We start from the raw sequence: 71,246 nt of genomic DNA on the forward strand, positions 1-71,246 counted from the left end.
CTGCATTTCATCTTTGCCTGTCGAAATCCTATTTTTCCTTGAACATCCAGAACAAATACCACACCCCGTCATTATTAGCCCTGGCTGGAAATGATCCCTCCCCTTCCATTGCTAACAGGGAGCTGAATCTGTCCTTCCTTTCTTCCTTCCCCAGAGCATTTTTCGCTCCAAGGTAGTGCAGAGCAGTGGCTCAGTAACAACTTTGGGCCCACCCACTTGCTATCTCTGTGAACTTCTACCTTACCCAAATTCTCAGTGCCTCAGTGTCCAGATCTGTAAAATGGGGAGAAGGATACGCATTGTTGTTATGAGGATTAAATTCGTTAACAGGTGTAAAGCGCTTGGAAGAATGTCTGATGTGTAGTAAGCGCCGAATAAACATTTTGATTGACGTTGGCGGGAGGTGTGGAGCGCGCGGTCCGCCCCAGCAAGCGCCGAGTCCCGGCCGCGGGGAGCGCAGTCACATGATTGGGTCAAGATGGCGTCGCCCAGCTTCTTGTGGCTCTTGGCCGTCGCTCTCCTGCCGGGGTCCTGCGCTGCACGGGCGCTGGGGCATCTCGACCCGGCCGCGCCGCTGCCGCTGGTGATCTGGCATGGGATGGGTGAGTGGGGGAGAAGAGAGTCAGAAGGGTTTGGTGACTCCCTCCCTTTCCCAGCCTGGGTTCGCGTGTGCCAAGTGCGAGTGTGGAGGGCGAGGACCGTGGTCGCACAGCGCTCGGCTGGCCCGACCTTTTAGGATTTGGGGGGCTGCTCGGCATTGGAAAGGGAGAAGGGGAAGGGACTGTCTTCTGGTGAGTGCTCACAGAGAGCCGTGCATTGTTCTTGTTTAATCCTCATGGCAGTGGCGTCAGGGTGCAGCGGCTGGCGCTTGGTCGGGCAGTCCTGGCTGTGGCTGCATGACCGGGGCATCCAACCTTTTATTCATTGACACATTGAATAGAGATTTGTTGGGCACCTGTAGTTCGATTTCACATTTAGCACGTAGTTATTGAGCACCTACTAGATGCTGAAGATACGACAGTGAACAGACCAAATTCTTTGCTCTTTCGGAGCTTAGTTTCCAGGGGGAGAGACAGACTATAAAGAAATAAGTAAAACATATACTAGGTTTAAGTAAAATGGTGGTAAGTGCAATGGAGAAAAATAAAGCAGGGAGGGGGATAGAAATGGGAGGTGGGGGCTTGCAATTTTATAAGCAAGGTCAGGAGAGGATTCACTGAGAAAGTGACATCTGTGCAAAGACCCGAAGTGGATGAGGAAAGATGCCATGTGGATAGCTGGTAGAAGGAAACGGTAAATGCAAAGGCCCTGAGGCGGAAGTATGTCTGGTATGTTGAAGGAACAACATTCAGATCCGTGGGCCTGGAACTGAGTGAGGAAGGAGAAGAAAATAAGGGTTTAGGTTGGGGGGATGCCAATGTTGGGCCTACTAAGGGAGTTGGCTAGAATTCAGGATGGGTAGTCCTTGGGGGGTTTTGAGCACATGAGTGACATGATATGACTCGCATTTTAAAAGGGCCATTCTAATCCCTATATATCTCAGGGTCGTGAGTTCAAGTCCCATGTTGGGCTCCACACTGGGAGTAGAGCCTACTTAAAAAACCCCAAAAAGAATAGATTGTAGGGGGTTACAGACATTTGCAGGGAGACAAGTTAGGAACCTATTGCAACCATTTAAACAAGAGGTGGTGGTGGCACGAAACAGTATAGTCACAGGAGATGCTGAGAAGTGGTCAAAGTTTGGATATCTTCTGAAGGCAGAAACGGTATTTATTAGCAGATTAGATTCAGGATGAGAGAGAAAGAAAAGAGTCAAGGATGATTCCATGGGTTTGGGGCTGGGCAGGTAGAAGGAAGAAGTTGTCATTCTACCAAAATGGGGAGGAGAAGATCAAGAGTCTGCTTTTGGACTTACTAGATTTGAGATGCTAGTTAGACATCCAGGAGATGTTGTAGAGGCATTTGGAGTTCAGAGTGTAGGACAGAGATACGAGGTGGAGATGTAAGTTGGGAGCCTTCAGCATATGGCTGGCATTTAAGGCCATGAAACTGGGCAGGATATTGGGGGGCATGAGCGTCCACAGGAGGGAAGAGGTCCCAAGATTGAGCCCTGAAGCACTGCCAACATTTGGAGGTTGAGGAGATGAGGTGGAACTAGCTGAGGAGACAGTGACGGTGGAGGAACGTCAGGAGAGCACATGTCCAGCAAGTCCAGTGAAAATGTTTCAAGAGGAAGGGAACGATCAGTTGTACGGAATTTTATCGGCAGGGCAACTGAGAACAGGTTATTGGACTTAGCAATTTGAAGATCACTAATGACCTTAACCAAGGCCGTTTGGAGAACATGATGAGGGTGACAGCCTTACTGGATTGAGTTAAAGAAAACTGTTCAAAGAGGAATTAGAGTCAGCAAATATAGACCGTTTTTTCAGCGCTCTGTGCTGGGCTCTGGGGCTATCACAGGAGAGTTAAAAGAAGTTATTATGAGAGAAATAAAAAATGCTGTAAGCCTTAGCTTTTTCCCTTAAAAATGAATTCTTAAGCTTCCTCTCAGGTTAGAAATGTGATGATTCAGCTCAAAATGGGAAATGACCTCAGCCTACTTCTCCAGCTGAGTGGCTGGTCACTTTGCTTCCCGTATTTAATTTTGGTTCCTGGAAACAGGAAGCGGGACTGGGAGTAGGGTGCGGCAGGGAGGCCCCCGCAGTGCAAAATTTAAGAAGGCACTCACTCTCTAGTTTGTAGAAGGTTGGGGTCAGCACTTGTACGAACCTGCGCGTGAGTACCTGCCAAATTTGGTGTCCTAGGGGCTTCATTTGCCTTTCCCTGGGCCTAGCCCTCGAGTCGGAGTCCTGAGTGCTTTTGAGTCAGTTAACCCCAAATGTTCCAGGTGATAAGGGAGCACGTAATATGCACCTTTGCTTATTTTTCAGTTGTGAATTTGATGTCCCAACTATATTGTACGGGCTTTTGAAGTTTGTTATTATTTGATAAACGTGAGCAGAGCAACAAATGTTCTTTTTTTTTTTTTTAAATCGGGGTAAAACAAATATAACCTGCGATTAGCCATATTAAAATATACAGTTCAGTGGCATTTAGTGGATTCACAGTGTTGGTGGTTGTCACAACCACCGCTTCTCTCTAACTTCAAAGCTTTTTCATTATCCCAGAAAACACCAGTACCGCCTTAATAATTGCGCTATTCCCCACTCCCAACACCCCCTGGAAATGTCCAGTCTGCTTCCTGTCTCTACAGATTTGCCTATTCTGGATAGATATAGATACAGGTGTAATCATACGGTATGTGACCTTTTGTGTTTGGCTCATTTCACGTACAATGATGTTTTTTAGGTGCGTCCACATTGTAGCGTTTCAGTGCTTCATTCTTTTTTATGGTTGAATAATATTCCACGTGTGTCTATACCACCGTTGGTTTACCCACTCATCCACTGATGGACATTTGGGTCATTTCCACCCCTTAACTATTACAAATAACGGTGCTATGAACATTGATGTACAGGTTTCTGTGTGGGCATGTTTTCATTTCTGCTGGGTAGAAATCTAGAAGTGAAATTGCTGGATCATGTGGTAATTGTTAGGTTTAACTTTTTGAGGAATCACCAAACTTCTCACAGTGGCTGCATCATATTACACTCCCACCAGCAATGTACAAGGGTTCCTATTTCTCCACATCCTTGCTAACACTTGTTACTTTCCATCTTTTAATTAAAATTTTTTTTATTAGAGCCATCTTTGTAAGTATGAAGTGGTATCTCATTATGGTTTTGATTTGCATTTCCTGAATGACCAGTGTTGTTGAGCATGTTTTCATGTGTTTGTTGGCCATCTGTATATCTTCTTTGGAGAGAGGTCTGTTCAAGTCCTTTTTCCATTTTTTAATTAGATTAACTTCTTCTTGTTGAGTTGTAAGACTTCTTTGTATATCCTGGGTATTAAATCCTTATCAGGTGTATGTTTTGCAAATATTTTCTTCCATTCTGTATGTTTTACATTCTTAATAATGCCCTTTGAAGCATGAAACTTTAAAAAAAAATGTGTAGGGGCGCCTGGGTGGCTCAGTTGTTAAGCGTCTGCCTTCGGCTTACAGCGTGATCCCAGAGTCCTGGGATCAAGCCCCACATTGGGCTCCCTGCTCTGCTGGGAGCCTGCTTCTTCCTCTCCCACTCCCCCTGCCTGTGTTCCCTCTCTCGCTGGCTGTCTCTCTCAAATAAATAAATGAAATCTTTAAAAATAATAAATTTAAAAAAATGTGTCAGGCTGTTTGGCTCACGAGTATCCACCATTGTCTTTGTTGTCTAGGAGACAGCTGTTGTAATCCCTTAAGCATGGGTGCTATTAAAAAAATGGTTGAGAAGAAAATACCCGGAATTTATGTCTTATCCTTAGAGATCGGGAAGACCCTGATGGAGGTAAGGCCCTTCACAGCTCTGTTCCTTGGAAGGTTTGCTGACTGATTTCATTTCCTAGAATGTACTATTAAAATGCTTCGCCTTGCATTTTTAGCAGTGGGTCATACAATGATACTTTAACTCTTGAGTGGCTTATGTGAGGATTCCAACCTGAGTTAAGTTTGGCCTCTTAGGGAAGATGCTACTGGTGGTTTTCATCCCGTCCTTTCTCTGTGGCTCCTCTTCTAGGATGTGGAGAACAGCTTCTTCTTGAATGTCAATTCCCAAGTAACGACAGTGTGTGAGATTCTTGCTAAGGATCCTAAATTGCAGCAAGGCTACAATGCTATGGGATTCTCCCAGGGAGGCCAATTTCTGTAAGTCCTTTTCTGTTCAGTCGTACCATTTACATGGAATTGATTTTTTTCTTTTATTAGGTGGATCCATTCCTCGAATTCTTTTGAAGTCTTCGTCTATCTAGGAAGGAAAACTATACTCTAAAATATCTCCATGTAAAAAGCTTTATGAAACTTAATTTATTTTCTATGAAAGAATTAGGATTTGTGTTTGGCCATATTGGGGGAAAGCCTGTCGCTCCATGGCTTTGGGGAATCACAGAGGATGAAGTGGCTTCATCTGGGAAGTTGGTCATTGATGATACACTTTTATCTGACAGTCGGAGCTGATAATCATTTTTCCCCCCAGGAGGGCAGTGGCTCAGAGATGCCCATCACCGCCCATGATCAATCTGATTTCGGTCGGGGGACAACATCAAGGTAACTTTGGCCTCTTTGCCTCCTTTTGCTCCGTTCTAATCCATGTGACCACTTGATTTTAAAACATTCCACCAGTTTGTACAAGAAGTCAGCCATCCTTGGAAAATCCCGTTTTTCCGGCTGATAACAAACTAGCCAGAATTGAAGAAATAGGAAGGGACTTAGGATTCTAGAAGCCAAGAACACAGGTGAATCAGGTTGCCATCTGCTTCTCTCCAGTTTAATTGATGTGATTTCCTGGAGGTGAGGTGGTTGCAGCTACGTGGCAGGTGGTGGTTGAGGAGTCAGGAAGGCCAACAGTTTTTCCTGTTTTCCTCCCTCCCTCCCTCCCTCCCTCCCTCCCTCCCTTCCTTCCTTCCTTCCTTCCTTCCAAGATTTTATTTATTTATTTGAGAGAGATAGCACATGAGTGGGGAGGAGGGGGCAGAGGGAGAGGGAGAAGCAGACTCCCTGCCGAGCAGGGAGCCCAATGTGGGGCTCGATTCCAGGACCCTGAGATCATGACCTGAGCTGAAGGCGGACTCTTAACAGACTGAGCCATCCAGGTGCCCTGCTTTTTCTGTTTTCTGACACTGGTGATGTCTTACCGAATTTAGGCTCAGGCAAACAATAGCATCTAAGCTTTTTTGTCTATAAAGTTAACAGTAGAAATTAAATCCTTTGAGAAACAATGGGTTTTCTGTTTAGACAGAATTATATACTTTTGGGGAAGGATATGTCTTTGGGATAGAACTTTGTCTCTGTTCTCATGGATATAGCTATCAGGTGGCATAGTATAGGGGCAGAAGGATTGGATTCACCCAATTAACTGTTGCTGATGGGCAAATAATTTGGTAACTTAGATTTATTTCTCTTTTTTTCAGAGAGAGCACAGTGGGCAGAGCGGCAGAGGGAGAGGGAGAAACAGACTCCCTGCTGAGCAGGGAGCCCAACACAGGGCTCAATCCCAGAACCATGGACTCATGACCTGAGGCAAAGGCAGACGCTTTTGACTGAGCCACACAGGCACCCCGAAAAATACTTTTTAAAAACACAAGTAATATTAAAATGAAAGTTGGTAAAAACAACTTTATCATTCACTCAGTCAATAAATATTTATTGAAAATCTATAAGTAAGACAGACAAGGTCCCTGTCTTCAGGAAACTTCCATTCTAGTGGGGGAGGGGTAGGAAATAGACAATGAAGCAAGTAAATAAATACAGATGTGGGAACTATGATCAAGAGAAAAATAGGGTATAGGGTGCCTGGGTGGCTCAGTCGGTTAAGCATCTGACTCTTGGTGGCAGCTCAAATCTTGGGTCTCAAGGTCCTGAGTTTAAACCCCGAGTTGGGCTCCATGCTGGGTGTGGAGCCTCCTTTACCAAAGATAAGGGACACCTGGGTTGCTCAATAGGTTAAGCGTCTGCCTTCGGCTCAGGTCATGATCCCGGGGTCCTGGGATCGAGTCCTGCATTGGGCTCCTTGCTCTGCGGGGAGCCTGCTTCTGCCTCTGTCGGCCGCTCCCCCTGCTTGTGCTCCCTCTCACTCTGACAAATAAATAAATAAAATCTTTAAAAAAATAAAAAGAAAAATAAAAAAGAGAAGAAAAAGAAAGATGTGGGCTCTGGAGCCAAACTACCTGCGTTCATATCATGGCTCCACACTTACTGTCTAACCTTGGACCAGGTATTTAACCTCTTTGTTTTGATGTTTCTTATCTGTAATAAGGGGCAAATAATAATTTCTACTCCATATGTTGGTTGTGAGGATTGAATGAATTACTGCCAGTATGTGCTTAGAACTACGCCTGGTACCCCTGAAAATGTTATTGCTGAGGCTGATGAAGATGGAAGGTATAACTGGGGGAGGGGGAGGGACAGGGGGTTGGGCGCTACCTGAGTTAGGGTTGTCAGACGTGACTTCCCTAAGCTAAGGCCTGAGAGCTGAAATGAGTCCGACCACTGAAGCAGTGAGAGAAGCACATCTACCAGGAAGAGCGGGTGCCAGGGCCTAGGCAGAAAGGCGAGTAGGAGCCCCAGGGGGAAGCTGGCTATGGTGTGAATTCTCGGTACGTTATTTTCTGGAATAAATGAGATCCGAGGCTAGCTGTGGTCTGTTGTGTTGCTCACCGTTCCCGCACCCAGTAGCTGTTCAGTGCACAGGTACTGAAGGAACGGATCTTTGTCCTCTGCTGCTGTAGGTGTTTATGGACTCCCTCGGTGCCCAGGGGAGAGCTCTCACATCTGTGACCTGATCAGGAAAACCCTGAATGCGGGGGCTTACAACAAAGCTATCCAAGAACGGTACGTATGGCTGGCTGGAAAGGGCGTAGAACAGACATGGCACGAACACATCGTGCTGACTTTCATGCCGGCAGAGTGGCGGGTGACAGACACATGAGAGGCTTTTCGTAAATATCTCTGTGCTGTCTACTCAGTTCTATTATAAGCCTGAAACAGCTCTAATATTAATTTTAAAAAAGGAAGGGAGGGTTGTTTTTTAAGGTTTTATTTATTTATTTGAGAGAGAAAGAAAAAGCATGTGAGAGAACATGAGCAGGGGGAGGGGCAGAGGGAGAGGGAGAAGAAGACTGTCCGCCGAGCAGGGAGCCTGACGCGGGGCTGGATCCGGTGACCTTAGAGTCATGCCCTGAGCCAAAGGCAGCCACTCAACTGGCTGAGCCACCCGCGCGTCCCAGGTGTGGAGTATTCGAGATGATAACTGAGATTTGGGATCAACTGGTATGGCTACAACAGCTATCCCACGGGTTTTCCAAGCGTATCATTCTTGTCTGATAAAGTTCTTCAATACAACACTTCCTTGAAGCCGTTTTCCAAGGTTCAGCCCTGCCAGTGACTGGCACGTGGAAATAATCAGCAGCTAGCTCCTTCTTCCTTTCTTACCCGTCGGCCCGCAGAGCCGCAGAGCTGTGTTAGGTCAGTAGTGCCACCTGATGGTCCGTGAAGGAAACTAAGATTCTTTTTTTTAAAAAACGATTTCATTTATTTATTTATTTGAGAGTGAGAGAGAGCAGAGAGGAAGAGGGATAAGCGGGCTCCCTGATGTGGGGCTCGATCCCAGAACCCTGAAATCATGACCTGAACCGAAGGCAGATGCTTAACCGACTGAGCCACTCGGGTGCCCCCATTGTTCTTTATTCTTTTCTCATTCTTCTAACTCTTGCCCAGCTGCCTCAGAAAAATTCATCCTTTTCTCTCTTTGTGTTTCCTTCGTGAACCAAGCACAACCCCTGGCAATCAGAATTATTAGTGACTAGAAATGAGCAGTTACGGGGAGGAGACAGTAACACCTAAGTACTGATCAAAAGGGGTAGATTGATGTGTTTGTCTTCCCTTCCTCCTTCAACTGTAATAATAACGCGGTAGCAAAAGAATGAAAAGTGAGAAAACCCACAAGGGCCAAGAGAACAGGAGAGGAGAGAGGGGGCATCAACAAGTCTTTGAAGGACAGAAAGCAGATGAATGAGTGATAACGGGTTCCGAGCCGAAGAAGCTGAAATCTTTATGTCTATAGAAGGGTGCCCTGAAAGAGGGAGCAGATTCACTTTTGACAGCTCCAGCGAGGGTCAGGAAATAGATGTAGAAGATCCTTTGCAAGGTAGAGATCAGTGCATGGCGCTAAAAACAGGACTTTTTGTTGGAAAAAAAATCATTTCTATATAAGGAATGATCCAACTCCCAGTTCCCGTACGCCCACATCCAAGGGACTGCTCCGCCCCCACTCTGACAAGAGAAGCAAAATTTATTCTCTGGAGCAGTTTAACTAGAGAAGTACAAGATGCCAAGGTAGTACGGGCAGGATGGTGGTGAGACACCACACCGGAAACCCACGCCCCCCCACTCCCCTTTCCTCCCTCTCGGCTCCCAGGATCATAGCCGCTAGGCTGATCTTTGGCGGACCTGTCTCTGGAAAACCTGACTGGCCCCAGAGGAAAGATCCACAGGTTGAGGTTTTGGAGTCCTCCAGGAAATCAGGACTCCTCTCGACTACCGTGAGGTGGAGCCGCCAGGAGGTGAGCTCTGTGGCCTCACGAGGAGCCTTCAGTCAGCTTTGTAGGGCCTCGTTTCAGCATGAACTGAGAGCCAGGGACCCCCAGCCAGACATCTGAGGAAAGCTTGTAACATGGAAGACAGATCGAAACCCACAAAAAGTAAAAAGCAACTTGGAAGGATAAGGTGACCATTCAAGGTGCCAAAGAAAACGTTAAAAAAAGAAAGAAAAAAGCCTAGAATTATTATCTTCAGAGATGAGCAATTGCATCTGTGGCACTGGAAAAGAATGTGACTAAAACCAACAATCAGAGAGTAAGAGAGAGCTCCTGGCAGTTAAAAATAAGACAACCAAAATAAAAAATGTGAGAGCGATATGGGAATATGAACTTGAGGAAATCTCCTAGAAATGAGAACAAAAACTCAGAGGTTTTAAAAAAAAAAAAGGAGAGAACTGATAAAATTAGAGGAGCCGTTTTAGGAAGTCCAGGATCTGCCTGATAGGTGTTCCAAAAAGAGCCCAGAGAAAAAGGGTGGATTGGAATTATCAAAGAAGTCATACAAGAAAATTTCTCAGAATGACAGGACATGAGTTTCCAGATTGAAAGGGCTAAGTGGTCAGGGCAAGGAATGAAAAAAGCCTCACACGGAGGTGTGCTCCTGTGACCTCTCAGAGCACCAGGAGAAAGAGCGGGCCCTGGGGAGGCCGCCCACAGAGTCCGTCCTCATGACCGCGCACTCCCGCCAGCACCACCGCCTGCTAGAATTTTCTGAGAGAAAGTGATTTCCATCCTAGAGTTTCATGCCGAACCTTTAAGTAGCAATTACTTGTGAAGGGAAAATAAAGGCCTCTTCAGACACACGCACACAAAGCATGACGCTCTTTCTGGGCGGGTGTTGGAGAGACTCGGTTCCACACCGTCCGCTGCGTGACCTGGTGTGTCTTTGAGTCTCCTCCTCATCCCAGCATGAGGTTCGCTGTAGTGCTTTCCTGACGGAGATTCAGAGCAGGGCCTCAGCTCATACTAAGGCAGATCGGGGCCGTTAACGCTAGTGGTGCTGTGTTTAAAGTATTTTTCAACTTGAGCTGCCTGTTTCCTTTATTTATAAGCATTGCCGTGGTTTTGTTTTCTCGGTCGCAGTTATAAAGTATTTCATTCATAATTTCATCCAGTGTTGCTCTGCACTTGCCAGGCCCTGTGGTGGGCCTGGCAGGCACAGCGGAGAATAACACAGTTAGGGTCCCTGCTCCCGTGAAGGAACATACCAGTGGGGAAAGGGGAGCTCCAAGCAGACAGAGGCACGGGCTCACCTCTCATCGTGCTGAGGCTGTGGTGGAAGTAAACAGTGCAGTGGTGGAGAGGAGTGGAGGTACTCTGGACGGAACGGCCTTCGGAGAACAGGGTCTGAAGGATGAGGAGGATGGGAGGAGCTAAGGAAAGAGCCATCAGGCCGAGGGAGCAGTAGGCACGAAGGCCCGATCCTAGGACACATTTGGCTTGTTCTAGGCCCCTGTGACAAGTTGAGTGATAGACGGGAGTTGGCCAGGTTGACACCCGCAGGGGCGTGAAAGTCACACCAGCAGTTCGGGTTTCCTTCTAAGCATCAAGAGAAGGTATTGGGAGGTTTTGAGCAAGGGAATAATATGGCCTGATTCATGTTTTTGGATGGTCTCCACTGCTTTGTGGGAAGTGGATTGAAAATCGGGTAGAGGAAAAGCAGGGACTGTCACCGTGTCTCGGTAAGAGGTGATGGTGGTGTGGACACCGGGGTGGCCACAGGGAGGTGGAGAGAAGTGGAAAGACCTGAGATTAGTTTCATCACGTTGTAGCTGAACGAGAATCGACTACGGCTCAGCATTTATAACTCGGTTTCCCTGGGAAATGCTTTCTGAATTCTCAGTGGCTCCTTTACAGATTGACAGTTTTCTAGTTTTATGGAGTTGCTTTTTCTTTTTAAAGTTTCTTTGTAGTTCTGTGTATATCTCATTTTAGCAGACGGCCAGTATGAGATCTAAAGAAGCAGGTATGGGGAGCCTGGGTGGCTCAGTTGGTTAAGTGTCTGCCTTCGGCTCAGGTCATGATCTCAGTCAGGGCCTGGGATCCAACCAGCTCAGCTCCCTCTCCCTGCTCAGCCCCCTCTCCCTCTGCCGCTCCCCCTGCTTGTGTGCTCACTCTCTCTCAAATAAACAGATAAATAAAATCTTAAAAAAAAAAAAAGGAGGGGCGCCTGGGTGGCGCAGTCGTTAAGCGTCTGCCTTCGGCCCAGGGCGTGATCCCGGCGTTCTGGGATCGAGCCCCACATCAGGCTCCTCCGCTGGGAGCCTGCTTCTTCCTCTCCCACTCCCCCTGCTTGTGTTCCCTCTCTCGCTGGCTGTCTCTATCTCTGTCGAATAAATAAATAAAATCTTAAAAAAAAAAAAAAAGAGGCTGATAGCCCCAGTAGAGGCGGGAAGGGGACGGGGAGGGCAGAAAGGGACAGGAGGAGATCACATTTTCCTGGCTAGTATGGTCCTGGGCTGCCCTTTGTATCAGGGAGGATTCTGGTTGCAGGAAAATAACCACATCAAATCAAAGTAAATTTTTAAAGAAGTTCATAGTCTTTGGTACCCAGGGTTTCAGAGGGACTAGAATCAGGAAATGCAAGCCACCAAGAACTGCGTCTGTCTCTCCAGCTGGCATTGCTGCCTCTGTCTGCATGCACACCAGCCTCTCTGGCCACCCACGGGGTGAAGGTGGCCTTGCCTAGCTTCCAGGTTCTTTGTTTGTTTTTTAATATTTATTTAGTTATTTTGGAGAGAGAGAATGCTTGCAGGAGCAGGGGAGGGGCAGGGGGAGAGAGAGCATCTCAAGCAGACTCCCTGCGGCGCACGGAGCCCACCTCGGGGCTCAGTCCTGTGACCCCTGGGATCATAACCTGGGCTGAAACCAAGAGACTGTCACTCCACCGATGGAGCCACCCAGGCGCCCCCGCTTCCAAGTTTTTCATTGTGTCTGCTTAGGGTATTATCTCAGGAGAGAGAGGCTGGAATCTCTCAGTTCCAATCCAGATTCTTGGGGAAGGGACCACGTCCCAGCTCAGGTCCGATCTCCATCATTGACTGCGGCCAGAAAAGTGAGACCACACGGTACCAGCCATACCCACCCCTGTAATCAGAAGGTGGGCCCGGAAGGGTACAGTTCCCAGACAAGGGAGAGTTAATTTTGATTTAGGCAGAGACCCCAGAAAGTGTCTTCTGCACTGTTCAGATCATTCAACCCGAACAAAACAAATTTGATCTAGTCCCCTGGGAAGCCAGGGAGGAGGGACTTTCCAGCACCAGCTCCCGGCTCGGTGGGGGCAGCAGTGAGGAATGGTGAGTGTGACTGTTCTTTCTCACCTCGTGGATGTGAAATCCACCCTCTAGTTCCCCTCCGAGATCCTGGCAGCCCGTCCTGGAGTTCTTCCTCCAGTTTCCTCCTTGCTATCCTACTCACTGAGCCCATCTCCGCCACAGTGAATACAGCAGTGTCGCCCTGGCCGTGGCCTCTCCTCTTCCCCTGTGCCAGCTCTGCTCTCCCATGTGGCCCTGTCCTTGGTCCACGGCCCTCAGCCCTCCATGCCCCATGCTTGCGGGGGCCTGCACCCCCAATGGCTCTCACAGTATGCTTATCCCCAGGTGTCCCACTCTCCCCCCACCTTCGCCCTCAACTCGCCGCTCCCCTTTCTGGAAATTTTGAGGCATCCACTTAGGCACTTTTTAGCTGTTCAGAAAAGTATAAAGAGTAATGTCATCTAAGACCTAAAATTAATATTTTGTCATATTTGCCTCAGATGTTTTAAGAACTGAAACATTTCAGATAATACTGAATTCTGCATATCTCTGCCAGGTTCCATTCCCTGCCCTCCCTCCATAGTGACAACCACTGTCAAGAAATGAGAGTGATAGATACTTTTTGTCCATTAAAAAAATGATATATTTATGTACATATATATCTCCATCAGCATGTAGCCTTATTTTGTATATTTAAAATGTTACATAATGGCCATCTTGTGCATTTCATTCTGCAAATGAGTTTTTCACTCAGTTTTACGTTTAGTAACATGTTGTTACATGTACATCTGGTTCATTCCTCTTCACAGCTACCCGGCGTTCTGTACTCCATGACTGCCACCGTGATTGATTTCCATATTGCAAACATTTCGGCACTTGTAGTTTCTAGTGATAACAAGCACTTTGAGGGAACGTCCTTGTGTCGAAAAGCCCAGCCTGTGTTGCTGCTTGTGTGCTTTACTTTTACGCTACGCCTGTACTCACACGGGACACTTCACTTCCGGTCGCCAAGAGTGTGGAGGTTTCCCACCGAGGAGTTCTCTGTGACACCAGCTGGGGGTCCTACAGTTTAACTCAGTTCTGACACTGTCTACCTGGAGAGAGCGTCGCATCCCGCAGATTAAGAGCTCAGTCCCCCAAGCCTGCCCTTCTCCCCAACACGCACACGCCCATCGCCCGTAGTAGGTCCCCAGGTTCCCCCCAACTTCTGTCCGATGTGGCTGCAAGGTGGAGGTTCCCATGACCCTCTCCTCAGGTATGATTAATTTGCTAGAGTGGTGCACAGAACTCAAGGAAACATGTTTACCGGCTTATTAAAGGGTGTGATAAAGGACACAGATGAGGGGCGCCTGGGTGGCTCAGTCAGTTGGCTGCCTTTGACTCCGGTCATGATTTCAGGGTCCTGGGATCGAGCCCTGCAGCAGGCTCTGTGCCCAGTGGGGAGTCGGCTTCTCCCTCTCCCTCTGCTCCTCCCCTTGCTCGTGCTCTCTCTCAAATACATAAAACCTTAAAAAAAAAAAAAAAAGACACATATGAACAGCCAGATGAAGAGATACGTTAGTGAGGTCTGGGAGGGTCCCGAGCACGGGAGCTGGGGTGCACACCCTTCGGGGTGTGTCTGCCAACCTGGAAGCTCTCTGAACCCCTACTATTAGGACTTTATGGAGGCTGCTTCACATAAGCATGATCAGTTACTGACTCCATTTCCAGCCCCCTCCCCTCTCTGGGGAATGGGGAGCAGGGCTGAAAAGTCCAAGCTTCAGATGGAGGCTTGTGCTTTCTGGTGACCAGCCCATCCAGGAGCCATCCAGGAGCCCACCCAGCGCCACCACAGTAGAACAAAAGGTGCTCCTAGAGCTCTTATCACTGAGGAAATTGCAAGGGTTTGGGGAGCTCCGTGCCAGGAACCGGGGTTGGAGAGCAGTGCACGTATTTTGTATTACCTAGCAATCCCTGAACAAGAGTTTATCTACTAGTGGAGTTCACGTGTGGACGCGCAGTTACTTATCGGGTAATTTGGGGAAAGCTCCCTAACCACTCTGCCTTGGTTTCATCATCTGGAAAATAGGGCAGAAGTTGTACCTCATGGGTCGTAGAGAAGGCTAAAAGAGTTAATAGCTGTAGGGGCGCTTAGAACAGTCCTTCAGTGCGTGTTGGCTGCTGCGATTACCGTGACAAGCATGTGCCGTTTAGACTTGATATCGCCAAGGCAGTTGTACCGATTTCTGTTCCACCAGCAGAGTGTGAGTGTTGCCGTTTTCCTCCAGTCTTACTCACTTTTGATCCCGCGTCTGTTTCACGTCGGCCGGTCAGACGCGTGTGGGATGCTTTCGCTTTCCTGTCTGCGCGTTCTGTTGGGCAGCTCGAACACCTGTTTGTGTTTCTTGGCTACTCGGGTCTCTCTTTTCTGTGAATTGCCTCTTCATCGCCTGGTCTAGTCTTTGCCTGTGTCTCTGTGGGGCGCGCCGTCTTTTTCTTACTGATGTAAGTATCGTGTACACACAGACGCATCTATATTACGATTATGAAGCCTTGTCTTTGTTAGGGATGTAACTCCTCCCAGCCTGCGGCTTGTCTTTGAATTTTATTTATGGTGTTTTCATTCGGTACAGCAGATTTGTTTTAGACAGTTTTACTGAGATCTGACTGACAGAGCATACGGTTCTGTCATTTAGAGTGTATAATTCATTGGTTTAGGGGCATATTACGGTATTAATTTTTTTAAGTTGTGGTAAAACATATATATGTTACATATGAAACAGAATCTGCCATTTCAGTCATTTGGAAGCGCACAGTCCGGGGCACTGAGTACATTCACAGTGTCATACAACCGGCATCAGCGGCCGCAGCTTCTCATTTGGACTCAGGCCACTTCCTCCGTCCTCGGGACTGAAGCACAAAGCCATTCTCCGATCCCGCATTTTCTTCTCATTTGTTTTCAGGTTTTGTTTTGCTTCTCACGTTTTTCGTCTACCTGGCGTTTTCGGTGCTCGGTCTGCTTGTGGGCTGCGCTCCCGCTCCCTTCATGTCTCTGTCCCCACCCCGCGCACACTGCCTCAGTCGGGACAGCAGCTCTTACGCGGCTCTTCTTCAAGTCTTGGCTGGTCTTGCTCTCGTATTGTTTCATCCGGAGTTTAAAATTAGTTTGTCACATAAAATAAAATAAGTTCGTCAGATTCCGCCAAAAATCATCTTTGATTTAGATCAGAACGCCTTAGGGTTTGGCCATCACCTCAGCACATCTGCCTCTGCGTTTCCCTTCCTCCCCGTCGGGCTCTGTTCCGCTCACGCTAGGCCTGGGAACAGCACCTCCGCGCGCAGACGGTCGTGGCCGGATGTAGAGCGAGGGAGAGGACGGACAGAACAGCATGGCGACGGGCCCGTTAGCACGCCCTTTGGGGGGATTTGTGCCACGAGTGGACACATGCGGGAGCTGTACAGTTGCTCTTTAATTCTCGGGACAAGCCTGGAAGACTCCGGCTCGGAGAGGCAAGCCCCCGTGCTTCCGGCCCAGGGCTGCGCGCCAGGACGCGGGTGCTGTCGGCATCCCGCGGTCAGCAGAGGCAGGAGGGACGTGTGGGGGTTCAGAGCAGGGCTTCCGGGGCCGGACTGGCTGCCGGGCCGTTCGGGCTCTGTTCCCTCCCGGCTGTGTGACCGTGGGCAAGCTGCTGAGTCACTCCGGGTGTGATTGCCTCATTTGTAAACAGGAGGCTAATACTAGTCCTTCTCCATGGAATTCTTGTCAGGATTAAGCGGGCTAATGTATGTGAAGTGCTTAGAATAGGCCCAGTAAGGGCTCCACGTGGGTTTCTCGGATTCTCTCTCAGCCACGGTGGCTAGAGCAGGCCTCAGGAAAAGGTTCCGGTTTCTGGGGAGCTGACTGCCCCTTGAGCAGGCCGCATCTGAAAGAGTGTGGACTTGGGCAGATTTAGGCTCCTGTCTTACCTTGCCTGCGACCGTGTAGGGTTTGTTTTTGGTTTGAGATTTTATTTATTTATTTATTTATTTGGTGTGCATGTGCACAAGCAAGCAGGGGGAGGGGCAGAGGGGGGGAGAGAGAGAGGGAGAGACTGCCCACAGTCTCTCCCCGATGCGGGGCTCGAGCCCACAACCCTGAGAGCACGACCTGAGCTGAAACCAGGAGTCAGGTGCTTACCCGCCTGAGCCACCGATGACACGACTGTGGTGTTTTGAGAGCGTTACTTAACCTCCGAAACTGGCCCTTCGCTGGTGCCAAGGAGAGACTAGTACAGACCCACGTTTCTTCTCTGCCTCCCCAGCGCCTCCAGCTTCTGCTCATCCTCAGGTCCTTCCCCTTGGCCGTCCCATGTGCACCAGGCTTCTCACAAAACAAAATGCCCTTCGTTTCTTCCTGTTGCCCCTTCTTAGCTCCGTTTCCTTGTCACACAGAAAGGTGACCCGTGACTCCTGCTTCCATTGGGCTCCCTGCTGTAATTCTGGGTCACCGGAACCTGGTCCGACAAGATCCAGAGACCTTTGTATTTATTCACTGGACGTGTTTTGAAGGAACTTTGACCACCTGCGTGAACACGTGTGTGCTCAGTGCTCACCACTTCTGAGCATTTGAAGCTGTTGACCACCCACTGCTGAAGCTGCTTCCCTTGTTCTCCTCACCGTACTGCCTTCCCTTCCGCTCACATCTCCAAACCCTCCCCTCCCTCAGTGCCAGCCGACTTCTTTCATAGCTTGTCTGGCATCCCTGAATCGGTCCCTTGCATTCGGCAGAGCCTCCGGCTGGGCGTCTGCTGCGTGCCCGCGTCGCTGCCAAAGGAGCTTGTAGTCCTTGGGGGACAACCGGGGAGCCGGCTCGCACCCGGTGAGCGACCGCAGGGCTAGAACAGAGGGACAAAACCAGTGCCAGTGTCAGTATTTTATAAAGGGTCAGAGTTCATCACATTTTTTGGATTGTTTTTGTGTTTTAAGATTTTACTTATTTATTTGAGAGAGAGAGACAGAGAGAGAGAGAACACAAGCCGGGGGAGCAGCGGAGGGAGAAGCTGACTCCCCTCTGAGTAGGGAGCCTGATCAGGACCCCGGGATCACGACTTGAGCTGAAGGCGGACACTTACCCGACTGAGCCATCCAGGTGCCCCAAGTCCCCGCCTTTTGTCCTTAAAATTTGTGTGACATACCAGAATCCCGAAAACTCGTGTCATCACTCAGCATAGGAAAAATGCTTTACGATTGAATGGGTAGACCGCCCTCGCAGCCTGAGGATGGCCGGATGGATGAAGAGAGGGATGGCTGGATGTGCAGGTGGTGATATCGGAGCTGAGTCTTGCAGATGAATAGAAAGCAGAGGAGGGGGAAGGAGGTGGGGTTGTGGGTGGGGACAGCATGTGCCACCGTGATCCGGAGGCAGAAGTGTGAGAAGGCTCAAGGCCATGGGGAAACTGATACTGATGCGTCCTTTTCCAAATCTGTGGGACTCAGTGCTATGCTCAAAGCACCGTCATGCCTCCGGCGTGTCATTAGCAAACTATTTCGTCAGTGGAAGTCTTGTCTGCCCTACAAGGCCCGGGGCTAGGCGGCTCTGATCTGTTGTCCTTTTGAAGTCTGTTGGCGCACGGTCTGCTCTACACGGACATGCCGGGGGCGTGCTGACAGACACGCAGCTTGGTCACCTTCATTCCTTCGTCCTTCCCGCAGCCTGGTGCAAGCGGAGTACTGGCACGACCCCATCAAGGAGGACATGTACCGCAACCACAGCATCTTCTTGGCAGATATTAATCAGGAGAGGGTAAGCACCCATCCCAGGCTGCCGTAGCTGTGCGTTCGTGTTGCTTTCGGGGCGTCACAAACAGATCAGCTGTGACGGTTTACCCAGCATACCCGGGACAGACCCTGGGAAACAGAAGTTCTGTTTTGGGGCGGCAGTGCTTGTGAGCTTCAGTTCCTTTTAGGAAGGCTGAAATTCATTTGGCTTTCTTCCCGTAGGTCCTTTTCCTTTCCTTGTGTTGAAGAAGCAGGGTAAGCTCAGTAGGTTGCTGGCTGGCTTAAGTGGAACGCAACAGCTGCCGTCTTGCTGAGGGATGCCTTCCTAGTGGGTCCCTTGGGGTCAGATTTTCTCAGAAGTGAGATTGACTTTAAAGAGAGACTGCAGAGGGGACTGAATATGTCCCAGGCACGAGCTTGGTGTGGGAGATTCGGGTAAACTCAGTGGCTCAGTTTATATTGGGCCTATCTGGAGGCTTTTGTTTTTGTCTTTTAAAACAAAATTTGAGGGGTGGTAGGGAAGAAACAGAACACTGTAGCAGAACCACTCAGAATGTGTGGTTTCTCATTTTGCCTTGGCTTTCTCTGGGTAGTCGCCTTTAACCTACGTGACAGATGCCTGTGGGGTGCAGTGACGGACTATGGTTGGTGGGGGCATTGCCAGTCAGATAGGATGGTAAGAAAAGGCTGTACAAGGTATATTCTGGGCCGGAAGCTGGAAAAGCAGCCCATTATCATGGGGAGGAAATATGGCAGCCCAGGCTGGGGAGACCAGAGCACTGGAAGGCCTTAACATCCCTCCTGGAACCTGACGATGTTGTCCCTGAAATACTACTGGCCTTTCCTCCAGGGTGTCAATGAGTCCTACAAGAAGAACCTGATGGCCTTGAAGAAGTTTGTGATGGTGAAATTTCTCAATGATTCCATTGTGGACCCTGTGGACTCTGAGGTGAGATGCTGCGTCGGCAGGCCACGCCATGCCAGGAGACCGAAGGAGTAAATGGCATTGAAATCCAGCTGCCTGCTGGGGAAAAACCTTCAGTCCCTTCCCCCAACTTTTGTGTAGAGCAGAGCTTCTTCACCCAAGGTCTACAAATGGGACACTGGGGGCTGTCACCTCCCTAACACCCGAAATTGTTTGCAAAATTATGTAATTGCACTCTCTGAGAAAGGGTCTATAACTTTTACCACATTTTCCGAGAGACCTGTGACCCAGACCATCAGCCCAAAGTCTGTAAATCCCCGAGGCTGGCATTCAAGGTCTGCCTTGACTTATCTTTCCAGCCTAATCTTCCTTCACTACCCCTTCATATACTCTAGGATCAAGGCTTGAAATGACCCAGACTGGACATATGTTTTTACTCTTATGTCCCTTTGTTCGTGCTTTTCAGTCTCTAGAGTGCCCTTCCCAGGGTTGCTTCACCTGACAAGCTCCAGGTCATCTGTCAAGGCCAAGCTCAAGTGTCACTTCCATCCAGGATGCCATTCCTGTTCCAGGCAGAGTTTGCTCCCTCTTTTGCAGAATCATCACCTTATGCCAGGCCCCCAGGGACTAGCACACGGCACCTGCCGGCCAGGTCCAGCCCACCATCTGCTTTTGCAGGGCCTGTGAACATTTTTTAATGGTTAGAAAAAAATCAAAAGAATATCTGATGACAAAAGTTACATGAATTCAAATTTCAGCATCCATTAATGAAATTTCATTGGAATACAGCCATATTCATTTTTACTTTTTTTTTAAAGCCATATTCATTTTTTATATATTGCTTGTGGCGGTTTTTGTTTCGAGTGGCAGCATTGGGTAGTTGCACCCGTGTGGCCCTTAAAGCCTAAGATACTTTGTATCTGGCCTTTAGGGAGAGGTTTCTGCACCTCGCTAGACCAGAGCTGTAGAAAGCAGGGACCACATACAGATTTATCTTCAGATGTCGAATTTAGCACAAGGATTTTCACAGCATAGGTGCTGAATAATTGTAGGAAACAGGAATTCGGCGGAATTGGAAAGCTCTTTGGAAAGATTAACTCATCCCTCAGGATCTACCCTTAAAAAGAGATGACTCAAGATGTACTCTATTTTTACTCTTTGCTACAGCTTGGTGATACTGTTTGTTGGTAGTCTTAGCTACTAGCCGGTCTTCGTTTGACAATATGCGCTCCGTGTCTGATCTTCGTTCTCCCTCCTCTCCTGCAGTGGTTCGGATTTTATAGAAGTGGCCAAGCCAAGGAAACCATCCCCTTGCAGGAGACCACTCTGTACACACAGGTAACCGGAGAGAGGTGCTGTCTTTTTCAGCTCCTGGTTCCCGAAGCTCCTGGGTTCTTTGGTGATAGAGCCTGTCCTGCACACCCCAGAGCAGTAGGTGCCTAGAGGCATCTGACTTGGTCTGACACGGGTGAGGCCTGTTAGGGTGCTGATTGTGACACCAGCATTATCAGGCGCTGGGTTTCAGGAATGTACATCCTGAAGGATGTAGGACCCGTACCCCATGGTTTTCAAGTATGTTGAGGTCACCTCATCTCCAGTTTCTGCTTCTGATAAAATCCAAGAAGCCCCGTGCATCATGAAAACAGAGGAGAGGTGTTAACTTTAAAACACGAACAGATGTGAGGTCCTGTTTTTACCTTAGAGCACTGATGAGGGGAGCTGCTCCTGCAGGAGCCCCAAGAGGAAGCACTAGGCCCTGTCTCTCAAGCAGAGGTTGCACCGTTTCACTACCTCTGCTTCTGGAGCCTTCCACACTCTAAGGAGTGGATATTGGAGCTGGACCCTCCCAGACGGCACAAGTGCTATGTGCACCGCTTGCCTGCTCTAGAATTCCTCCGAGTAATTCCGCAGGCCAAGTGTCTCCTCTCTTGGCTTTTCTCCGGCATTTGGTGCCCCACTTTGGGTGAGATCAAAGGAAAGGGAAGCTCGGGTTTGTTGAGTTTTGGAAATTACAGCTAAGAACTTCCCTCTCGTGAAAGTCAAACTGAGGGTAGCTACGGCAGAAGCAGCACTCCGGCCCCGTCAGCTGCCCGTCCTCCCCGCCATATTTGTTCTGTGGCACTGTGGGTAATGCCGTTCTCAGCTGCGGGTGTGAAAAGTGAGGTGTGTTATTGAAGGGTTAGATATGTTTTAAGCTAACATTTTTCTGTCCTTGGCTCTCACTTGACTGACCTTTTGAGGCAGTTTTGTCCATGGCTTGCCCACCCACACAGGTGGTCCTCCAGAAGCTTTAGAACACTTTTCAGAAAGCCGAATATAGAACTCTGTAGACCACAATCTCAGTTACATACGTTTTGAATGCTCAGGAAGAAAACCGGGAGGTACCCTTTTTGGCATTTTCAACAATACACCTAAATTTTACTACTCAGGGAAAAGGCTACGCTTTGAGCACAAAGCTCAAACGAACATTGTTTCTTTACTTTTTAACCGTAGAACTTTTCATAAGGCCTCTTAATTATGGTCTTTCTCTCTGCAGGACCGCCTGGGGCTAAAGGAAATGGACAATGCAGGACAGTTAGTGTTCCTGGCTGTAGAAGGGGACCATCTTCAGCTGTCTCAAGAATGGTTTTATGCCCACATCATACCCTTCCTTGAGTGAAACCCTTGTGGTCTGCGGCAGAGCTCAGGGAGCCCCTAGTGCTTCTGAACCAGTAGGAGACTGTTCCCTCCATGCCCACGCCTGAGCTCACATCCAGCTTGCAACTAATCCTTCCTTCTAGTTATCACCTAACATGCCCTGCTCAGAAAGATCTAAGATTCGAATCTTATCCTTTGCCTCAGCATATGGTGTTGAATGCAAGTTTAATTAGCTAATAACCATGCACGGAGATTATTTTACAACCCCTCGATGTGGTCAGGCTGTCTTAGGAAACAGTCTGCTGCAGATCAGTGTCGGAACTGTGCCCAGAAGAGGCTGAAACTAAAGCAATTAGTCTAAGGGCAGACACCTTTTTCAGGAAAGCCTAGCCACATTTCAAGCCAACAGGCGGCCGGTATCCAGGCCTGAGGTGACCATAAATGCTTTCTGTTTTGCTGGTGGAGATTCAACCAGTGCTTGTGAAAGTATTGTTTAGATAGTGTTTCTGCATAACTCCTGGAGGCTACCCTCTTTTCTCAGTAGTTGTCTCCTGTGGTGTCTTAGCATTGACCTGTTCTGCTGGGCCACCATCTTGTCTCAGTAGCACCCTGTCTCTTCAGGTAGTGATGAATTAGTTGCTCTGTCACAAAGGGAGGAAGTAGCACCCAACTGGATTGCTTAAGGTGGCGGGGGTGGGGGGCGGAGTACATCTTGCTTAACTTAGGGGAGTGAAGAAAACTGTACAAGCGGACAGAACACTGTATGTCAACTATACTTGAACTGAACAATGTACAAGCAGAAATTGTGAGGACGCAGTTGGTCCCTTCTACTCCACCTGTCCCTTTCTCAGTGTAGCCCGTGATCTGCCTTCTAGAGTCACTCTGCTGCTGGTGTTAGCAGACAATGGCAGGAAGAACGGGAAGAGATCAGGCTTTCTAACTCCCATCTAAAATACTGTACTTACAGTACACTGTAAACTTTCTGATGTATTTGATGAAAAAAGGATTTGCTCAGAAAGGTTGGGGAATATTGCATACCCCTTTTCTCCTGTTGGAGATCAACTCACTTTAGAATACGAAGGACTGAGAATTCCTGTTACAATGAAGAAAACTAACCTTTAGCTACTATTTTCCCGCACTGTGAGCATGGACATCTTAGCCCCCCACTCCCTCACCCTGAGAAAACCTAACACTTCCTGAAGGACTACTGTGCAGAATGCCAGTGTGAGACGACAGCTGTGCAGAGGGAAGCACCTTGTTAGTGCTGCTAAGTTGACCCCTTTTTCTCTGATTTTTCTCTCCCCTCTCTCAAGCCTTATTTCTCAACTAGAAGATGAAGATGAGGATTAAGGGTAACAAGTGGGGGGGATGTGAAAAAAATTTTATGATGTTGTCTAAAATAAAGAATAGTTTCTTATCCTCGGTGTCCTCTTCCTTCTCAGTATTCTTACATACATCTCAGGGCGCCTGGCTGGCTCAGTCGCTAGAGCACGCGACTCCTGATCTAGGGATTATGAGTTTTGAGCCCCATGTTGAGGTAGAGTTTACTTCAAAAAATATTCTTACATCTCTATACAGTAAACATCATAGGTAAATACTAAGCAAGTTTGGTATTAATTTTATTCTATTTTCTGTATAACTTTAAGTACATAAAGGTTTATTTCCACAGGCCTCAGGAAATGGGTAGAAGTCACAGGACAGTCTCTCTTCCCACCAAAAAAGTTGCATATTTTGGTAAGTGTCCTAGAGAGAAAAACTGTCATTTACATTAGCAGTGCTGTGCGAGATTCTTAATAAGACCTAAAACCAGGCTGCAGTGGAGATTTTAGTCCTTTGTTCAGGTGCCCGGACAGAAACCAAAGCAGTTGAGCACGACAGGGCAAAGGAGGCAGTGAAGGTGGAGGGCAGGCACCTAGCACGGAAGGAGGAAGGAATTCCAGATTCCTTGGAATGGTGTGTTTTCTTTTCTTTTCTTTTTTTTTTTTTTCGTGTTTAAGTTGTCTCTGTAGGAAGGTGCTGGGCAGGGATCCCAGTGAAAGGAAGGGGCCAAGACTCCTTTAACTGGCCTGGGTGCAGGGCGCTGCCACAGCGGCTGACGCAGGAGAACTTACTCTCAGGCTCAGGCCGACCCAGGACGGGATGCAGAATAAAAGGAATGCTTAGAGGAAACCATTTTGCTTAGAATGCTAGCTGGCCAAGCTTCAGCCTTTGGTCGGGTACAACCCCTGCCTCACTTGTCCACAGAGAAAAATTAGTTTGGTTAGAAGAACCAGCTAGAATCACACCAGCCTCCGCTACCTTCATGCTCATTGTTAGAAAAAGATGAACTTGTGGGAACATTCTGATCTGTTAATCCCTGGGGACTGCTTTATTCTTCCCAAAAGACTGTTGGTCCCATGGCCCCCAAAGGCTGAAAGCTAGAACACGCCAGTCCTGGTGGGCGGCTCCTTAAGGACGGACTGGTGTAGCCGGGAGGGAAAAGCCGCACCTTCCCGCAGAAGATCAACTGACCTGCGCTCCCGCCCCAAATCTCAGCCTGAGGTATATTTCAGTGAAGGCAGGTAGCTGTGCTTCTCAAAGCAGAGAAGCAGTTTAAGAGCAGAAAGGTAGAGGAAATCTAGAAAAGAACCGTCTTGATACAGATTTATCCCATGGTGTGAGGGAGAGGGCAAAGAAGCCAGTGGCACTTCGCTTATCCAGCAATTTCTGTCACTGTGGTGACCAACTTCTGCCCATTCCATAGGGTCTTGAACTGCTCAGGGACTGGGAATTCATTCTGAAAAAAACAAAGAAACAAACAAAAACCACACACACACACACACACGTTTAAATCCAAGCTACAAAATAAATTGGGGTTAAATCTTACAATTTTCCCCCAGTGCTTGCTCCACAAAACTCCTGGAGCAAGTAGGATGTCGACAGAGTGAGACAGAAGCACCTGTAGCAGCCTGGCTGTGTAACCGGCAGCACATCTTGTACTACCCACCTCCCCTGCCACGGACATAACGAAAGGCGCTGCAGTGTAGGAATGAGAACAAAGGCCCCAAGGCCAGAGAGACAGAGAGGTGTGAGTCTGTTTCCTACTGCTCCTGGATCAGCAATCTTGGACAGACAAACCTGGGAGGCACAGATGAAAACGTATATGGCTGCATGGCACCAGTCCCATAGGGGACTATGACACAGTCCCATTCCTTGTTACTACCCTGAGTGTCCGCTCAACCTAAGAAAGGAAAAACCACCTTCCTTTGGAGCTCTACTTCATGAGACTATCTCACACTCATGGGTGGGGTGTTGGAGGTGTGTATTGCTAGGTTGGACCCACTCAGTGCAGAATGGTCATGAACTAGCTCTCTCCAATGCAAGAAATCTTTAGTCCCTCCTGTTTTTAGGGCATTCCACCAAAGAGATCAAGGAACTTACAAAGTCACCGCCTTCTGTAGGGATGAGGACATTCATCTCAGAAGATTTGGCACTGACTATCTCGCAATCCAGGGAATTCTTGCTCAGATAAACGTGGCAGCCATCTGTTTTGTTGATGGAAATGGTTGGCACTTTACCCATTACCTGCAGAGAAAACCAAGAAGCTGAGTCCCAGTAGCTGAGGACAGCAACAGTACATTTCAGGAAAAAGCGTTCACGGTTTCATTGATTCAGCAACTACATGAAAAGCTTCACAGGCACACAGCAGATACTGGATACTAGAGGTGGGTTGGGATGGGTGCTGGAAAGGGCTCCCTGTAAGAGCCAACTCTTCCTGCCACCAAAGCAGCTCACCTTACAGACTCAGTAGAATCAAATTCCCACCACAGCAACATCTGTGGGTCAGCCGTGTCTTTCAATTAATTCCTCAGGACCAAAGGAAGGAGCCAAGAGATCAAGTTACCTGAACTTTGACATCCCTACTATTGATTATCTCCACAATGCCCACCACGTCATCGAACACCAGACCGAGTTTCTTACAGTTATCTAGAAGAAAGGGAGCAGATCAACAGTATAACTTTTTCACGAGGCTTGCACTCACGACCCTGAGATCAAGACCTGAGCTGAGATCAAGAGTTGGACACTTAACCAACTGAGTCACCCAGGCGCCCCATCAACAGTGTAACTTTAAAGGAAGCTACTGTCATAAATTTAAGAATCTTTAGGAATAGGGCAGGTATGGTTCCAGCCTTCTCAGACTCTAGGACAGAGCCTGCCTAGGACAATGACAAAAACTCACCTACTGTAATGGAGTTAATTTTGCCCTTGATTTGCAATGTCGTGTTGACACACTTGTATATGTAAGCCACCTGTTTCAGCTCTGTGTCATCAATCACCAGGTTGGGAACATTCTCCTGATTTTCCTGTTAAAGAGATAGGGGACCCTTTTCAGGAACCTCATCACTAACACACTGTTCACCCAAACCAAGCTGTCCCAATTTTTGTTCCTATAATCCAAGCCAGAACCCTGCACTCGCTTGGCTCTGCTCCACTTCAGTCCCGTCTCCACTTCTTGTCCCCCCAAGTCCTGGCATTTGTAACTCACCACTCGCCACTTCTTGCCCTCCAGTTCAAGTACAGCTGGCTCCTTCTTCGTGGTTGGTTTGGGGGATGGGCTGACTCCTGGTTTAGGTGCAGAGAACGGTTTGGGGCCACTTCGTACTGGACCACTCTGGGCCTTCAGGGCGGGGTTCTTGTGAGTCTTCATGTCATCAGATACGTGTTTCAGGGCTGCAGGAACGACAGCTACCTTGTGCCTGTCCTTCATGCCACGGCTTTGGGCTGAGGTGATAACTGACTTCTGCTCTCAGTTTTAACAAAAACTTTTAAAGCCAAAAGCCAAGGCCTTTGAGATGTTCTCTCACAAGCAGTTTTGGAAAAGTGCTTTTAGAATTTCCCTTCTACCCCAAGGTTCAATTATGCAGTTCCATTAAAGAAAACAAACAAACATGGAATGTGTGTGTATGAAAGGAACAGGTATGTGAATGCACAGAAAAAGACCCTGACAGACACATACCAAATAGATATTCACAAACTATGTACGGTTTTTAAAGCAACAGAAGAAAAAGTAATATGGGATAAAGAAAATTTGGTAAAAGGAAAGAAACCGCACCCACAGCGGACCTACCACGCCCTCTACTCAGTGTTTACATCTGAAATCTCATTCCATGCGTTTTCCTGCTGATAAAAGCTTTGTATTTAGTTATAACCATACAGTGTGTTAACAAATTTGGTTTAACGAGTTAACACTTAAAAATTTTCTCATGTTAACCTATAGTTTCTAAAAATGTTTTTTTTTTCTTTTTAAGGAAAAGATTCCATAATCACCTGCTGCAGGCTGATACACTTCTTGCTTTTGAATATAGCCCAATCTAAATAACCAATACTGACTGGCCCTTTCGGCTCCATCACTCCTTGTGGCTGGAAATACTAGATTTCTTCTTCAACACTGCATGGTTCACTGCAGACGAAGACTTAATGGCTGCATAGTATCTTTTCAGGAGGACATGCACATTAACCATTTCTCTTATTGCTGGATATTCAGCTTGTTATACCATTTTTAGCTACTACAAATAATACTATATTTGTTCTTTTAGATATTTTTATAGGTAGATCCCTCGAAGAGCGTTGTATAATTTAGTTTTCTACCTGCTGTGTATAAGGTATCTACTTTCTCTATACCAACACTGGTAAATCTTACGCAAAATTTCCATGACTAATAAACATCCTCTGACGTAGTTAACCCCCGCCCCCGCAGGCACACAATGACTTCCCAAAGAGACCATGTAGTAACACAGAACAGGCTCTAGGGTAAACCGCCAGCACGAGACCTTGGTACAACGGGGTACTCTATAGATGCCACTTAATATGAAATAACTTTCCTATGGGGCAGAAGGGTTCCCTCAACTATAAGCATCACCCATTTCAGTTTCCATTTAAGCCAGCTTTGAGGTCCCTTTGGGCAACCTGAAGGACAGTGACACCCCAATGAAATCTCCCATACACAAACCAGGGTTCTGGTTTATAGATCGTCAGGTCTCTAGTTGATAAGATCTGGCGCAAACAACTTATTCTTCCAACTTTTCTTGCCAACACATTCACTTACCATGTGTGATGCTCTCCCCCTGATTAATCTGCGCAAACAGTGCTGAGCGGGAAGCAGACTCATCTGAGCCCGAACTGGTGGGGACTGGTGGGGGAGGTGGGCCTGGTGGGGGAGGAGGAGGACCGGATCCAGCAGAGGGTCCAGATGGCAATCCACTCAGTTCTTTTGCCACAGGCCCCTGGAAGAATAAAGGCAGGTAACACAGCCATCCTCTCTTCCCCTCTGTACCCTTCCCAAAGGGTCTACATGTATTCAGGGACATGGGGTTTCCATTGTCGCCCTCAATGCTTTGATTTGGGCTCCCTATCCACACCCAACTTGGCTTTATTCCCTTTTTACCCTTTCCCAAGGATCCAACCCAGCTCCATTTTTCAACTTTCCCATCGTTCCTTTGGCCTCTAATTCCAGCTCTAACCCAGCTCTGTAAATCGACTTAGTGTGTCACCAGTACCATAGCCTCAACGACGCCAAGACTGATGTCGTCATCTCCTGCCTGCTCCCCTACCTATACAGTCACCCCTTTGTTTCTATTTCAGTAAAAGATGCTGCCATCCAAGCTTGACTGTTCAGTCTCCTGGAGTCCTCCAACCCCCTTAATTCCATCAAATCTTTCTATTATTTTGGTTATAGTTCTCGTAAGTTCTTCTGTACCAGCCCCTAGCACCATGAGAGCACTTCCACAGTCGGAGCGTAAGCCCTCATCCCTGACCTGTAAATTGAGACTCTCTTAAGAACAAGCCTGATCATTATCACTCTCTTGCTCAAATACCTACGACATGTACTTTTCACCTAATATTAAGTCTAAAGTCATAGTCAACGCTCCTTTCCAGCCTTTTCTCCTAAATATCTGACCCTCTCCTTACTGAAGCCAGAGATGACCAATCTCTATACTTAACTCTACATGTTACATGTACTCTGTTTAAGCTATGCTGTTTGCTAGTATCCCCATTTCTCCCACTCCTCACTGTTCTATACTTGGAAAAAAGTCTCAGATCAGAGTACACCTGTTCAAAGTACAATCTCTTCCAGTGAGACTCATGCTCCCTTTTACTCTGTAGTGTGTATCTTTAGTATAGCATTTAGCTTGGTGATTTGTACTTAGGATTTTTGTATTTCTATTTTTAAGCTTCTGGAGGGTTGGGATAATGTAACTCATTCTGCTGGCTGCCCTCTAGCCCAACCCAACCATAGTCTCTGACCCACGTGTACTGAAATTGAACAGAACTGAGTATTTCTCTCATCTTTGCTTTCTACGCTCTTTTCTTTTTTCCCTTCTATCTCCCCTTTTTCTTTCTACTCTCCACTGAAAAGACTAGCTTCCTTCTTGGACCTTGGTAGCAACAAAGTCTAAGAAACTTGTGGACCCTGTCCCGGAGGGATAGAGGGAGGGAGGGAAGACTCACTAACCGTTTTGCTCCAGGCCAGTCCGGTGGTATGGAACTCCTTAATGTAAGCCTGTAGCTCTGTCCATATACTCAAGTAAGCTTTGACCCAATCCACATGCTTCTTATCGCTGGGAGAATTAAAAAGAACTCATCACAGAGGGCCAGGGTACATTACAATAGTGATTCCAGAACCCCTATCTGTGAGCTGGTATCCTCCTGGCTGTGGCATGGCTCTGCTCTTTGGCAGCTTTTCCATATAACTGAGCTTTACAGGGCGCCTGGGTGGCTCAGTCGGTTAAGCGTCTGCCTTTGGCGCAGGTCATGATCTCAGGGTCCTGGGATCGAGCCCCACTGAGCCCACATCAGGCTCTCTGCTCAGCGGGGAGTCTGCTTCTCCCTTTCACCCTGCCTTTGAGCTCTCCCCTCTCTCGCTGTCAAATAAATAAAATCTTAAAAAACAACAACAACACTGAACTTTACTATTCTTTTTTAACCTATTCTATTACCCTAATTAGACTAAAGTCCATTTAGATAGGGATTCCAGATCATAGTTCTTCCTATCTTTTATAGCAGTATTCCTCAAACTTTTTTAAGTGTAACAAAACTGTTTTTTCTAAGTAGACCTTAGGCAGAACATAATACACAAAACTAATAAAAGCAGACATTCTGTGCACGAAGCTGTGGTGGAAAGAAGGTTCCTTGGGCGTCACTGCGGAACCCCAGGACTTCAAGAAACAACTGCCTTATAGCACAGTGCCTTATGTCAAGATATGCCCCTCCCACCAAAAATTACTTCCCTGGAGGAAGTAATCATTAGATTATAGAAAGAGCACTGCACTATGGTTCAAGTCTCCCCTCTTCTTATATATTAGCTGGAAGACTTTATGGCTATTTAGCATAAGACCTAATTTGCATCAACTGTAAAGTGTAGAGTTTTAATGGTAGGGTAAATCAAAACACTGCAATGTTTAACTCCAGGCTGCTGGAAGGATCAAGGAAGTGCCTGGTGTTCTGAGACACACTTCACACACATGAACGCTATTCCTTCGGAGTTGTTACTCAACAAATGATTGATGGAAGAAAGGAAGGGTTTGGGTAATTATGCAGCGGAGTGATAGCTGCCTGCAGTCACTCCAGCTCAAAACTAGCAACGGAGAAGTCAGTTAGGACTGGTGAACATATGTGGTTAGACATACAATGACCACCCCTACTTGATACCTGTGCTTTGCAAAACAGCCTTCCTCTCATTTTACCTAGCAAATTTCCTAGTAAATCTTACTGAACCTTTTGTCATGGGGCCAGTTAGAAATTCTCAACAAAGGAACAAAATCCACCTTGTCCAAAAAGGCAAATTAAAGGGCATTCGTGGGGATGCCTGGGTGGCTCAGTCGGTTAAGCATCTGCCTTCAGCTCAGGTCATGATCCCAGGGTCCTGGGATTGAGTTCCACACTGGGCTCCTTGCTCAGCAGGGAGCTTGCTTCTCACTCTGCCATCTGCTCCCCCTGCTTGTGCTCCCTCTCTGACAAATAAATAAATAAAATCTTTTAAAAAAATAAAGGGCATTTGTCTATTTTACCTCTAGCAAAACTTCCTAAACCTGAAAGGGTAAGGATTAGAAGACTAAAAGGGGCTCTACAAACCCTAGAAAAAAAGCAGAAGTGAAAACAGAAACACTTCCTGCTTGCAAATGCAGCTTCTATGAGCCAGTATCTACCACACTTTCCAGAAAGTAGCCCTGGGGTACAGAACCTTGACCCTTTGAGAAAAGGCCGGACTTACACATCTTTGTACTCCTTGAGGACTCGGTTTGTATAAAACATGGCAGCATCATTCATTTCTTTCACATAGGGACCAGGCTTGGGAGCCTAGAGAAAGAGAAGCTGTCAGTGACTCAGAGCCTCTCCAGCCATATCTCCTTACCTCTTTCATTCCATCCCTTCCCTTCCCTCCCATGGAAGTTGCACTGCTCACCACAGCCACCCAACCCAGGGCTTGGATACTTTCGCTGACAGCTGACAAGTGATTGAACAACTTGCTGCCTCGGTTCTTCTCCCGGAAGGTTATTACTTCTTGGATCTGCTCTGAGATGGGTGCCAACAAATCAGAAAGCTTATTCTAGGGAAAGATGAAGGAAAAGATTCAGGTTAGTCTTTCTGCAAAAGCTTTATGTGTTGGTCAACTCTGATTCTGCGGGCAAGAATTCCCCATGGGCTATAATGAACACCCAAATAAACTTTGTATTCATCCTTCACAGACTCATAGGGCTAAAATACTGCTCATCAGCTCACTCACCTCAGGCTAGATTTGGTAGTTCTTCAGGATCAGGACTCAGACTCCAGCTACACCACAAAATTCTACCATTTTAGCCACTTGTCTCTTTTCTGTCCCACTAGTAAGAGATACTAGCTCATTTCTAAGGCTTTACTCATGGTGGTCTCTTCTTTTTCCATCTACCCAAATGTTTCTCATGCTTCATGAGGAACAGCCCTCCAGCTCCAGCCACACTGGCCTCTTATAGCATCTACTGTCAGCATAACCAATTCTGGCACCTTATCACACATCAGCATAAACTATTAATGGACCCTTGTTGAGTATGTTTTTCGAAATTTCTCATGAATTTTTCAAAGACAAGGGCTTTGTCTCAGCCTTCTTTTATAATCCTTATAGTCCTCAATACATTGCTAGCCATACAGCAGCTGCTGAGCAGAGATCTGCTGAATCAAATGCAATTAGGGGGCTTGGCATTTGAACAGACAGCTTAGCAAAATGGATGAATCTTGTGTTTCCATGTTTTATCCTTTCAGCTCAGTTTCCTGAACATGTCAATTCTCAGATCTTAGCACAAAAACAGTCTAAAGTAGGAGTCAGCAAACTTTCTCTAAAGAGCCACACAGTAAATATTTGTCTCTGCTTCTGACATATGGTCTCTGCTTCAACTTCTCAACTCTGCCATTATAGTGCACAAGGCAGCAACAGACAATACTTGAAAGAATGGGCACGGCTGTGTTCCAAAAATCTTTCATTTACAAAAGAGATGGCAGGCCAGATATGGCCTGGAGACTGTAGTTTATCAACCCTTAGTCTAAAGCTCGGGAAATATTAACAGTGTCTCAGCTGCCTGATTTGTTGTGGAAAGTGTGGGTTTGGATAAAAGGTATAGACCAAATGCTTTAACCATTCAAGACAGATTAAGAATTAGAGTCTAATATTTTTAACATTATCTTATAATATTTTTACATTATTTAGGCATGCTGAGGGTCCAGGGACTTTCCTGCCTAGGAAAGTCAAATGCAGAAAGAATAAACAGAATAAAACTAAAATCTTCGGTTCTGAGAAAAATCTACATTTTCTCTGATTTTCATACTTTGGCAGCATAAAATTTTGAGGCAGGAGTAAACTTAAAGGGAGATCCCAACCACAGAAGGATGAGGGCAGAAGCAATACTTTAGGGGTTTTAGGATCGCCACAGCAGCATTACTAAAGCCCAGTCACAGGGAAGCAAGAGAACCACTCTCTATGACCCAAAGGGCTCAGGGAACAGTATGATAAATTTGGCCTCAGCCAAGAGGTTAAAAAAGGCTGTCTACTGAGAAACGCAGCAAGGTCCAGGAGTAACTACGGTCCTAAGTAAAATGACAGGAAAAAACAAAACAAAACAATACCCTCCAAACCAGTAGAGTCCAATAAATACTCAATGGGACATTCTGATGCACTTTAAGTCTATTTCTGGGACTTGGTGTGAATGTACATGAGCCTGGAAGGTCTATTTTAGCATGTTGTGATATTTAGCAGAAACCTCTCAACTTGTCCTGAGCATCTAACCACAAGGAAACCAACTAGCAGTGAACTTACGCCTGCTGGCTGCTGGCACTGAGAGGCTGTAACCAAGAGAGCTCGCTCCAACTTCAGACCTGTGTGGACCATCTCTGCCTGCCAGAAAGAAGAATCACTTATCAATGACACATTACAACCGGAGAGGGTCCTGATAAGAATAACCTGAAACCTCCACTTCCACATACTCTGGTAGCAAACCAAACACGTCATGTTGCTTTCCTCAGGTACTCCACATTCCAGGGAGTGACGGCAGAATTACATATATCACTGTTCCTGTTGGAACTCATCAGGGATACATATCCAGGACATGAAAATAATCAGGGTTAGCCTTAGATGAAATCAGTCAGCAAATGGACATGCAGTGTGATATGAAGTGCACAGAAAAATCCCTCCTGTCTCTCATCACCGAAAAAGCTCTTCTCTCAAAAACTTGAGGCAGAAGTAAAGGCAAAGGCCAAATTTATGCCTAAATTCTCAAGGTATTTACTCCTTTAAATTACAACTATTTCTCAAAGGCTGGGTCATAACTCATTCGGATTAAAAACAAAAAAGAGCACAGTACAAGCAGGAGAAACGCTGCTTAATGAAACTTATGACCAGTTAGAAATACATATTTTTACTGATAGCACTGGTCAAAAGAGTTTAAGAAACTTGAGGCTATAAGCACTATCTAAACACAAAAATTCAAATAAGGTAACCTATTTTTTCTAGATTTGCATTTTTAGAATATACAAGTGATACATGTTTTTAAATCTTTGTAAATGTTACACACTGTATAAAGTAAAAATGCAAGCCCCCACTCTTGTATCTAAGTCCCAGTCCCACTCACTAGAGCTAATACCACTGCCAACAGATGGCACATGAAAAACACTCAAAATAGATCTTCCAAAGACCAAGCAACTGGTCTTGCTGAAGGGTCAGGAAGATCCTGAACATGGTTTTTGCTCACAGAGGATCACTCAGAGGACAAGCAAAAAGATTTTGGGTCCCAAAGAGAGATTCAGAATATATATTTGAGTGTGGGGTGGTGACAATGGAGGTGGCAGCACATGAAACGAGGTGGGTGGAGAGGCACCTGTCATTGTCTACTTCACATTCCTGCTGTGAGCTAAGTGTGAAAATAACTCACATTAGCATAACTAATAACTATCATGCATAGTTTTATAAATGCTAAGTCATAACTATGACTCCTTTGAATAAGCCACCCTAGACTTGGTTATATAACATGTTGGGATCAAAATGGTAAAATGCTCTCACTATAAAGATAACCAAGCCATCTTTTAACTTTTTTTAACAGATCTTATTTACTTATTTATTGTACACATGTGGGAGGAGGGGGAGAAGGTGAGAATGAATCTCAAGCAGACACCTTGCTGAGCATGGAGCCTAATGCGGGACTCGATCCCATGACCCTGAGATCATGACCTGAGCCAAAATCAAGAGTTGGATGCTTAACTGACTGAGCCACCCAGGCGCCCCCCACCAAGCCATATTTTATGCACCAAGCAAGTTATCAGTATAAAAGAAGCCCATGCAGAAAATGTGATAAAAGCAGAGGGCCTGGAAAATTCTGAGGAACTGTTCCAGTGCATGGAGAAAGCTCCTCAATGAAGAAGCCAGGAGCCTCTCAAGGGGCTCTTAAACCAAGGAGTAGGATTTGAAGATAGTCACCAGTCCTTAAAAGAGGGAAAAAGGGACAAAACATCCTTACATGTTTCTGCACATCTCCCCCAATCTCTTTACTGATCTTCAGGTACTCTGCCACAGGACCGGCAAGCAGTGAGTCGAATGCTTGCACATACGGAGCTGCTCCTGCTAAACAGAGACACACCACAAAGAGTCAGTCATGCCCAGAAAGATGATCTGTTAAAAAGCACTTCCACATGAAAGTGGAGAAGAAAGGTTAATACAGTAAACAGAATACTGGAACATGAGCCCGGTACCACCACTAATTGACTGTGTGACCCCAAGTTCCTTTTCCTCTCTGAGCTTAATTTTTTTTACCTATAAAATGAAAACTTAAAAAAAAATGATCCCCCGAGTTCCCTTTTAGCTCTAACATTCTATGATTCATTTGGTGCACATGCAAAATGGTTAATTTGCCAATCATTTGGACAGAGGAAATTTTAATATCATTTGTCACTCAACTCACACTAGAGTGGTTATGCTAAAGAAAGAACAGGAAGTATCACACAAGCAGGAAGTTCTTATGTTAAAATAACCACAGGCCTCCCTACACAAGTCACTTCCTCCCTTAATCTGTTCAGAGGCCATGAACTTAGTAGATTAAGCGTTTTGGGAAGTTAACTCCAAAAGAGAGAATACACTGTGATAGAAAAATTTCAGGCCACGGCACGGAGTCTTCATTCAAAGTATTCTGCTGCGCTGGGCACTGCTTACCCTTTGGAGCACCGTCTCCATACCCACAGTGCATGTCAGAGGCATGGGATACTGCCTCCAGGCGGCCCACAGCCCTCTCCAATCTTTCTACCAGATTTTGCATGTCAGCCATAATGTACCACCTGCTGAAAGAGATCATATGTCACTCGTTATTTTAACAGTACATAGCACCTAAGGAGAAAAGACAGAATACTCATGGGGTGAGGAGGATGCTAAATCTGAAGAATAGAATCAGTTAATAATAAAACAAAATGAAAAATAGACTAACATATTTGCAAAATCATAAAGACTTCATTAAACAAGAGAGCTACACAGAAAAAGGTATTCACTGAAAGCAAAGAATTACTCATTCGAATACTTAATATTTACTATGATACCACGAAATATTTGTGCTAGAATTTAGAATTTATTATAAAGTAGTACAGTCACATATCTCAGTTTGTGCCTACCAACAACTACTCAGGAATGGAAAGTTAATTACTACACTTTATAGAGAGAGGAAACTTAATTACAGTGAAGTTAAATGACTTGCCTACAGTCACACAGCTAGTTAATTAATAGGAAAGCCAGCGCTCAAATTTAAGTCTTCTAGCTCTAAGTTCAGTGTTTTGTCCTACAACATCCTGCTGCATACATATGGAATGTCCCAAACCAAGACGAATAGGTACTTATTCTGCCCTCAATAACTTACAGTCTAACAGTGGGTACTTGACATGTATAACAACAACTACAAACAAATAGAAAAAAATGTTAAGGTGATAGAAGAATGTTGCAGATAGAGCAACAGAATTTCAGAAAGGAGAGTGTATCAGCTGAAAGAATCAGATGAGGATAGCATGGACATGCTGCCACCTGAGCCAGGCTTTACAAATGATAGTATGATCTGGACTTGCAGTAGGAAAACACACATCCAGAAGAGCTTTCTTCAGATCTTTCACAAGTACTAATTTATCTGAAACTAGTCTCACTCGATGTCTAAATCCTAAAGAAAGTAAGCTCTACCAAAGAAAGGAACTTCTCTGGCTTGTTCCCTATTATACTCTACCATCTAGACCACTACTTGGCAAGTAGAAGGTGCCCAAGTAAAATATTTATGAAGTTAATGAGCCTGAAGCATAGTGTCCCAAAACTCCAGAGGGACAAGTGTTCTGAAAGCTGCCATACTATACATATAAATAATCATTAAATGTTTTCAAAACACATTCACATGAAATGTTTGAGAACATAAGTGATATCACAAAAATAAGTCAGTGAAATTTCAGTCAAAGCCTTGACTTGGGAGATCCCACTTCAAAACAGTAATTAGTTCAGGTAACTGAAGCTGAATGAACTCAACACCCTTGAAATTGCCTAAAATGACCATAGCAATTACAATTTCCTCAAAGATGATGACATGTCAGAAGATCTCAACCTAACACACTGTCCTCCCTGTGGAGGCGATAGGCAGCTTACAAGACTAAGTAAGGAAATATTTTTAAATTTTTTAAAAAAGATTTTATTATTTATTTGAGAGAGAGAGAGAGAGAGCACGAGCGGGGGTGGAGGGGAAGGGGCAGAAGGAGGGAGAGGGAGAAACAGATTCTCCAGTAGCAGGGAGCCCAACACGGGGCTCGATCCCAGGACCCCAAGATCATGACCTGAGCCGAAGGCAGACGCTTAACTGACTGAGCCACCCAGGCGCTCCAAGGAAGACAATATAATCCCTGTCCATTCTTTTCTGTGTATAGGCTCTGGGTCTCTCTGGGCCTAGTGACTTACCAGAGAATGTTTTTTTTTTTAAATCATAGAAAAAAATTTATTTAATAGTATCTTTCACTGCCATGACATCTGAACAGGCTTCCAACTCTTCAAGACCGACCTTAATATAGCAACATCACAGAAGATAAAAATTTCATTTTTAAATAAGGATAGTAAAAAGTAAAAAAAGAAAAAAAATTAACGCCACATTCCTTAATATCCATGAAAAAAATTTAACTCAAGTTTAAATACTTTTGATTTTATTAAAGAAAGTCTAAGATAATGAATTCTACATTTTTAAACACTATTATTTTAAGAATCACTTATTTCTTCATAGTGCCAGCATGTTTGCCATACTTCCACATATTTTGACATCTTGAGAATGTTTTGTTTGTTTTGACTTATTTAAGTAATCTCTACATCCAATGTGGGGCTCAAACTCACAACCTTGAGGATCAAGTCGCATGCTCTTCTGAGTCAGCCAGGCAAGCCAAGAATGTCATTTAAAAGACAATCAGAGAAAAAAGTGAAAATGTGAACCAAATAAACCTTTTCATTCCCTGGCCTGGAGAAGTAGCAGAAGTCTACAAGTCTCTGCTCTTCTCACAAATGAAACAGACTAGAAGCAACCAATATATTCTCCCTTATGTTATGCCACCATCACCCGAGTACCCAAATTACTGACCATTCTGGATACTGTCCAGGAACAGATTCATATATAATCCACCACAGTCGATAAGTCTCAGGGGAAAAGGCAAGGAATTCAGTAAACTCCCAAGCTATCTTCCATTAATAGATAACACCCATTCCAGGGGCACCTGGCTGACTCAGTCAGTGGAACGTACAACTCTTAATTTCAGGGTTGCAAATCTGAGCCCCATGCTGGGTGTAGAGATTACTTAAAATCTTTTTTCCCTTCATTTTTTTTTTTTTAAGAGAGAGGGAGAGAGCGCATGCTCCCAAGTGAGGGGGGGCAAGAGGCAGAGAGAGAGAGAATCCCATGCAGGTTCCATGCCCAGTGCAGAGCCTGATGCAGGCATTGATCTCATGACCCTGAGATCATAACCTGAGCCAAAATCAAGAATCAGATACTTAACCGACTAAGCCACCCAGCACCCAGGCACTCTGTTAAAAATAAAATCCTAAAAAAAAAAAAAAAAAAAAAAAAAAAAAATGATACCACCTGTTCTGTTATAAAACACATCCTTCATATACAATGGATACTACAGGTTGAGGCTAGTGTTAACATGGAAAACATAGTACAAATGTCTCTAATGGCTGCCAGGATTAGTGAACACTTGGCCATCTTAAAAGCTTAGTAATTCATCTTCATGAGATTTTGGATCCTTTTTTTCTGTATTTCACTTGGACCTGTAAACTTCCATTGCTAAACAAGCTACAGTTCTACTGTCTGATTTGAACAGAATATAAAAGGATAATTTAGCTATCACTTACAGTAATCTCATTCTACCATTAACCAAACAGGAGAACAGTACTTAGTTTTTTGTTTTTGGTAAAGGCAGGGTGAAATTTGAGATGCTATAGGAAAGAATATCCAGAATTGAGGGACCAAAAGACACACCTTGTCTAATTCTCCATCCCCACACACATATTCATGTTCTTCAGGTGGTCATGTCCATTCCAAAGCCTTCAATTAGTATTACTGCAGCATCATCCAGTCTGCTTCCAGAATGGCACCACGACAACCATCTAGAGACCAAAGACTCCCAAAGCAGCATATCCAGCTCAAGCCATTCTTCTGAAATTTATAATTTTAGATCCAGCTTCCTTCTAGACATCCCTACCTGAATGTTTAGAAACCATCTCAAACTGAAGTACCCAAAACAGAACTCATCATCTTCCCACACCTCCCACCCCCAGTGTCTCAGAAATCCAGCACTATCAATCACTTGATTGACCAAGTTAGTAACCCAGGGACTATTAGGCAACAAAGAGTGGTTAAGAGCATGGTCTTTAGAGAAGTCAGACAGTTTGGGGGTTTGAATAACAGTACTCACTGGCACGTGACTATGAGTGTTATCAAATTTTCTGAGCCTCAGCTTCCTTATTTGTATAATGGAGAAAACAGTACAAAATCTAAAGAGCTGAAGTCAGAATAAAGGGGAAATAGACTTGACCCTTGAGCAACACAGGTTTGAACTGCGCAGATCCATTTACATATGAATTTTGCACAATACAGTACTGTAAATGTATTTTCTCTTCCTTTGATTTCAATAACATTCTTTTCTTTAGCTTATTGTAAGAATATAGTATATAATATATATAATATACAAAATATATGTTAATCAACTGTTTATGTTATCATTAAGGTTTTCAGTCAACCCTATGCTATTAGTAAATCCGGGGGGGAGTCAAAAATTATATGCTGATTTTCAACTGCACTGGGGAGTCAGCACCCTTGACACCCATGTCGTTCAAGGGTCAACTGTACATGTAGCAGGACTGGATCAGTGCTGAAAAACAGCAAGGACCCCTTAAGTGTTAACTAAATTATATTGTTCCTTACTCCCCCAAATCTAGTCAGTCATCAAAATCCATAGGCTCTATCTTGCTTAACTCATGAGTAGATGCCCCTTGCCTTCATCCTGACTGTCAAAAATCAGGTCTTCATGACTTTGCCTAGATTACTGCAATAACCTCCTTGCCAGTCTCTCCTAATTACAGTAATAAACCTTGTTTATCCATTCTCCATACTACCACCATAATCTTTCTCAAATGCAAATGTAATTATGATAGTCTTTTACTTAATATCATTCAGCACTCTCCCAGGGCATTCAGAGTAAAGTCCAGATAAGGGTTTCCATAATCTGGTCCTGCTTTATCTCCTACTACTCTCCTCCAGTTTTACCTCTTGCCACACCCTTTCTAAATACACTAAGAAAGCCAGGACTGCCTGCATTTCCAGAAAGAATCATGCTTTCTCTCACTTCTGAGCCTTCATGCGATCTATTCCGCTTGGTTGTTGTTTCGTCTCATAACTCCTACTTGCCTTTTTAAGACTCAGCTAAAGTGTTACCTTCTCTAGGAAGCTTGTCCAGTTTGGTATATTTTTCCTTCTCAATCTGCTCCCTCTCTAGAATTCCTACTGCCTTTTAAGACTCAGCTAAAGTACCACCTCCCTAAGAAGCATTTCCAGTCTGTGCTCCCTTAACATTGTACACTTATCTCTACCACACATTTAATATAGTGGTTTAAAATCATTTATTTAATAGTTAATAGGCAACTAGCCACCCTAAGGGAGGGACCATGTCTTTGTAATTCCAGTACTATAATTGTAGTAGGCACTATAAATACAGTAGGCTAGTAAGGGTCCTTTACCCTTTTGCCCCTCAAAACAAGTCTGGCTGTCTCTTCTGACAAATCTGGGGAGATTTTTCCCCCCTTTTTTCCCCCCTCCTTGCCTGTCTGCAGGATCTTACAAATACCCCATCTGTCAAATAAATGCTACCTTCTTGGGCACAAATCACAATGATAAAGAGATCTTCAAACCAAGTAACCATAAAGAAAATAACATTGTTTATTAGATTATATAATATTAATTAAAAATATTCCTTTACACTTGTAAGTGCTTTACATCATCAATCTGTTGCTTCTTTTGAGACGTAATATAATTTTATGGGGTCTGTTATGAAGATACTGATCCCCACCTTTATTTTTTATTTTTTTAAGATTTTATTTATTTATTTGACAGAGCTATAGAGAGACAGTCAGTGAGAGAGGGAACACAAGCAGGGGGAGTGGGAGAGGAAGAAGCAGGCTCCCAGCGGAGGAGCCTGATGTGGGGCTCGATTCCAGGACTCTGGGATCACGCCCTGGGCTGAAGGCAGACGCTTAACGACTGCGCCACCCAGGCGCCCCTGATCCCCACCTTTAGAATGAAGAAACTCACAGAAGTTAAAAAGCCTGCCAGATATGGATCAACCGGTGGCTAGAGAACCTAGGCTCCGTGCACAAATTTTTGAATCCTAGTCTGAGGCTCTTCCCACCACTCTACATGGCTTTTAAGCAATTAAGTGACCATGTGGTTCATCACAGAATCCAGCCCCTCCCACTTGCTGAGCACAGCGCTGTGGGCTTGAGGCCTCTTCATGGTGTCCTTAGTTACATTATTAGCAGCTTTTAAATTACCTGCTTTCAATTTTCTTCATGGAGGCCAATACTTCTTCATAGTGTAGATGACACATATTTGGAAAGCAAATGTTTAAAATAAGGCTTTTCCACAAGAATTTAGAAGTGCCAGAGTAGAAAACTATAGCTCTGCCTGATCTTGTTGTCATCTCTGATTGACAATAGCCAAGAACCAAGTGTAAGCCTCCATAAATGAATGTGCAACTATCTAATCATTCATCATAAAACCTTCAGAAAGAGAGGCAGTCCTAATCACAGAAGTCTAAGGAAAAAAACCAGGATTCAGGAGACCAAGCTTTGAGTCCCAACTTTGCCGTGTATTCACTGTCTAACCAAAGGACAGTCATTTAGTAATGGGTCCTCGCCTAGCACATAAGAGATGGAAGGATCAAAGGAGATGAGTTGTTCTGGGAGCCATAAAATGCAGTTCAATGTAAAATGTTATCGCTGCATGCAGTGTGCTAGAAGGCAGGTTCCAGGAGGACAGGAATTTATCCACTCTCCTCCCCCAACCCAGCTCCACCAATTCGCAGCACCTAGAACAACCTGGCACACAGGAGATGCTCGTAGAGTCAAAGGGCTTAGCACTGTACTTAGCAGCTACTACAGACACAGAAGACATGTGGGCCCTGCCCTCCGGAAACGTTCATTCTAAATAGGAAGGCCAACACAAATGAAAATGCCAATGGAATAAATAAGGATGACATTTTCTAAAGTTCTGTTAGAGATTAGGAAGAGAACTTTTTCTAATTCCACATAGATTAGGAAAAGTTATAGTACCAGCCTATATACTAGCCTATAGTACCAGCCTATATACAACTTTCTTTGCAGAAGTTGTATGGTTCTGAATGAAACAGTATAAATGACCATATGCTCTGAGAGTTGAGAAAATCAGTGAGGACTGGAGATGGTCCAGTGTTAGGAGGGAAGCGGGGCATCTTGATGGAAAAAGTAAAAGAAAAAGGGGAGACACTCCAGAGCAATCAAAGGCTATGTACATAAAGTGTGAGGTTAACCTGCACAGAGCATTGAGTTATCATGAAAAAAAAGGCTGGATAAGCAAGCCAGACTAGGTTATGAAGGGCACTGAAAGCCAGACAGTATTTGAATCTGATGCTGTGATAAATGTGAAACTGTTTAAGCATTTTGAGTGAAGGAATAATAAAAAGCAAAATTTTCACAGATACTGTCTGATTAACAGAATGCGATTTGGAATGGGGAAGATATTAAGGTATAGGTTAGGTTGAACTAGGAAGCTATTATGGTCTAAGTTAGGTTGAAATGCTGCTGTTCATCCAGCTATAAAGTAAGAAGGCTATTGAAAAAGTATTTTTTATATTTCAAAGGAAAAAAACCCACAACATTTAGTGTCTAGCCAGATACAGAAACCAAAAGAAAAGAATCAATTAACCTACAAGTAATCGGTTTAAAGTAACTAAGTGACTAGCACCTGAATTAAGCAGGAATATAAAAGAATGGTAAAATAGTTTTCCTGTCCCAAGAGAATCTAGCAGGAGAAACAAAGCTACCTTCCCTTGAATTACTGGCTCTCAGGATTAGGAGGGATTCTAGAAATCATCTTGTAAAAACACCATCTGATGCCCAAACAATCCCTTCAACATTCTCAGCAATTAGTCAGGTAACCACTGTTCAAACACCTTCAGCGTAGAGAACCCGAGACCTGTGGAGACAGCCCATTCCATTCAGACAGCTCAAAGTATTTAAAAGTTCTTCCTTATATGGAGGCAAAATCTGCTTCCCTGCAACTTCCACCCACTGATCTTGGTACTGCCCCTGGAGGTCATACAAAACAAGTGTGCATTAAACACAGAACAAGTACTAACTGTGTGGTACTGACTACTGAGTACTGTAGCATTCAGAGAAGGGAGTCAAAGACGACTCAAATTGCAAATCCAGGGGACCTACGAGAATGATGACACTAAAGGCAGAAACAGGTTTCTGGCACGTATTAGGGCAAGAAGATGAGGTCAGTTTGGGGTAAGCAGAGTCTGAAGAGGAGATGAAGCTTCTAAGTGGGTAAGTATTTAGAAATCAAGCTTGGGGAAGGATCAAGGCTGGAGACTGACTGCAAGTTATCAGCAAAGAAGTATCCTGAAGTCATGAGAATGGATAGGCTCTTGGAGTGTATCACGCAGAGCAAAAAGAAAACTATAAGGTTAATTCTCCAGCAATTTCTTTTGTGGTCTGAAACCAAGAAAAATCAGAAATGGCTAGTGACTCTTGCCAAAGCTGCTTCACAGGCTCATCATTCTAACAGTTCAAACAATCCAATTCCTTCTGCCTATTCAAGGAAGTTGTTCAGAAGTAAATGGAACCGGGTTACTCCTGAAGTTCTTGTCTCATCTCACCAGGCAATTAAGCCGGTGGTATGAATGTCTATTGAGTTGAAAGTTGCTATGCTTAAAGTGTTTTCTACTGTGTCTGTTGCTGATCCTCTAAGTCATATCCTTAAGTAAAACTGAAACGCAGTTATCCAAGTCAGCTCGTACACTATGATAGCACAACTATGACAGCCCAACTGATCTGCTTCAAAATGCTTCATTTGGCCTTGACTTTTTAATTCTGTTCCTGAGATGGCATCCTAAGAAAATTCTACAAATGTGGGAAAAGTGATAGGCAGATGGATGTTCACTGCAGTATTAACTTAGACTTCTACTGGCACGCCTGGGTGGCTCAGCTGGTTAAGGGTCTGACTCTTGATTTCAGCTCAGGTCTTAAACTCAGGGTCGTGAGTTCAAGCCCTGTGTTGGGCTCCATGCTGGGTGTGGAGCCTACTTTATTTATTTGTTTTTTTAAAGATTTTATTTATTTACTTATTTAAGAGAGAGCACACACAGGGTGAGGAGGGGCAGAGGGAGAGAGAGAATCTGAAGCAGACTCTGCACCAACCACAGAGCCCAATACAGGGCTTGATCCCACAACCCTGAGATCATGGCCTGAGCCGAAATCAAGAGTCAGACACCCAACTGACTGAGCCACCTAGGTGCCCTGTGGAGCCTGCTTTAAAAACAAACAAACAAACAAACAAACAAACCTTAGACTTCTACTTACAGGGGAATAGCTAAATGTACTGTGGAAAAAGACTTGAAGAGAACACAAAATTTACAGTATTTGTCACATTAGACGTGATGGGGTTTTGGACAATTTACCCATTTTTCAAACCTCTAGCAGAATTTCTTTATAATAAAACAAAACAAAAGCCAGCTCCACTTGGATATCTCTCCTAAGGTACCGCAAAGCTATAAGGCATTAGTTAGTTCTACTCCTAACAATATAGATTTTGAGCCTAGTTCTCATCACTAGGCTCTAATATGTCACAAAGCAAAACCCAGACATGCTAACAGGAGATATTTATGAGTTGGTTGTTTTAACCCAGAAAGCAAAGAACAGATACCACTTTGCCCCAGTAAAGATGCCATCAAATCTAACCCAAATCAGGAGCCACTGTTCTTCCCCAAGCATTTGGTTTCACTGAGGGAACCAATGACATTTAGTGTCTGACTCACTGCCATCTGAGGTTTAGATTAAAAGAGAAAGGCCTATCTTCTAGGGAGGGAAAGAATCCAATCCAGTATCAGCACCTATCTCCAGTTCTGTCCCCTATCTGAAATTCCAGGAGCGAGTAAAGCTAGTTAGAATATGTAAGGTGAAGTCAGACTTAGGGACTAGCTGTTTCAATGGTTGGGGCAAATAACCAACTTTATGTGGACATGGGTTCCCCTCTCTCTCTTATATTTAAGGAATGTTATGAGCATTCATAAAGCATTCAGCAGGCATCTTTTACTTGTATAAGGAAAAAGTGCACTGGCTAAGATTTCAGCTGGGTAGCTGCATAAAGATGGATCCAAGAATGCCTTTTGTCCCCAGCCATGATTCAGCTACAGCTAGAGATATGAAAAAGATATGTGACTGTAAGTCTACAACTAAACTTAAGTATAGGAATTTTAAATGACCTCTGCAGGAGAAAAACAAAAAACAAAAAAAGCAAGCTCGCTCCTTCCATGAAATATTTCAGCTATATTTTCCAGTCAAATGGAAAAGTTTAACACTACAGGTCTGATAATACAAGGCAAACAAAGCTTTTTTATAGCTAAGGAATATTTTTAGAGTTTTGATTCTTTTTATTAAGTTTACATAATGTATCAAAAAAGAAATAGTTTCATGGTAAATGCTGTAGTTGCATTAATTTAAACATGAGTCAACTCTAACAATTTTATCAATCAAAATAAACAGAGTACTAACATCATAAACTATAAGCAATTTAAAATAAACAGTAATCCCTGTTCACTAAACCAAGCTGTCTAAATGCAGGCACCATGAACATAATAGGAATTTATATATCCGATGTAAAGGATATGTGTATCTGCTGACTTGCACTGTCAACTAACCCAAAGCTTTCTTCTAGTGAGGGCTTCACGAGAGGCATCTCTACGAAGATCACATCCTCTGAGGAAAACCAAAAAGCAAGTCCTTCAAGTACCACCCAGAAATTCCCTGAATAAACAATAATTCTTGATGCCTCAATGAAAAATGATTCATTCACTAAAGGATACCCAGTGCTTATCATGTGCATACACTGTGCTAAGCATGGCCATGAAGCCTGCCCTAGAAAATTTAGTTGGAGATAAGACGCTACACAATCATAGTTATGATACTTTCTAATGCAGTGGTTTTCAATCGGGACAATTCTGTCCTCCAGGAGACATCACGCAATGTCTGGAGACATTTTTGGTAGGCACAATTGAGCAAGTGTTACTGGCATCTGATGGGTAGAGGCCAGGGATACTGCTAAAATCCCAATGTACAGGTAGGACAACCCCACAATGAAGACCCATCCAGCCTAAATGTGAATTGTGCCACGGTTTCTAAGAAACCCTGTTCTAGTATAATAAGGAGCAAAAGGTATAAAAAAAAATGCTAATGTAGTAATTTAGGACTTTCTAAATTAGAATGTCTATCTGCATCATCTAATGAATATTAAGGTAAGACTCCAACTGTGGAGAATTTTGTGAACTGGACAATGGAGTTTAGATTTGATTCTTTAGGAATATGAAGCCAGGTTAGGATAAGAAGATGAAAATGGTTCTTTTTAAAAGATTAGTCTGGTTATGGTAGAGAAGGTGAAATTTAAGTATGAAAACCAGGTTAATAGAAAGTAAAAAAAGAAACTGATGATGACAATTCAAAGGGATAATCACTAGTACTGGGTAAGATATGGCTTGAGGATCCTCAGATTTCAAATCTCAGGATTAAATTTCCAACCAGAGGGTTCAACCTCCAATGACACTTTGCATGTGCTCGTTTAAGTAAAATGCATCTTTGACTCACAACGCTTCACAGAAAACCAAAAGGAGGAAGTCACTTTTTAAAGGCTTAGTCCCTGGTTAAAAAAATAATTACAACTAAACATATGTATGTACAACCAAGAAAAGGGGTGAGAAAAAAGATCGCCCCTCAAATTGGAAACAAAGCATTTTACAAATTAAATGGCTAACCTTCTCAGCAAAAACATGCTCACTGAAACTTAACAATGCCACCAGTTTTGCTTTGCATGACAGGTTGTGCTTGGCAAAGTACTTTCACCACTACCATTTATTTAAACTCCTCTCAGACATAAATTATGCCCACCTGATTGAGGAAGTATTTCTAGTGAAGAAAAATGTGGGAAATTCCTACAGAAATTTCTTTATGCTGGACCAACACAACTCAAACAATAAGCAAACTGACAACCACAGAATAAAACCCAAACACATTCAAACAAGGCATCAAAAGCCCTTCCCAACTTGGCAGCCATCTATCTACCTTTTTTTTCCTGGTCTTATCTTCTGCTGCAAACTCAAGGCAAACTCCAATACTCCAGGTACTTCACTGAATGTAAGCCCTTTCCTGCCTCCACAGGTTTGCTCTTGGTTTCCTCCAGTTGGGATACCTTAGCAGACATCTTTGCTTCAATGGGCTGCAAACATCTCAAATTAAATATGTCCAAAATTCATTTTCTTTCCATGCCACCTCCCCAACTGACTCCTCTCACATTACCTACCTCAGCAAATGGTACCACCCAGTTCCCTAAGCCAGAAAGCCAGGCATTCATCCTAGACTACTCCTATTTCTTCATTTCCATAAAAAATTAGCCTCTAATTCTACAGATTCCATCTTTTAAATACTGCTCAAATTTGATCCCTCCTCTCTTTCCCACTGTCAGGGTCTTAGTTCAAGCCAGGACTATAGTAAAAGCTTCCCAACACTGGTTTACTTCACCATCATGTCCCTTCCAACTCGACAAACTAAACTTTCTAAAACATAAATCTGACCACATCATTTTCCTACATAAAACCCTTCAAAGCCTCCTCACAGCTTTCCAAGTAAGATCCACATTACTCAGCATGATTTTACAAGGTCCTTCATATTTGACCCACCACTTCCCACTTCCTTCACTTCTCCATGCTTTACTGGAATTTCAGTCACACTGAACTAGCCGTGGTTTTTCACAGGTCCAGATCTCCATGTCCTTGCACTCTTCGCCTGTAAACCCCTTTTCCAGATTCACCATATGGCTAAATAAGTTCTGCTAGACTTATCCTCCATTTCCTCCTCAAAGCGTAGAAACCGACTCAAGTATTTCTCCTCTATTCTTGCATAGCCTTGTGCTCACACAGAGCATTATGACAGGGTAAGCCATCCCTGATTGACCGAGAGGTCAATTGTCTGCCCCCCCCACCAACAGCAACAACTATACTCCTAGCCACCAGGGCCAAGCGCCTCATTTAATATGTGCTTCAAACATACTAAGGGCTCAATGAATCAGTGGTGAATGATGAATATGCTGAGCTGTCCTGTTTTTTTTACTTGAACAGGGATCCCTACAAAGAGCTTCAACTAACACAGTTCCGCTACTAACCTCTGCCTTAAAAGGTTCTCATCCTCTCTTCATCAAGCTTATTGCTATTTATCCTTCAAAATTAATCTTAAATTTTGCTCTGCAGAAGGGGTTTTCCTGAGCCCCAAGTTATGTATTTCCATAATACCCTGTTCTTTCCTAACACTCACCACATTTATAATTACTTCTTAAACGTCCCTGCAAAAACTGTTAGCTCCACGTGGGCAGGGTCTGGCTTGTTTTGTTTCAAAACTGTATTCCCTGGATATGGCAGTGCCTGAGTGAGTAAACAGAATTTGTTACACTGAATTTAATCCTGTGAGGTAAGCACAGATCTCCACTTAAAAGATGAAAAAAATAAAGCTCAAGGAAGTTAAACAATGCATCTATGGCTACAGATACTTAGCAGTAGGGCCAGACCAAACCTGAGCCATCTGATTTCAGGTCCAGAAGTATGCAACACCTGCAATAAAGTTAACTAAGCTTTTCAGAAAAGGAGCAACAGACCTGGAAGAATGAGAGGCTATCTGACCGCAAATACGAAGACCGGCCCCACTCTTTTCTGAAAAACTCCCCAGGCATTCCAAACAGGTTGCATTAAACAAAAAACAAAACAAAACCAAAAAAACACGCAGCGGGCGGTCTTTAACCTGCAGCTGCCTGCGAGACGACACCGACCGGAAGACCACTTAAGAGGTAGAGAAAGGTTCCTGGGAAACAGTCGTGAGAAGGATCTGGAACTGATGATCTAAGGAATTAAGGTCTTGATTCCAATTGTTTCCCTCACTCGCTGTAAGATCGCAGACCAGCCTCTTCGTCCGGGGATCAATTTACCCATCCGTGCAATGGGGACGAGATGGGGGCTAGGGAAGACTCTAAGGTGTCGCTGGTTCCTTAGGAATGGCTACGTCTGGGCACCTTAGGAATCAGGCCCCGCTGAGGCTGACAGCCAGGACCGAGAAATCCAGCGGAGGGGCCTCCCCAGAGGAGCCCGGCTCAGTTGGTCACCCTGGCCCCACCTCAAGAGACCGCGCCCAGGATTCCGGGTCGGCCTCAGGGCCTCCGCTCCGGCCCCTTCAGTAGGGCTCACCATGAGCGCACAGGCCGGAAGGGCCATTCAAAACGCGAGGGGCCGGTGGGCCGCGGAGTGGACCCCAGTCCCCACCCGGCCGCGTACCCTCACCTCAGAGTTCCGCCTCACCTCCCGACTGCGATCAGCCGCTCTCCACTTCCGGCAAGAACCGCCCAGCAATCTTCGCGCGACCCACTTCCGGGCCCTCACTGGGCGCGGCACCCCCACCGGAAATGGACGGCCGCTGAAACGCCGAGGTGGAGGAGAGACCGGGAAGGAAGTCTGGCCGCCCCGCTCGTGGCTCCGCCCCCTATTCTCCACGCCCGGAAGGGAGAATCCTCGCTAGCCCTGAGGGCACATGGGAGAGAGTCCCGCCCCCAAAGCGAGAGCGGCCCGGGGAGCGTGCTCAAGGGGAGGCCACGCCTCTCCGCCCAGTGGCGGGAGCCGAGTCGTCCGGACCAATGAAGGGCCCAAATTACCGGCTAAGCTCCACCTCCGGAGAAGGAGGACAGGTGAGTGGCTAATTAGTGCTCCTATCAGTGCGGTCTCAATGGCAGAGCACCGGCCTAGCGGTCGGGAAGGGGTCTTGAAGGGACCAGGAGGCAGGCTTCTCTGAGGGCGGGAATCCCGGGCAATCGTCTGCTTTAAAGGAGAGCGAAGCTAAGCTCCGCCTCTTTGGGCGTGCGTACCTCAGTCTCCCCGTTTGTGACTTGGAAAGGCCGTTGGTCTGGACAGTGTTCTGGGGGTACCTGCGGAGGCTGGCGTGGCGGGGGAGGGGGTGGGTCGGTGGGGCGCGTGGGCTCAGCCCTGGGTTTCTGGGCGTGCCCGCCATCGCTCCGCTCGCTCTACCTCCGGGCTGGGAAGGTGGAGGCTCGCCCCACTTCCTGTTTGTTTCGCGTGCTCTGTGACCATAGATGGTCAGGTCTGGGGCCGCGCGGAAGCCTCCGCCCCGCGGTTTTGCAGTCCTTCCTCCCCGCGCGCTGGGTGTGGTCCCCGAGAATAAGATGAGCGGAATTAGAGAACATCCTGCCCCACTCCGTTAAAACCCAGCTGGTTGAGGCCGCCTCGCCCGGAGCTGGGCGTGTCCTGCCGCCTGCCACTCAGTCCGGGGGACGTTCCGCTCGGCGGCTGCAGCCGGCGGGGGAGAGAGACTTCGCTTCCGCGCTCCCGGGGTCTGGGATCGGAGCTTTGTTCCTTCAAGCCTCACACTTTCCAACCGGTGATTATCCTCCCACAAAGATTTATTTCCAGAAAAAATTGGCGAGTGCTACCGTGCCCACTCCTTCAGCTGAGCTTCTGTGACCGCTCCAAGCTTCAAGTTGAATGCAGGCGTTATATGCCAAAGTCACTCATTCAACGAATACAGTTCTTATAATAACAGCTACCATTTACTGCGTGCTGACAACGTTCCAGGCCTGTGCTGAATGCTTCAAGAACATTTTCATGTAATCCTAATAGGAACGCGCTGTGGAAGGTACCATTATGGCCTCCAGTTTTCAAAAGAGGAAGCTGAATTACTTGCTGAAGTCACAGAGTTACTTGGAACTTTGAAGATAACACACCTATCTGATGAAATCCCATGAATTTAACCCTTACCATAGACCATACCAAAATAACATTTGGCACAGTTTCGAGAAGGTGATGCCTCTGGATGGGGAGACATCCTGGGTTCCATTCCTGGCTTGGGCACTTAACTAGAGATTAGATTGGCCAGATTACCCAACTTGGTTGAACCTGGGCCTTTTTAAATTTTATGGTTTCCAGTATGTTTAAAAGAAAAATGACTACACGACAAAATATGGTACCAAGAAAATGTATATTTTAAATATTTACATTTAACAAAAACACTGTCTCTCACACATACACACACATACAACACAAAAGCTTTAACTTTATTCAAACATAACATCAAATGGTTATATTTGAGTGCTTCATGTATGTGAAGCCTATGGCAAATATCCTCTCTGGCCCTCGTTGTAAACAGCTCTACACATAGCCCTAAATCTCTTTCTGAATTTAGAGACAGGAAATACCTAGACATGCATCCCAGAGGAAGGGGAAAGAGAGGAGGAAACAGGAAAGAGAAGAAAGAAACGAAGAAAATGGGGATAATGATGTGTGGGGTTAAAATGAGAAACAGAAGCAATAACCTATACGAAACCACACTGTAAAGTGATTCTTTGTAAAGAGCACACACATGAGTTAAGTCACACCCCGGCCCCTAAGGAACTTCTCATCTTTTAAGGAGTCTAACCACATGTACTTCTAACTCCAGTGGAAGGCAGTTTAAGAGCAGTATCTATCACTTTTATTTATTCATTTATTTATACACTGAAGAAATACTGAGTTCTTCCTCTGTGCTAGGCACCATGCTACCTTGCACTAGGCACAAGGAGGAGTATGTGAGGGGACAGGTCAGACTCTCTCACTGGCCTCATGGAGCTTACGATCTAATGTGGAAACAGGTGTTGCCATTTGGGGCAGTCGTCAGAAGTGCTGACTATTGGCTTTTAGCTTTTTCCTCCTCACCGATCTTGCCTAGTTTCTCATCCATGGTAGGCTCTCATCAGATACATGGCTAATAAGTGCCTGGAATTCAGAATAGTCATTTCCTGGGCTGTGATGGGTGGGGAGAACATTGAAGAGCAAACATGAGTTAATAGTAGTGGAGGTGGAGTCTATGACTAGCTCAGGTGAGAGGTTCCTATAGGAGAAGAATAGGAGATGAGGGTGAAGAGAAAGGTTGAGCAAGCTGTGCCAGATGAGAGGTAACACCTTAATGTGAAAGCAAGGAGGAGTTGGTCATATTACATTTTAGAAATGTAACTCTAACTGCGGGGTAGAGCATGGGCTTCAGTGGGAGGGACAAAAAAGGCAGGGGGATCTGTTAGAAGACAGGTACAGAGGTAGCAAGGGTCTGAATCAAGGCTGTGACATGGGGATGCAACAGAGATGCCATTGTTATAAAGGGGATTGTAAGGAGGAAGATGACAAGGAGAAAGGCAAATGGCAGTGGGATTATCTGAATATGAACCTTCAGGTTAGATCTAGTTCCCTAGGGATACACTCCCATTGAATATTACTTTCCCCTTTCTGGCAGGTATCACAGTCCTCATTAAATAATTATCTGTACACTTGTAATGTCTTCTTTCCCTGTAAGTAACTTGAGGTCAGAGCCTTTGCCTCTATGGCACAAAATTGATAATAGACATTTATGGAAAAATGTGACTAAATTGAAAAGGGTGAGAGGGACCAAGGTGGCTCTGAGACGTGGAACATGGGTTATTAGAAAGTGGCAAGAAGACTGGATCAGGGTTTGGGGGTTTTGAGCCTCAGACTTCAAAATCATCCAGCCTAGGAAGAGAAAGGAGTGCAGTGAATCATTTTGCAAGCAGAATCACCAACAGAGAGTTGATTGATTCTCACACAATTCCCCTCTTCATATATTTTACGACTTTCGTATTTTGCCTGGATTTCAGCACATTCTAAACCTGCAGAATTGCTTTGTCTCTGAGGGTGCCACCCAAGATTCTTCCTTATCTCTCTGAGCTTCAGACACAGAAGTCTGGCGGTTCATCTGGAGCGTTTCCCAGCCTGGCTCAGAGGATCGCCTGTATCTGCAGCCTGGCTCAGAACCCGTCTGCATTTGGGCAGATCCTGTATCCCCCTGCCAGAAGGGACTGATAACAGACAACAATCTCTGTGAGCCCATATTTCTTCCTCTCCTAGAATAGGGCCCCAGGCTCCAGCCTGAGTTAGGGCTTCAGGTCCAAAAATTACAAATCAGCAAAAGAAATATTGGCAATATAATATAGTGGTTAAGATCTGGCTTTGATGTCACTCGGACCTGAACTTGAATCCCACTCTGCCACTTATTGTGTGATCTGGGTCAAATCAGTTAACCTCAAAGAAGGATATTAATACCCATCTTTAATGGTTAATATGAAGATTAGGAGAGAATTTATAAAACATCTGGCTCACAGTAAATACGAATGAGAAGTAACAATTGTTATTCAATACATAGAGTCTATTGTCTGTGTTCCTGGTGAAGGCCACCAGAAAGCAAAATAAGGTCTGGATGATTCTATCAGAACCACTGCTGTTACTGCCCCATCACCAGAAAGTTTCCCCACAGTGTCTGCTTCTTTACATTGCTACCTTTTGATTCAAAGTCTGGGCCTGTGCCCTTGGCTGCAAGTAAGACTAGATAAATCAGTTAGGAATATGAATGCTGGGGCACGTGGGTGGCTCATTCAGTTAAGCGGCTGCCTTTGGCTCAGGTCGTGATCCTCCCTCTACCCCTACCCCCTGCTTGTGATATCTCTTGCATGCGTGCTGTCTCTCTCTCTCAAATAAATAAAAAAAGATTTTTTAAAGAAAGGAATATGAATGCTTTTGGCTGTAGATAATAGAACACATGAGTGTGGTGACTTTTTTTTTTAAGTGTATTTTTCCCAAGACGAATGGAGGTAGACAGTTTTACTGGCTCAGTAAAATCAGCTGATATCTCTCCAGTTCAGTTAGACTTATCCTTAGAGTTGCAAGTTGGCTGTCATAGCCCAAGCCATCACGTCACGTTTAAGGAAAGAGGAAAAAGGAAGAGGAAGGTACAACATCTGAAATTGGAACGCTAGTTTTCTGAGGAACTCCACAAAGCATACCCTGCTTTCTGTCTCAAAGCCAGAACCAACAGTCAACAAAAGTTACAGCTTCCTGGTCCCTCAAAGGGACACTTCCAAGGTGCACATTTCACATCATTTCTGAGGGTCCCCAAGAAGGACTAAGCCCCAGTTGCCCACAGCAGTAACCCACTCATTAATGAGCCCTTTCCTGGCTTTTCTCCCTACCCCAAGTCACTTGTCTCAGGGAACCCAAACTAAAGAGAAGGGGATTGGCTGGCTCCGCAACCCTAGGAAAGTGATGGTGAGTACTGTCGGCTTTGATGCTGTAAGGTGCACTCTCTGTCTGGGATGTTACCCAGATATATGAAGGGGTTGCAGATGCTGAGTGTCCAATAGGAATGATAGATGTCCACTATAATAAATCCTGGGAATGGCCCAACATCAACATATATCCTTCTTTCTATACGTACACTTCAAAAAATGAAACAAAACAAAACTCTTCACTAAAACAACACCTCCTTTTATAATCTAAGTTGTCATCACCTTACTCACCCCCCTACCCAAAAAAAGGAATCAACAAAATTCATCACTTCATCCAGTTCCAAGTCCAAGATCTCCAAATAATGTGTGTCTTCTGCCAGTTCCATAATGATGCTTCATCATATTCCTCAGCCTATGGACTGATCTTTAAAGTCAACCACCACAACATAGTACATCCTGTATATGTTGGGGGAAAAGGAGAAGAAAATTAGATACAATATGTAACTATTGAACTGACATGGCAAGAAACCTTTCTATAGCAATCACAGGTCTTAGTTGATAGTTTTTTGTTTTGTTTTTTTTAAAGATTTTATTTATTTATTTGACACAGAGAGACAGCCAGCCAGCCAGAGAGGGAACACAAGCAGGGGGAGTGGGAGAGGAAGAAGCAGGCTCCCAGCGGAGGAGCCTGATGTGGGGCTTGATCCCAGAACGCCAGGATCACGCCCTGAGCTGAAGGCAGACGCTTAACCGCTGTGCCACCCAGGCACCCCTTAGTTGATAGTTTTGACTTCATGACTTTACATATCCATTACCCATTCCATATTTTCTATCTTCAACCAGCACCTCAGTTCATCAGGGTCACAGCGATTGGAAAAGAAAGAGGGCATGAAGGAAGCATGCTACAGTCTTCAAGGATATGATCAAGAAGTGGCATATATCACTTCCACTACATTGCATGAACTACAATATAATCACATAGCTTGTAGTTGGGGCTATGAGGCGTTTTTTTTCTTTTTTTTCTTTCTTTTCTTTTTTTTTTTTTAAGATTTTATTTATTCATTTGACAGAGAGAGAGAGACAGCCAGCGAGAGAGGGAACACAAGCAGGGGGAGTGGGAGAGGAAGAAGCAGACTCCTAGCAGAGGAGCCTGATGTGGGGCTCGATCCCAGAACGCCAGGATCACGCCCTGGGCCGAAGGCAGACGCTGAACGACTGAGCCACCCAGGTGCCCCATCTTTCTTTTCTTTTTTTAAGTTAAGCCCATGATGGGGCTTGAACTCAGGACCCTGCGATCAAGACCCAAGCTGAGATCAAGAGTCAGGTGCTTAACCAACTGAGCCACCCAGGCACCCCATGCCTATGAGTTTTCTATAGGTAACTCAGACCTTCTCTCCTAAGGGATTGGAGATCTTGCCTTCCTGCCTATAAAATATTCTCATAACTTTCTGCACTGAACATGGCAGGAGTAGGAGGACCTCTAAGGATCCCCTGGATTGTATCCATATTCCTCCCTCCTATAGCATAGTGACAGTTCTCCTTTGCCTTGATAATAGGTTCATTCACCCCAGCCAACCATCATAATCCAAAACATGCAGGTAAAGTTTAACAATAGGCTCTCCAGTCCTGATTTGTAGCATTTGCCAATTTCTGTAGTATAAATACTCCCACTGTGGCCAATTTTGAACTAACTGTGTCACTAAGTGTAGAGTTGAGAAAAAGGCACTGTAGTATATGGAATCATGGCTCTCCAAAAATGACCACATTCTAATTTCTGGAACCTGTGAATATACTATCTTACATGGCAAAGGGACTTTGCAGACGTGATGAAATTAAGGATATCGAGGTGGGGAGATTATCCAGGTAGGCCCAATAAAATCAACGTGGAACCTGATCAGGAAAGAAGGAAGCACGAAGTCAGCGTTAGAAAAAGAGATGTGACAATGAAAGCAGAAGTCTCAGTGATATGACCAAGGAATATAAGCAGCCTCCAGAAGCTGGAAAAGGTATGCAACCAATTTTTCTCAGAGCTTCTAGTAGGAACACACCCATGCTAACACCTTGATTTTAGCACTAGAAGACCCACTTCCGAGTTGTGATCTTTCAAACTCTAATGAATTTGTGCGCAGCCACTAAACTTGCGGTAATTTGTTACAGCAACAGTAGGAAGCTGACATGAGCTCCCAGACAACTCCTGCAAACCTGTGTGAGCTGCCTCTAGAACACCACTGAATTCACTTTTTTTCTTTTTTATGTCTCACCTAGTGACAAGACAAGCCCAAATTGGCAAATGGCAGCCTTAGTATGCAATGCAGTACAACTATTTTCATGTCCTCTGGTGGAAGCATGCCTTCCTTGGGTAATAGAACTTGTGAAGAGCCATGCTCAGAATCATAGACACATGAAGATCAACATTTAAGAGTCAATTAGGACAGAATTGCCACTCCATATTTACCCTTTCTTCCTGCGCTCCATCTATTTTGGTTCTACGTGAAAAGCTGCTGCACATTTGCTCACCGGTTCACAACTCACAGCGCTTCCTATAGAACTTCACTCTCGCGACTTATGGCCATGTATTGGGCACCTTTGTGCCCATTAGTGCACCTTTCTACTCCAGCCATTGCTGTGACTACCAGGTGCTTGCAGGTGTGACCTGACAGTCCACAGCTTCCACTGCTTTCTCCAAGTATCTCGCTTTCTGCCCCAGGACTACTTTCATGGACTTCATCTCATGGGTTGTCTGTGGGAACTTGCACCATGATTTTGACACACGTGTCAACCTGAAAGTGCCAACTTGAGAGTGCAAAGCAGTTAACCAGCAGTTGGAAGCCCTTGACCAATGAAGGACAGGAGCCGGTGAATAAGTATTCCCTCTTCCTTCCCTGGTTGGACAATTATGAGGCACACTCTACAGTGCTGCAGAGTATCTCCAGCAGAATCGAGACCCACACGCCCAAAGCAGTGACCTTCTGGATCATTCATTCTTGGATTGGCTTTCCTGGTTTCCCTGTTTTACCCTTCCTAGTCTCTGACTCCTGTTTCTTGGGATCACTCCTGAAAATAAACTACCTGTTTGCAAGCCCTTGTCTCAGACTCTGCTTTTGGGTAAAATTAAGTCTAAAAGATCTGGTAGTAGAAATGACCCTAGAAAGCAGATTCTCAGCATAGGATTCTAGAACTGAATTAGACCTCCATGAGCACCCCATTCCTGGTGATTCATTCAGTAGTGATAACCCTTGACAATGCAGTAGCCTCATAATTACTAAAATTCTTACCAGTGGCATACTATAATAAGGTGTATAAGAAAGATGAAGCATTGACTTAAGAGACAGAGGTAACATTTGAATGGCTTGTGGCAATGGTGTTATAAGGAGTATGGTGTCAGCTGGCTTTAGTTAATGGCTTTTGAAGTCTGGGGAAAAAAGTTAACAGGTTATTGACATAAATATCTATATCAATAGCTATATATCTATATATTTCAAACCCAGCTTGAGTGTTGCACTGAACTGAACTTACTCACTGCTTCTCCTTCATCAGTCATTTCTTTCTGTCCCTTTCCCAAACTTCTCTGCTGCACGTGACAGTTCCTAAAAGTTCATTCTTAGGTTCTTTATTCCTTATTCTTCACTGATGAATTACCCTTGTCTCATGTCTTTAGTCATTATTTAGTTTCGTGTCAGTGTCTCTCTGGTGTGTCTCCCTCCTTTTATTTAGCTTTAGGTTCTTGAACATCTTGCTTCAAATGCGCTAAATGACGTTGGACAGTGTGTCAGGAAATCGCCACAAGATGGCAGCCTTGCTAATTTTGGCTGCGTGGAACAGTTATCCAGTCCTTCAAGCTAGGGAGTAGGGGCTTCTAAAAAGACTTTAATCTTATTTATTTAACATTTGTTGAAAGCCTGCTCAATACCCGATCTTTTAATATATTAGTATTGGGTTTTAAAAAAAATTCGCAAAAGTTAAGTATAATCCCCTTTGCAGGTGAGAAAACTGAGTTGAAAATGGTTAACTTGCCCAAAGTCAGGACCTAAGTTTGAAACCAGTTTTCTGACTCCAAACCCAATTCTTTCCATTACGTAAGTGAATCTCAAGCTGCAACGGTATTATTTAGGGGTTTTTGTTTTTGTTTTTGTTGTTGTTTTAATTACAAGTAACTGAAAACCAACTCGAGCCAGCTTAACAACACAATAAAGCTTTTGGGAATGCCTCGTGGAAGCCTAAAAGGAAATGATGTCCTGGCTTTAAAAGAGAGAATAGAACCAGGAATTGGAAAGCCTTCAAGACTTAGGGGAGGAAGGACAGAAAAGTGGGGGAGGGGAAGAGAAAGAGAAAGCAGGGGTGGCCTAAGAGATCAAACTCTGCCCCATTACGGATTCAACTAGAATAGTTCCATTTTTTAATGCATCTTACATATTGGGGCCCCATGTCAGGTTCTGTTTGAGAAATAAAGATTAGATATATTAGTACTTTTAAACTACTAGTGTAATGTCCCATAGTATTGGATATTTAGGGCTGTTGAGGTTTTCCTAATTTTTTACTCTAGTGAGTAAAATTGTGATGCATATTCTTTCATATTGTACTAGACAGTGCATGAAGCCATCTAGTACTTCCATTTCTCCTGGACCTTACAACTTCCCTTAAGGAAGGAAAGGGGTGAGGAGTGTAGCCTTAGGCAATTCTAGCCTGTGCCCAAAGGCCAGTGCTACTTGGGCCTTCCCTGATGGTCAGCCAGTCCAGAAATACTTAGTACACATCTAGCTATGTGCCAGGTACTACTGAGCACTGTGGACACATGGTGAATAAAATTGGTACAGTCTGTCATCATGGAGCCTAGTAGGGAAGACAGACATGAAACAGTCCACTAAATAATTATAAGAATCAGAAGCAAAGTGCTGCGTCAGAGAAGTTCAGAAGGTTAAGGAAATACATAGCACAGTGAGCTGACCTAATCTTGGGGGCAGGTCGGGGGCGGATTAGGGCAGGCTGCCCTGAGGAAATGTTATTTAATCTGAGATTTGTGAGATGGAGCCCCGTGTCCATCTTCACACTGAGAGTGGAGCCTGCTTAAGATTCTCTCTCTCCTTCTCCTTCTGCCCCTCCCTGCTCACACATGTGCTCTCTCTCTCTCTCTCTCAAAAAAAAAAAAAAAAAAAAAAGGTGGGGCGGGGGCAACGGAAGGTACACAACAGAGCCAATATGAAATCCAACAAGCATATGTTGATTAGAGCTTAGTCTAACTGCCTGAGACTCATTCTTTTTTACTGCGGTTTTTGGCTCCAGTGTCTGGGCTCTTGGTTCCACCCTCTGAATCATCCTTTCTTTCTCATAAGAAAAGTCAGTTAGCAACTGGGTAGCCTCAAGGCCCTTCCAGCCCTCTGTCATGCAGTTCCAAAGCCAAAGCCCATGTTTTAGGCTTTTGTTATGGCAACACCCGTACCAAACTGTTTCATTATTGCTACATAGTGAATCACCACATAATTTAGAAGCTCTACAAATTTGAGTCCTCTCAGAAGCAGATGCCAAGGATGGAATCAGAAGTCCAAGGAGGCAATGCCTGTGAAAGATAAAGATGAGAGAAAGCAGGAGCAGACAGGGAGAATTTTCAGACGGTGATGTGGGACTGACACCTGTAACAGATTGGGTAGAAAATGCTGCAGAGTTGCATTTTCTGAAGCAGGGCAGGGAAGCTCTGAAGAGGCCTTGGCCAGGCTAATTTCCCATTACAGCCCCACACGAGGGAGGAAGAGCCTAGCTTCAGTATGCCCATTGGGCTTAATCATCAGCTGGGACTAATCCAGGGAGAGTGTGCCTTGGCATGAATGCTGGGGCAAATCCCAACAGTATGGCAGCTGGCAGATGTCAGCTACCTATGCTCTTCACAGCAATTCTTTTCTGAAGGTAAATCTAAGAACTCAGGCACATGGTCCATCCCTTGCACTGCTCAGGATCCAATCTTCCACACGTCTTTGGAAAGCAGCTCCTCCTTCCAGGCCTCTCTTATTGAAGGAAAACTTAGAAGAGGGTGGTTAATGGGATGAACTATAGCCCCCATTGGTGCAGATGGTTGAATTATCTTTTTTTTTTAATTAATTTAGAGACTCATTATATATTACAAGTACTAATCCCTTTTCAATTCTATGCATTGCATATGTTTTTCCAATTCATCCTTCGACTTTGTTATCTTTTCCCTTATTAAAAAAAATGGATTTTTGAGGTCAAATAAAGCTAACTTTTCCTTGATCTTCTGAGCTTTTTTCTTGTTTAAAAGGTCTTTCTAAATCTTAAATTATATGTTTAGACTCTAAAATCTTTTCTTATAATTTTAATTTTTAAAAAAATTTTTGATTTTAATGCACCCAGAATTTATTTCTGAATGTAGTGAGTTTGGGAGTCCAATCTTATTTTCTTTCTGGTCGATGGCTAATTGTGCCAGTGCCATTTATTAAATTTATTAAACAAACCACACCTTCCTCACTGAATTAAAATACCATTTTGTCATTCCTAAAATCTTCATGTACACATGTACACATGTCTGAACTCGGTCTATTTTTATGCTAACATTTACTTTTTCATAATCAGTTTTTTATTATTTTTTTGATGATCAGAACACAGGCACTGTAAACTATTTATACATAATTCTAAATATTGAAAATCTCAAAGTTACATGACTGTAATAATTTTTTCTGGCTGTAATAATTTTCTAAACAACTTTGCAATGTTCTAGCTTAAAAAATTGCAATCAATTTCTTCATATAAAGGGGATATCAAATACCAGTATCTTAAAATACTGATAAACTATTAGGTGTAAAACTCCACAAACTTATAGTTAAAATCAGGCATAGGGGCGCCTGGGTTGCGCAGTTGTTAAAGCGTCTGCCTTCGGCTCAGGGCGTGATCCTGGCGTACCGGGATCGAGCCCCACATCAGGCTCCTCCACTAGGAGCCTGCTTCTTCCTCTCCCACTCCCCCTGCTGTGTTCCCTCTCTCGCTGGCTGTCTCTCTGTCACATAAATAAATAAAATCTTTAAAAAAAAAAATCAGGCATAATGCCTATACCATAAAATTTTCAAATACTTCATATCCCGTTAACAAAGAATGGAAAAACTAGATCATCCCGTGCAAAAGATGTCACAGATGGCATACAATTATGACAGGGATCCAAGACTAAGAAACAATAGTTGTTTTGTTTTAAGGTTTGATTTAATATATTTTTATTTAGAAAACTTTACCCAATATTGGAGAGTACATATTTTCATTAAGCATTTCCGTGGAGCTTTTTTAGGTTTTGTCCATACTCTAGACCGTGCTCTACCTTTGTTGAAAACAAGACTCTGGGCATCTGGGTGGCTCAGTTGTTAACTGCCTGCCTTCAGCTCAGGTCATGATCCCAGGGTCCTGGGATCGAGTCCCACAAAGGTCTCCCTGCTCAGCAGGAAACCTGCTTCTCCCTTTCCCACTCCCCCTGCTTGTGTCCCCTCTCTTGTTGTCTCTTGCTCTGTCAAATAAGTAAACAAAATCTTAAAAGAAAAGAAGTCTCAAATACCAAAGAATTAGTATTTTACTTACCACATTGTGTGTCTCCCTCATAATTGGAGGACAATAATAGCAACACCTTAAAATATTCTATATGTTTGGAAATATTAAAACATACTGCTAAACTGATCAAATAAGACAGCATATAGGAAATCAGAAAATACTTAGAATTGACTTAAAAAATACAATATATTGGGTGCCTGGGTGACTCAGTCGGTTAAATGTCTGCCTTCGGCTCAGGGCATTATCCCAGGGTCCTGGGATGGAGTCCCTCATTGGGCTCCCTGTTCAGTGGGGAGTCTCCTTTTCTCTCTGTCCCTCCCCCTGCTTGTGATCTCTCTCTCTCTCTCTCTCTCTCACATAAATAAATAAAATATTTTTTAAAAATATGATATATCAAAACTTGTGAGATGTGCTTAATGCATAACCTTGAGTGTTCATATTAGAAGATAAACCAATTACTTAAAAAGCTGAGCATTGGGGTGATGGCTGGCTCAGTCCGTAGAACATGCAGCTGACTTTTGATCTTGGGGTCATGAGTTCAAGCCTCACGTTGGGTGTAGAAATTGCTTAAAACTGGGGCACCTGGGTGGCACAGCGGTTAAGCGTCTGCCTTCGGCTCAGGGCGTGATCCCGGCGTTGTGGGATCGAGCCCCATATCAGGCTCCTCCGCTGTGAGCCTGCTTCTTCCTCTCCCACTCCCCCTGCTTGTGTTCCCTCTCTCGCTGGCTGTCTCTATCTCTGTCGAATAAATAATAAAATCTTAAAAAAAAAAAAAAAGAAATTGCTTAAAACTAAAATCTTAAAAAATTGTTTAAAATAGATAAATAAAAAGCTAAGTGTTAAATTCAAGAAGTTAGACAAAGAACAACAGAACTGATCCAAACAAATAGAGGTAATGACATATAAAAATAAGAGGAAAAACTAAATAAGTAGAAAACAAATACATGTGATTAAAAAAAGATTGGCATAGGCAAAAGCTGATTCTTTGAGAAAGCCATAAAATAGACAAGACTCTGGTGAAATGATGAAAAGGCACAAAAAGTTTGAAGTAAAAAAGAAAACATACTACAGATAAAACAGAGACTGATGGAGTAACATATTTAAAACTATTTACCAAAAAAACCAAACAAAACAAAAACCCTGTTTATCATGGCTCACCCTCTAGCCAACATACCTCACATCCATTGAACATGCAAAATACATTCAACCTCCTGCCAGGACATTCTCATCACATTATGGTGTCAGCTCAATGTACAGGACCTCAGCCTCTAAATGAGGTCAAGTTGTAGATGAGACTTTTCAGATGTGGCTCCTTGGATGTGGTTCCTCTTCATCGGGAGATCTGTGAAATGAATAATCAAGTTGTCTGCAACACAAACACAGTATATGTTGGTTTTATGAAGTTAGGATAATTGCAATAAACATTGAAAGATGGGGGGGTGGATTGGATACAGTCATGTTTCATAGCAATTCTGAAACCCCCTAACCCCATGAATATGTTTCTGTTTCCTTGATTGTCTAGTCCTGCTTCCTGAGAATGATTCTTTGTGGCTCTGAGCTGCTTTGTGGATTTGTGATTCTTCACTTTGAGTCATCCTTCCTTCCTTTTTTTTTTTTAAGACTTTATTTATTCATTTGAGAGAGAGAGAGAGAGAAAGAGAGAGCATGGGGGGGGGCAGAAGGGAAGGGAGAAACAGACTCCCTGCTGTGCAGGGAGCCTGACAGGGGCTCATCCCAGGATCCTGAGATCATGACCTGAACCAAAGGCAGATGCTTAACCCACTGAGCCACCTAGGCGCCCCTCATCCTTCCTTTCTCATAAGAAGTGGCTCATATTCCGCTGGGTGATGTATGGAATTGTTGAGTCACTGTATTGTACACCTGAAATTAATACAACACTGTATGCTAACTATACTGGAATTAAAATTTTAAAAAGGAAGTGGCTCATATTTGCTGCTGTGTAGACTTCACAGACTGTTTCTTGCCCATAGAAAGTTGGGAGTTTCCAAGGCTCCTTTCATTTTGAACTGTCCTTTTCACTTGAAGCTGGTGGTGTTTCCACAATGTAGTTCTCTTCCATTTTTGTGTTTTCTCTGAATTTTATTTGGGTTCTCAAAAGCCACACTTAAGATTTCTTAAAGAAAGACCCCTTTCTGCCTTGGTCTGAGATTCAGTAGACTAAAGGAAAAATATCTTTAAAGATGTTCTTTTTTTTTTTTTTAAGGCTTATTTTATTTATTTTAGAGAGAGAGCACACATGCATTCTGGGGGAGGGGCAGAGGGTGAGAATCTCAAGCAGACTCCTTACTGAGCCCAGACCTGTCGTGGACCTTGATCCCACCACCTGGAGATCATGACCTGGGCCAAAGTCAAGAGTCGGATTTTCCATCACCTGGGCCACCCAGGTGCCCCAACACCCTTAAGATTCTTAAAAGTTCTCTTGTCTAGTAAGAAAAAGAGTAAGGGGGGATTTTTTTTTAATATTTTAATTATTTTTTTTTAAGATTTTATTTATTTATTTGACAGAGAGACAGCCAGTGAGAGGGGGAACACAAGCAGGGGGAGTGGGAGAGGAAGAAGCAGGCTCCCAGAGGATGAGCCTGACATGGGGCTTGATCCCAGAATGCTGGGATCACGCCCTGAGCCAAAGGCAGACGCTTAATGACTGAGCCACCCAGGCGGCCCTAAATATTTTAATTATTTTATTTATTTTTTAAAAAAAATATGTAGTTAAGTAATCTCTACACCTAACATGGGACTCAAACTCACAACTTCAAGACCAGGCGCCAGCCAGGCGCCTCAGTAAGAGGTATTTTAACATTCTTAGAGGCCACTTCATTTACTTGAGAGGATATATGAAACATGCGCGTAGAACTTTCTAAAATCTTAACAAAAAGTCTTAAAACTGCACTGTCAACTCCATCTTTATCTTAAGAGTATTCTCCCTTTGAGAATATTTTGATGGCTAGAAAGGTTGGCCTGAGCCCTTCACATACCCTCTTAATTCTTTGAAGCTAAACAGTTCCCTTTTTAGCTTATCTCTTTCTTCCTGTACCTTATCATAGACAGCTAAAAGAAACCAGTTGGCACTTAGAACATTCTGCCTAGAGATCTCCTCAGCCAAATTCACCCATACATTAAGTGTACTTTCTATTTTGTGTTTTACCGTGGGTGACATTCTTATTTATTTATTTATTTATTTACTTACTTACTTACTCACTTACTTATTTTGAGAGAGAGTGAGTGAGCACGTGTGTGGGGGGACAGAGCGGAAGAGGGAGAGAGAGAATTTCAGATCTCAGGCAGGCTCCACACTCAGCAACAGAACCTGACGCTGGGCTCCATCTCACGACCCTGAGATCATGACTTGAGCCAAAACTAAGAGTCAGACGCTTAACCTACTGAGCCACCCAGGAGCCCCCAGGTGACATTGTTCTGAATGTTTTACTACTGCATAACAGAAGCTGCCTTTCTCTGGCCTCCAATGACAACTTCCCTTCTTTCCTTCAAATTGTCACTAGCAGTCTCCTTGAGGCCCTTCCAGCTTCCAACCACTACTGGTCCCAAGCCATTGCCACATGGTTTAGGTTTGTGTCACAGCAGCATAATACTTCTGGTATCAATTTCTGTTCTAGTTATCTATTAATTCATAAGAAACCACACCAAAACTTATTAATTAAAATAATAAGTTATTATCCTTTATGCTTTGGTGGGTTGACTGGGCTCATTTGGGCAGTCCTCACTTGGGGTGTCTCATGTGATTACCATCAGATGGTAGCTGGGACTAGAGCCATCTGAAGGCTTGACTGGGCTGAATATCCAAGCTGACTCATTCACATAACTGGAAGTGGATGCTGGCTCTCTGCTGGGAGCTGAGTTGGGTCTGTCAATCAAAGTGCCTACAGGTAGCCCATACACAGGGTTTGGGTTTCTCTCACTATTTTGCCTGGGTTTTGAGAGGGCCTATTTTAAGAAAAAACATTCTAAGATTACAGATGAAAGCTACAATGTTTCTTATGATCGGAAGAAGTCCCAGAACAATACTTCCTCTGGTTCTACTGATTAAGCAAGTCAGCATTCTGTTGATTGAGTCGTTAAATCCATTCCAGGTTCAAGGGAAGGGATAAAGCCAGAAAGGTAATGAATTAATCATGTTCATGCCTGGAGACTACCTACAAAATCAATTTTTGTACCATAAGGGCAGGAAGAAAAATTTTTTAACTCCAAAAGTTGTAACTTGAGTGGATTAGATTATATTAAAATCAAAACCTTTGTTTCAGTGGAGGACTGTGTGGGCAAAGTGAAAAGACAGATGACAAAATGAGAAAAGATACTTTTAATGTATCTAATGCCAAAAAGAGATTTTTATCTAGAGCAGAGTTCAGCAAACTCTTTCCATAAACAACCAAACAGTGAATATTTTAGGCTGGTTTTGTGATCCATTTGTTCTCTGACACTATTCAGCTCTACTGTTGTAGCTGGAATGTGGCCACAGGCAGAAAGTAAATGGGTGTGACTGTGTTCTAATAAAATTTTATTTACCAAAACTGAAAGTGGGCCAGATTGGGTCTGTGAGCGTAGTTTGCTGATCCCTGATCGAGAAAAGACAAGGAACTCCTGTGTATCAACAAGAAAAATACATTAACTCCAATTTTAAAAACAGAAAGGGATGTAAGCAGGCAATACACACAAGAGGAAACCCAGAAGGGTAATTAAGCATGTGAAGAGACATTTAAACTAAATTATAATCAGAGAAATATAAATTAACAATGAGATATTATTTTACATCTAATCAGACAGCAAAAGTTAGGGAAATGATGGCTAGCTTTGTCAAGGAAATAGGGACTCTTCATGATGGGAATAAAGACAGGTGCAATTCTCGAGTGCAATATGGTGGCACATAGTTTAATAGTGTACGTGTATACCTCATAACCCAGCACACCTGCTCCCAAGTCTGTATCTCAGTGAAATTCCCACACAAGTCCTTAAGGTCATGAACTAGAATGTTCATTGCAGCATATTTGTGGTGCAGAGAAATGGAGACAATCTGAATTTCTGTCATCTGAAGAGTAAATACATAAAATGTAGTGAATGTACACCAAAGAGTACTATATAGCAGCTGGGGGCAATGGACTAGATATACAGTGCTGTTTTTAACAAGTCAGAATAAGTTATAAACACAAACCACTTGTGCAAATGTAAACTATATGGGCACAAAACAATATCTGTTTTGCAAGAACACAAACACGAGGATATATATCAAACGCACACGAAAATTACAATGGTTATCTATGGAGTAGGAAAGGAAGCGATTATGGAATGAAAGTGAATATGTCTATGTCTATATCTATAGGGAACATTGCACCCACCAATGATGATAATGTGTCATGAAATGAGGAAAATGATTAACTGCATCTGAGGTTAAAATGAAAATAGCAGAAAATATATAAATCCAGAGTTTCAGTTTTTCTTTTGAAGGAGTAAAGAAGGCAACTCCATAAGAAGATGAAGCTCAGTAAGAGCTGTGAATCCCCCATTCAATTCTTTTTACTTGGGATTAGCCACACCGAGCCTAGCATGTGTAAGAGTGTACTGGGTAGCGTCTGAGCCAGCATGAGAAACATCTGGATAATAGTGTGCGATGTCTGTTTGAGGTTACCAAGGTTCGAATTTGTGTATTCCAAATTCTGAATGTATATTGATGACAGTGGAAGAAGTGTAGGTTATATCTGAATCCACCTACCCATGCATAGTATCCAATATGCATAGTATGACTCCATTTTCATAAAAAAATACCATTTCACGGGTGCCTGGTTGGCTCAGTCAGTAGAGCGTGCAACTCTTGACCTTGGGGCTGTAAGTCAAGCCCCACATTGGGTATAGATATTATTTAAAAAAATAAAATCATAAAAATGTACCATTATTTATTAATACATATATACATACAAAAGACGTTGGAGGACTTTGCTCTAAACTGTTGACAGAGGTTCCCATGGGGTAGGTGTGTCAGAGATTGGTCAATAATTCACCAAATCTCTTTCCTCTTCCTTGTGGGCACTCATTAGGTTACATCTCTCAGCCACCCTTGCAGGTAGGAACGGCCATGTGCTTGAGATCCAGCCAATAGAGTTGACAATTCTCCATGCTCTTTCTCCTTCTATGGCTACTTTGGAAGGTCTGTGTTCAATATGGAGACACAAAATGAAAGGAGCCTGGGCCCCTGAATCATTGTTTAGAAGAGAGCAGTTTAGTGATCAGAAGGGAAAAATTACTTTCATTTTATTAGGCATCTGAGAGCTCAGGGTTTGTTAAACTACTAGTATACATTAACTCATACAGCAGAATTTAGGAATCTTTAACTTTCTGTATTATACATTTAGGTATTGTTCGCATTTTATGGAACTATCTTTTTTCTTTTCTTTTTCTTTCTTTCATTTTTTTTTAAACCAGCAAAAATGGGTTTAGTTGGGAATAGCAGAGAATTGAAATCTAGGACAAGCAAGCTACAGCAAAAAATCATAGGCAACTTCTTACATTGCATTTATAATTAGCCTTCTATCCAATATAGATTTTTTAAATTAACATTTCATAATTTATAATCTACTCTTTTTCCTTGTTCTCTGAGTAATTCCTTAACATTTTTGTAGTAAATGCAAAGTTGAATGGTGTTACCAGATGGCTGATTGTCCAAGGTGTAGAAGTATAGAAGTCAGCTTGCTATTCTTTTTGGTTTTCTTTCTTTCTTTCTCTCTTTCTTTCTTTCTTTCTTTCTTTCTTTCTTTCTTTCTTTCTTTCCTTCCTTCCTTCCTTCCTTCCTTCCTTCCTTCCTTCCTTCCTTTCCTTCCTTCCTTCCTTCCTTCCTTCCTTCCTTCCTTCCTTCCTTCCTTCCTTCCTTCCTTCAGATTTATTTATTTGAGGGGCACCTGGGTGGCACAGCAGTTAAGCGTCTGCCTTCGGCTCAGGGCGTAATCCCAGCGGTATGGGATCGAGCCCCACATCAGGCTCCTCTGATGGGAGCCTGCTTCTTCCTCTCCCACTCCCCCTGCTTGTGTTCCCTCTCTCGCTGGCTGTCTCTCTCTCTGTCAAATAAATACATAAAACCTTAAAAAAAAAAGATTTATTTATTTGAGAAAGAGAGAGAGAAAGAGAGAGAGAGCATACACACACACATGGGGGGAGGAGCAGAAGGAGAGGGAGAGAGAATCCCAAGCTGATTCCGTGCTGAGCACAGAGCCCGACACAGGGCTGGATCCCACGACCCTGAGATCACAGCCTGAGCCGAAACCAATAGTCAGATGGTCAACCGACTGCGCCACCAAGGTGCCCCTCTTTTTCATTTTCTTTATTAAGATATAACTCACACACTATAAAATTCACCCTTCTAAGTATACAAAATTCAGTAGTTTTTAATATATTTATCAGGCCTTGCAGTCATCACCACTAATTCCAGAACATTTCCATCACCTCAAAAAGAAGCCCCATGCCCTTTAGCAGTCCTCATTCCCGATGGCCCCCACCCAGCATCTGACAACCACTGATCTACTTTCTGTCTCTGTGAATTTTCCCATTTTGTGCATTTCATATAAATGGAGTCTACAATAGGTGGCCTTTTGTATCTGGCTTCTTTCACTAAGCACAGCGTTTTCAAGGTTTATCCATGTTGCATCATATGTCACTACTTTACTCATTTTATGCATATTTATGGAGATACCACATTTTGTTTATTTATTCATCAGTTGATGGACATTTTCGTTGTTTCCACTTTCTGACTATTATGAATAGTGCTGCTATGAACATTTGTGTGCAAGTTTTTGTATAAACATATGTTTTCAATTTTCTGGGGTATATACCTGGGAGTAAAATTTCTGGGTCATATGGCAATTCTCTGTTTAACTTTTTGAACAACTGCTAAACTATTTTCAGCAGTAGCTGTATCATTTTGTATTCCCACCAACGATGTATCAGGGTTCCAATTTCTCAACATTCTCTCTAACGCTTGTTTTTACGTGTCTTTGATTGTGGCAATCCTAGTGGGTATGAAGTGGTATTTCGTTGTGGTATTCGTTCAATTTGCATTTCCCCAGTAACTAATGTCTTTCTATTTTAATGTGTGTGTGTGGGGAGGGTGTGATGGTGGTGATGTGAAATTACTTTCCTATAGTGATAAGGTATTTATGGATTATATGTTAAAACATAAAACATAGGAAGAGTTGGTTCTATTCTCTCCCATGTTTTTCATTCATCTGTTTTCCACCACAACAAACAAAAAGACAATTCATTTTAACTTCTTTATGTAGCAAGGTAGCTAGATGGGACGCAGTTTTGGAGTCAGTGCGTCTCATGAGTGAAATTCATTAATACCCTTCTCTCCACCTCCACATATCTATTTAAAGCTTCGTCAGCTCAGCCTGCCTTAACAAAATACCATAGATGGGTGGCTTGAAAAACAGAAATTAATTTTCTCACAGTTCTGGAGGCTGAAACATCTAAGTTGGAGGTGCCAACTGATTTGGTTTCTGTTGAGACACTTCTTGGCTTGCAGACAGCCATCTTCTTGCTACGTCCTCACATGGCCTTTCCTCAGTGCATGCTCTTTGGGAGGGAGAGGGGGGAGAGAGAGAGAGAGATAATGCGAGTACTCTGGTGTCTCTTCTTATAAGGACACTAATCCTAACAGGTCAGAAACCCATCCTCCTGACCTCATTTAACCTTAATTACTTCCTTAAAGGTTCTATCTCCAAATATAGCCACACTGGGGGTTAGGGCTTCAACATATGAGTGGGGGGCAGGGGACACAAATATTCAGTATATTCGTTGATTTCTTAAGAACCTCCTAAGAAACAGAGTGTTGATTGCTGTCCACTATTTGATTCAGACACATCTGAATGCCATTTGATGGATCGGTATGGCCCTGACTGACCAGGGAAGCTCAATTGTGCACTTGAGGGAAAATTCGAGAAGGCGGCTGCATGAGGCTGGCACAAAAAGCCAAACCCAGCAACAGGGACCACTAGAGGGGAGTATCAGGTCACCGCACTGTGCCACACCAAGGGCACCATTCATTTCATAATCTCTGTGAATGGCACTCCCTGGAGTTTTTTGTAGTGCAAAACCTCTAAGGCTGTTCCCTAGGTAGTGGTTTTGAATATGATGGACCAGTAACTACTGATACCCTCCTGGAACCATTCCCATCCAGATATTATGGAGGTAGTCTGGGGAGAAAATTGCTCTATGCATGTGTTGAAGAAGCTAGATCACTAAATCTATCTTTTGGGGGGTTCTCTTTGCTATCTGTGGTACTCTTTCAGAGTTTAGAGTCCTTTTGCTATGGGTCCCTCCTAACTGAGCTTAATGCTAAGGGATTAACTACTAACTAAAGTCCTTTGTCTACAAGCAATGAACACTACTGGTTAACTTAAGGGGGAACATAGAGGAACTTATTGAAAGAAAATATGAAAATTCACAAAATCAAAAGACAGT

General features: G+C 44.2%; 2 protein-coding genes across 9 annotated transcripts; one reads left to right on the plus strand and one right to left on the minus strand.

Moving 5' to 3' along the window:
- The first annotated feature begins 468 nt into the window (after window positions 1-468).
- On the plus strand, window positions 469-23,203 carry PPT1 (palmitoyl-protein thioesterase 1). Its single transcript, XM_045771892.2, has 9 exons — window positions 469-602; window positions 4,321-4,430; window positions 4,659-4,786; window positions 5,115-5,185; window positions 7,366-7,468; window positions 18,159-18,249; window positions 19,075-19,173; window positions 20,416-20,487; window positions 21,686-23,203. The coding sequence occupies exons 1-9, from the start codon at window positions 479-481 to the stop codon at window positions 21,806-21,808; spliced, it is 921 nt and encodes a 306-aa protein (XP_045627848.1). The 5' UTR covers window positions 469-478; the 3' UTR covers window positions 21,809-23,203.
- A 185-nt stretch (window positions 23,204-23,388) lies between these two features.
- CAP1 (cyclase associated actin cytoskeleton regulatory protein 1) lies at window positions 23,389-49,615 on the minus strand. 8 transcript variants are annotated; one of them, XM_045771887.2, is made up of 13 exons: window positions 49,477-49,615; window positions 35,492-35,616; window positions 34,803-34,906; window positions 33,110-33,187; window positions 31,229-31,372; window positions 31,037-31,122; window positions 29,279-29,384; window positions 27,872-28,049; window positions 26,312-26,496; window positions 26,006-26,129; window positions 25,670-25,752; window positions 25,207-25,350; window positions 23,389-24,562 (listed from the first exon to the last, which is right to left on the minus strand). In XM_045771887.2, exons 2-13 carry the CDS (start codon window positions 35,601-35,603, stop codon window positions 24,479-24,481), a joined length of 1,428 nt encoding a protein of 475 aa, XP_045627843.1. In that variant the 5' UTR covers window positions 35,604-35,616; window positions 49,477-49,615; the 3' UTR covers window positions 23,389-24,478. The 8 variants fall into 8 exon arrangements, with proteins under 8 accessions (XP_045627843.1, XP_045627847.1, XP_045627840.1 ...); XM_045771891.2 differs by having other exon boundaries at window positions 34,803-34,903; window positions 35,492-35,613; window positions 49,477-49,613; XM_045771884.2 differs by having other exon boundaries at window positions 35,492-35,613; window positions 49,477-49,613.
- Between the last annotated feature and the right edge of the window lie 21,631 nt (window positions 49,616-71,246).

This window comes from Ursus americanus, chromosome 33 (assembly GCF_024610735.1).
Source record: "Ursus americanus isolate L20-20 chromosome 33, mUrsAme1.1.p, whole genome shotgun sequence".
Classification (NCBI taxonomy): Eukaryota; Metazoa; Chordata; class Mammalia; order Carnivora; family Ursidae; genus Ursus; species Ursus americanus.

Coding starts and splice junctions, on each gene's coding strand:
- PPT1 (XM_045771892.2), top strand. CDS start 479: ATGGCGTCGCCCAGCTTCTTGTGGCTCTTGGCCGTCGCTCTCCTGCCG. Junction 4,787..5,114: donor TCCCAGGGAGGCCAATTTCT/GTAAGTCCTTTT, acceptor TTTTCCCCCCAG/GAGGGCAGTGGCTCAGAGAT. Junction 20,488..21,685: donor AGACCACTCTGTACACACAG/GTAACCGGAGAG, acceptor TTCTCTCTGCAG/GACCGCCTGGGGCTAAAGGA.
- CAP1 (XM_045771887.2), bottom strand. CDS start 35,603: ATGGCTGACATGCAAAATCTGGTAGAAAGATTGGAGAGGGCTGTGGGC. Junction 26,497..27,871: donor GGGGGAGAGCATCACACATG/GTAAGTGAATGT, acceptor TCGTTCCTGCAG/CCCTGAAACACGTATCTGAT. Junction 24,563..25,206: donor CTACAGAAGGCGGTGACTTT/GTAAGTTCCTTG, acceptor TGTTTTTTTCAG/AATGAATTCCCAGTCCCTGA.